Here is a 72,089-nt window from a genome sequence, read left to right as displayed (position 1 = left end):
ATCATAAACAAAGTAAATTTATTAAAGAACACGTGGATGTCTCTGTCTTTCAGAATCTGGGGCTCAAACTGGCACAACAGACCTAAACATCTGCTGTCATGACTAACATGTTCAGATCCCAAGAACATTCTCTGGCCCTGTGTCCTTGAAACAAAAGGCAACTGTGACTGAATGGTGTATAGGCTTGTGGATTGTGCCACAATGGATGCTAGAGACCAACGTGGCTGCAGAGTGTAGGGAGGATTTGAATTTTCTTGAGAGAAAGCCACAGTAATCATTATTTTCAGATAGAATATGTACAATCTGAAATTTGCAAAAGTATTCTTGCAAAACAAACTGCTATTCCCGGTACAGAGAGCCAAGAATGCACTTTCTTATTTGTATCAGATTTATGGTTCCAGAGCATCTCATGAATTAGTATTCACAGCAGCTACAGGAATATTTTGTACTTTTAAACAATTCACGTAAACCTTAAATTTGTATATAACGTTCTAGATATAATATGTGTGACTTGTCAATCCAATTAGCAACTAGATAGACATTGATTGCTAGAGTTGGGAATTATTTTAGTTTTATATAAAACATTTAATGCAATTTAATTAAATTTATTATTAGAAATTTCAATTTTAGTTAATTTTAAGTTTTTTAATTGTTTTATTTTATATTTCTCATTATATTTTTCATAGATTAGATGAACTATAAATTTTTGAAAATGATTTAAATTTTATACATTTGTTTTAAGTTGTAACTTAATAAGATATGCTCAAATTTTATGCATTTTGAACACAAGTATATTTTTAGACATTGAGGCCATTACTATCAATAGTTTGCAAATTATGTGAAAATCTTGATTATAAAATCATGATTAGTCATTTTGCTAAAATTCAGAGCTGAAAAATATATTTGTAAAATAAACTAATTTTACTTATGAATTATGTTTAATTTTATTTCACTGTTCATCCAAACATTGTAAGGCCTTCAAAAGAATACACAGACAAGTCCACCAATACTTAAATAATTGTTTTTGATATTGTGCCAACTTTTAATACAAAATTCAGAGTTTTACATGTACTTGAAATTTTGTCCCTACAGGTGGTATTTGTACATCTCCATTCCCAGGTCTCCACTCACACCTGATCCACCGCCCTTCAAATGTGGAGAAAGGGCCTGTCATTCACCCTCCTCTCCACTGTATCTCCATAGCCTGCTGCAGACGTCCTCTGTGGATTATAATTATTAGTTTACAATCTTTCTTTACCACTAAACTATGATCTTCTCAGGAACAGAGTCTTCTTCATCTTAGTAATCCAAATACCTAGAACATTTCCTAACACATGGTAGGAGTTAAATAAAATAAGGCAGCATTGTTTAAAAGCATCAATTCTTAAACATAAGAATGCAATCTTAGCTCTAAGCCTCTTGACTTGGAATAGTTACGTTAGCCTCTCAGTCCTCTTGGTTTCCACATCTATAAGGTAGAAATAATAAAGTTACCCCATAAGGTTGTTGTAAGGACTGAAGAATTAAATAAAGGAGAAAATGAATTAATGTTTGCAATTATGGCTACCACATCTTATTTCATCATAACAGTAATCCTATGAATTATGTACAATTATTATTATCATTCTGAAGATGAGAAAAATTGAAACTTCAAAAGTTCTAGTGCCTTTCCAAGAGCACATAGCTGGACATTAAAGTCAAGATGAGAATGCCAATTTTTGTTGTAGCCAAATTGGAACCCTTAGCTACCAATGAACTTTTTTTTGCCCTTCAACCATTTTTTAACATATATACATAGCTGGCAGAGTGGCTTCAAGTAACAGAGCACCTGCCTAGCAAGCATGAGGCCCTGAGTTCAAATCCCAGTACCACCAAAATAAATAAGTATTTACATATATAATTTATGAATATCAAGTTCCCTTTCATAATGCTAAATTTTATTTAGTTTTTTATAAATGGTCATTATGTTCTAAAATTTTTTGAGAGATAAAAGTGCTTTGAAGCTAACTAATAAACCAATAAAAGTTTAGAAAGCAGTATGTTTTTTTAAACAGGTAATATAATTCATTGTTTAACGTGAAAAAAGAAACAGCATGAGGACAAATAAGCTATTAGCCTGAGAAATACAACATGCTCCTAAGTGCCCTTGGGTATTGAAGGTGCCACAAGCACTAGTACATTTGCCCTGTAGCATAACAAGTACCTGATGGATACCTGACTGATGAAAAAAATGAAATGAAATTACTTCTCTCAGGTCATTTTTTGGAGTAGAGACAATGGCCTTTTTGTCCTTCCTTTCTAGAACAAAGTGCAACTATCCTGCCATCATAGATAAATATTACTAAATAACTTTCTAGGACCTGAGAGTGTTGCCACTGTGTTTTTATGTTATCAGGCTTATAAACTTCTCATGAGATAGTCTCTAACCTCAAGGATTTTAAAATCCAAATGGAAACTAAAATTGGCCAAACACAGTTTCATAAAACGTACCTTGCTCACATTGTTAGAAATGAGAGTAATTTAAGTTTATAAACCATAAACTGCTGCATAATTCTGTGTTTACCCAGGGAGGCTGAACTACATAGTATAGAAAGAAAAAATAAAAGGAAATGACAATGGAGGAGTTAGTACACAAGAGGAGATGGCAAATCCCTTCCCCTGTTGAGTAAAAACAGTACATAGTGCATATAAGTAGATTTGGTCAAGAAGGCAAAGCCATCTTGAAATGTCAGAGATTTGTACTAAATTCATAGCGTGATCAGTTGCTAACAAAACTTTGAGGCAGGCTGTTAGAATTGAAAGAAGGATGGGGTTGGGAGAGAGAGAGAGAGACCCCAAGACTACATTCCTAAAATGTAATATATTTTTCCTGCATTGAGTTGTTGCCTTTGTTTTCTCTGCCTACATTTTGTATTCTTTGTATATAGAGTAGAAGGATAAGTAGAAGCATTAAATTTGAAGGAGAGCTATTATAAGAAAAAAAAAAAGACAGAAAGCAACAGGTGTTCCCATATAACTCAATTTCCCAGCACTCAGTGTTTGAGATCCCCATGAAGTCAGGAATCTGGGTATCATATCCCAACTGCTTTATAAATAGTAAGCACCTACAGACAATAGGTACTTGATAAATATTTGTTCATTGGTACAGACAATTCACTTGTTTTGTATTTATTCTGAGTGCAATTTAGTTGTTCTTGGGAGAGGAAAAAAAATGTAGATCTGTGGAAATATACAGAAAATATCTGCCAGAATTACATGAGAGTAACAAGGTTCCTATAAACAATGCACTGATTCTCTTTATTAAACTTCCAAATGCTTTCATTTCCTGAATATCATATATGGAACAGATCCAATTAAAGTAACATGACTGGAAAAGAAGAAGTCAAATTTTAGTGAAAAGATGGGAGAGGGGAAAAAAGTTAGCACCAAACTATAGCAGCCCTCTAACTTCATTTTCCTATGTATAAATTGGTAATAGAGTTTTTCTTTCAACTTTTGGACAAAGCATCAATTGTTTTAAAGAATATTCTAGCAATTAGGCATGGAACTACATGCCTGTAATCCCAGGACTTGGAAGGCTGAGGCAAGGCCAAAACTGGGAAATAGTTGAGCTTCCCAACAACCACTGAATGGATAATATGTGTGTGTGTGTGTGTGTGTGTGTGTGTGTATATATATATATATATATATATATATCATAAAAAACTAATTATATAATTTGCAGGAAAATGAATGGAACTGGAGATCATCATGCTGAGTGAGATAAGCCAAGCTAAAAGGCCAAAAATCAAATACTCTTGCTCACTTGTGGAACCTAGACTAAAATGATAATAGTAATAGAGACATGAATGTATACAAGGGAGTGGGAGGAAGGGGAACAGAAAGGAGAGGCTCTGATGTGTCAAGATGATGGAAGTACCTCCATGTGTACATATGAAGGCAGCATAGTGAAGCCCACCAAACACTGGCTGAAAAGGGGCAGTTGGGGGGTGGGGAAAGGGAAATATAATGGAGGGGGTGAATTTGCTCAAGGTACACTGCATGCATGCATGGGATTATCACAATGCAATCCCCTCATACTATTAATATGTGCTAACTCAAAAATAAATAACAATTGAAAAAAAAGAATTTGAGGCCAGCCTGGGCTACGTAGTAAGACCTAAGGTGGGGGAGTATTCTGAGGTGCCAAGTGAAAAAGAACCAGATACAGAGACCACATTAAACAATTGCTTGTTGACTGTATTAAGTAAAAACATTGTGTTTTAAAAGAGAGATTTCCAGAGAAGAGGGCAGAACAGGTTCTGCCTTGGTTGGGGGTGAAGTGGCACAAACAATATATACACATGCAAGTAAATGTAAAATAAAAGGAGAAAGAAAAAATAAATAAGAGATTTCTAGGAAAAAAAGAAGTAATCTTTTCAGGTTTATATGAGAACTTGGGTATAGAAAACTTTAAGAACCCACTTCAAAGAACTTTCAAAGGGTTTCCAAGAATCACTTTACTTGAAAAAGTTTTTTCAAACTTTCTTCAGTTTACTGGGCTTAAGATATTCTTTTCTTGCCTGCTTCTCACCTGATTGTGTAAGACCCTAACACTTGTTTGTGCGTAGTTTCAATTTTTAAACATCCCTTTCAATTTGTGACCTGAGGTTTTTTAACTCCATGCTAACTCTCTTCAAGAGCATGTCAGTAGCAGCCTTAGGAAAAATAGACTTGGGGACAAAAGACCTGCCCAATCCACCCTCTTCTGCAGTATATTTCAGAAGTAACTTCAAAAATCAACTTTAAAAACATCTGCATTTATACATTGGACTTTAAAAAAGAATGAAGGATGGGAAGGTAAAACAGGTTTTCTTTCTGGGGGTGGGAAGCAATGGAAAAGTGGTGTGAATAAGGAAAGGGTAACTGAGGGTGAATATGCTGGATCTATTTTGTATTCATATATGAAAGTAGAAAGTTGAAACTGTTCTAAAAATGGGGGAATTGGGGTGGGAGAATGATGGCAGAGTTAAATCTAACAAATATATATGGCAAACACATATATAAATATCTCAATGTATTCCCCCCCCATACAACTATAATATGCTAATAAAAAAAGAAGATTTAAAAGTCCTGCATTTCACTCTGGGGCATAACATCTTGAAAATGCAGCATTAGTATTTTGTTTAGCTCTTAAAAATGAAGGTATAGATGAATGTATGCATATTGATCTCAAATCTACCCCTGTTTGTTATTTATGGCTTAAACTGTATTAAACCATCTGGTCTAGTTAGGACCATGATGCCTATAGACTACCAGACCCAAATACATGAAGTGCCAGTGTGGAAAAGACAGTTTGGATGTTTTATTAACAAACCAACTGAAAGATTACACCCTGCTGAAATTATCTCTGATCAAATACCTTTGTAGGGCAATGAAGTCACCATTGTGTCATTTGCTTACTTTATGAATGAATGACATCCATAAGAGCAGATTTTGTTGGCAAAAGCTAAATTCTTATTTAACAAAGTTTTTAAAAGCTGATAATCATCACACCAAGCTCTGAATTTGGGTGGACATACTGCCATGCTGACTGGCATGGAAACATTGTCCTGATAATTCCTGGGCAAAAACAGAAGATGTGGAGCACAAAAGTTATCCCAACCATGGAAACTGGCAACACTCCTCCTCTGTGTTCAAGCCAGCAAGATTTGTCCTTGCTGGAGCATCTTTTCTTCAACTGACCCCATTTGTGTCTGCTACCTCAGAATTGTATCTTGTTGATCTTCTTTACGAGGAATTCAGAATTTTTTTAAGGAGACCCAAAATCTCATACTACCATTCTAAGCATGTGGAGACAGGGAGGTAAGATGCTGCATTATATACAAGAGAAGCAGCATCCTTTGTGATCAGAACTGTAACATTGTCACCATATGGCATTTTCCATCATGTGTGGATGGACAATGCAGGGCTATAAAACAAGTTCACTGTATGAAAATTATAAAATACAAATACCCTAAAGGAAGAATAAAAATCACCCAAATCCTATTACACAATGGATGTGTGCATCAAAACATCTTGTATCCCAAAAATATGTACAATTTTATGTATCAGTTAAAATATAGAATGTTGGTATTATTAAAAAATATTAAATGTATTAATAGAAAGACAATCACCCAAATCCTACTATACAAACACCATTAAGATTTTGGTGTATAGTCTTGCACATATTTATGTATCAATAGATAGAGATCGAGGTCGATTTAAAGATACATAGATAAAGCTACATATTGAGGGAGATTCCAAGATGGCGGCTAGAGGGAGGAAGCAGAAAGCATGACTCCTAAAGTAAAATCTTGGAGAGACACTGGAGACACACCTTACAGGAAAAACCACTGAGTACAGGCAAAACTTTGACCTCTCCACACCTCCAGCCTGCTCATAGCATCTCCACTTCACATTAAACGGAGAAACCAGGAGGGCTCCCATGCTGCCACTACACGCCAGCACCCAGATGGCTTGGGAAGATGTGGACCACAAGGTGAACTAAGCAGCACACGGTACTCCCACAGACAACCCTGGGCCAGATCAGCATAGCCCCCTGGACAGACTGACCCACACCCAGGGAAAAAAGAAAAGAAAGCTGAATAATAAGCAATAACAACAAAAAGACACATAGCAAAGAGGGCGGGGTGCCCTGCGCGCCGAAGGGGGGGAGGGGAAATCCCTCACAACAAACCGGCTGGAGAAGGCAGGAGTAGCAGCACACGCCCAGCAACCAGGAGCGGTAAAGCTAGTAAAAGTAGCAGTGGGAGGAAAACTCCACAGGAGAGGGGGAAGACCTACTTCCCATGTGAACTGTAAATAAACACGCAGGCCAGAGAAAGCTGGTGTAGTGTCACCTCCCCCAGTGTGCTTGGAAAGGGGAAAGCTTGTAGCAGGGGCGGTCGCGCCCAGGAGAACTCTAAGTAAACAAAGCCTGAGGGGCCAGGTAAGTGTTAAGCTCACTCCTGAGATCTGCATAAATAAAGCCTCCAGCAACAGCAGGCTGACAGCAGCAGGTAGGTGAGCCACAGCCTCAGATAGCCATTCACAGAACTGTCTCCAAACACATTAACAGAAGCAAAACAAAAACCAATTGATCATCTCAATAGATGCAGAAAAAGCCTTTGATAAGATTCAACACCATTTCATGATAAAAGCTCTAAGAAAACTAGGAATAGAAGGAAAGTACCTCAACATTATAAAAGCTATATATGACAAACCTACAGCCAGCATTATACTTAATGGAGAAAAATTGAAACCATTCCCTCTAAAATCAGGAACTAAACAAGGGTGCGCACTATCTCCACTCCTATTAACATAGTACTGGAATTCCTAGCCAGGGCAATTAGGCAAGAAGAAGAAATAAAAGGAATACAAATAGGTAAAGAAACTGTCAAAATATCCCTATTTGCAGATGACATGATCCTATACCTTAAAGACCCAAAAAACGCTACTCAGAAGCTCCTAGACATCATCAATAGCTACAGCAAGGTAGCAGGATATAAAATCAACATAGAAAAATCATTAGCATTTCTATACACTAATAATGAACAAACTGAAAAAGAATATATCAAAACAATTCTATTTACAATAGACTCAAAAAAAATCAAATACCTTGGAGTAAACCTAACAAAAGATGTGAATGACCTCTACAAGGAAAACTATAAACTTCTGAAGAAAGAGACTGAGGAAGACTATAGAAAGTGGAGAGATCTCCCATGCTCATGAATTGGTAAATCATCATAGTAAAAATGTCTGTACTCCCAAAAGTAATCTACATGTTTAATGCAATTCCCATGAAAATTCCAATGACATTCATTAAAGACATTGAAAAATCTACCCTTAAATTCATATGGAAACACAAGAGGCCACAAATAGCCAAGGCAATGCTCAGTCAAAAGAACAATGCTGGAGGTATCACGATACCTGACTTCAAACTATATTACAAAGCAATAACAATAAAAATAGCATGGTAATGGCACAAAAACAGACATGAAGACCAGTGGAACAGAATAGAGGACCCAGATATGAACCCAAAAAACTATAACCAACTTGTCTTTGACAAAGGAGCTAAAAATATACAATGGAGAAAAAGCAGCATTTTCAACAAAAACTACTGGGAAAACTGTTTAGCACTCTGCAAAAACTGAAACTAGATCCATAATATCACCCTATACCAATATTAACTCAAAATGGATCAAGGATCTTAATATCAGACCACAAACTCTAAAGTTGATACAGGAAAGAGTAGGAAATACTCTGGAGTTAGTAGGTATAGGTAAGAACTTTCTCAATGGAACCCCAGCAGCACAGCAACTAAGAGATAGCATAGATAAATGGGACCTCATAAAACTAAAAAGCTTCTGCTCAACAAAAGAAATGGTTTCTAAACTGAAGAGAACACCCACAGAGTGGGAAAATATATTTGCAAGCTACACATCAGACAAAGGACTGATAACCAGAATATATAGGGAACTTAAAAAACTAAATTCTCCCAAAACTAATGAACCAATAAAGAAATAGGCAAGTGGACTAAACATAACTTTCTCAAAAGGAGAAATTCAAATGGCCAAAAAACACATGAAAAAATGCTCACCATTTCTAGCAATAAAGGAAATGCAAATTAAAACCACACTAAGATTCCACCTCACCCGTTAGAATAGCCATCATTAGCAACATCACCAACAACAGGTGGTGGCAAGGATGCGGGGAAAAAGGAACCCTCTTACACTGTTGGTGGGAATTTAAACTAGTACAACCACTCTGGAAAAAAAAATTTGGAGGCTACTTAGAAAGCTAAATATTGATCTACCATTTGATCCAGCAATACCACTCTTGGGGATATACCCAAAAGACTGTGACACAGGTTACTCCAGAGGCACCTGCACAACCATGTTTATTGCGGCACTATTCACAATAGCCAAGTTTTGGAAACAGCCAAGGTGCCCCACTACTGATAATGGATCAAGAAAATGTGGTATCTATACACAATGGAATTTTATGCAGCCATGAAGAAGAACGAAATGTTATCATTCGCTGGTAAATGGATGGAATTGGAGAACATCATTCTGAGTGAGGTTAGCCTGGCCCAAAAGACCAAAAATCGTATGTTCTCCCTCATATGCAGACATTAGATCAAGGGCAAACACAACAGTGGGATTGGACTTTGAGCACATGATAAAAGCGAGAGCACACAAAGGAGATATGAGGACAGGTAAGACACCTAAAAAATTAGCAAGCATTTGTTTCCCTTAATGAAGAGAAACTAAAGCAGATACCTTAAAAGCAACTGAGGCCAATAGGAGAAGGGGACCAGGAACTAGAGAAAAGTTTAGATAAAAAAAAATTAACGTAGAAGGTAACACACATGCACAGGAAATTAATGTGAGTCAACTCCCTATATAGCTATCCTTATCTCAACTAGCAAAAACCCTTGTTCCTTCCTATTATTGCTTATACTCTCTCTACAACAAAATTAGAGATAAGGGCAAAATAGTTTCTGCCGGGATCAAGGAGGTGGGGAGGAGATGGAGGAGGCAGGGTGGGTGGTAAGGGAGTGGGTGGGGGCAGGGGGGAGAAATGACCCAAGCATTGTATGCACATATGAATAATAAAAAAATTTAAAAATAAATTTAAAAAAACAGAATTTCATAGAAGCACTTCTAAAAATAGTAAAAAAAAATATAATCAAACTGGAAATGATCCAAATAGCCATTGAGAAGAGAAAGGGTAAACTGTGCTACACTCACACAACAGATAAGTATAGAGCAGTGACAATACATGAATATCACACAAAGTGCTTCATGCATCAATAGGTATGAATCTTGAAAAAAAATGTTGATTGTAAAAGGTAAATGGTACAAGAATGCTATTTATATATACCTCCCACGTAAGCAAAATTTAATAGTAGGTTATTTAAGGAAATAAGCTTACACAGAAAAAACAAGGAACTGACCAACAAAAATTTGAAACAGTTCCTCTAAAGGAGATAGACTTCCAAGGTACCAGTGATGTTCTACTTCTTACGGTGCAATATGGGAATGGGTGCATTTTATTTCTCTTTCTTTCTCTTGTGTACAATTAGATGTATGAGTGAGTGTGTACGTGTGTGGGGTATGTGGACACATGCATATATTCCTTGGTTTGCATTATATCCCTCTTACATATCATAATAAAAATTACTTTTCATGAAAAAATAATAATTATAATAAATAAATAAAGCTACATACTGAAAACTAGAACTATTCTAGAGCTGAGAATATATGATACAGATAGATGAGGATGGATAGAGGACACATTAGACAGATACATAAATAAATAATCACAAATTAATACCTTTTTTTTTGTAATTTGCTTGTTTCTTCTGTCAACAACTTATAAAGTGTTGTGCCTTGTGGTGACTGCCTATTAGAATCCCAGGTACTCAGGAGCTCGAGATAGGAGGATCTCAGTTGGAGACCAGACTGGACAAAGATATGAGATCCTACCTGAAAAACAGATTAAAAGCAAAAGGGCTGGGGGGGTGTGACTCAAGTAAAGGAGTGCTTGCCTAGTAAGCACAAAGCCTGAGTTCAATCCTCCACACCACCAAAAACAAAAGATTTTCCATGTCAATTAATACATTTCTATGAGTTAATTTTAAATGTCAAGGTAATATTCTGGTAAATGGGTAAGCCATAATTTATTTAACAAATCTCTTACTTTTGGACATTTGCATTGTCATTATTTTTAGACAACTATTTGTAGTAGTCATCTTGTACATGGTGCACATGAATATTTGCATAGTAGCTTAACTTTGTTTCCTTACTACGAATTACAAAAAGGTAAAAGGATAGGCATATTTTCAAGCTATTTTATATAATTTCCTTTGAAAATCAAACCTAGGGACATGAGGAGCTGTTCTATGAGAGAATCACAATTGCTCCTGCTCATACCTTAAAGCAACTGAGGCCAATAGGAAAAGGGGAACAGGTACTAGAGAAAAGGTTAGATCAAAAAGAATTAACCTAGAAGGTAACACCCACGCACAGGAAATCAATGTGAGTCAATGCCCTGTATAGCTATCCTTATCTCAACCAGCAAAAACCCTTGTTCCTTCCTATTATTGCTTATACTCTCTCTACAACAAAATTAGAAATAAGGGCAAAATAGTTTCTGCTGGGTATTGAGGTGGGGGGAGAGGGAGGGGGCGGAGTGGGTGGTAAGGGAGGGGGTGGGGGCAGGGGGGAGAAATGAACCAAGCCTTGTATGCACATATGAATAATAAAAGAAAAATGAAAAAAAAAAAACAAAAAACAATTGCTCCTGCTCAGAGACAATCACCCAAATATGGGGTCTAATATTCGATTAAGAGTATCTGTTTAGGAAAAACATACAAGATGTTTTTCTAATGTGAGAAACTTTAGCTTTCTTAAATCTCACAGACTAGCATATCCACAGGACCAATGTACTATAAATTACATCAACTGTGGCAATTGAAAGTAGGCTGGGAAAGTGGATTTTCCATCTGTAGCAGAGTTTCAAGAGCTATCTCCCTACCTAAGGAAAAGAGAGCATTATCATCCTTCCTCAAATAGGATTTATGGACTCCAAATCCATCCTCTTTCTATAATGAACTCACAAACCATAGACATGATGACTTTGACTGACAGCACTTCCCTGTTTCTCCTGTCATTTCCTCCATTACCTTCCATGAAGACTCACATCTGCTTTGCCTTACATAATCGTTATTATCCTTTATAAGCCATAAAATCTTATGTACACTTCTTTCTTGCACTCTTTCTATACCACACACTTTTCCCTATTGCAGGAAATTTCTCCATCTATATTTTCCTTCCCAGTTCCTGAGTCTCTCCCATGATTACCTGGCCCTTTCTAAGACAAGACGAGAGTTAGAATACTAGTTAGCTGGGATAACTTGGAGAGCCACAGTAAACTGCAAAGAATCATTTAGTATGCACAAAACTGAGTAAAATGGAAGGACAGAAGAACCCAACTTTAATATTATAGAAAAATGGTGTGTGAATGGTTTCCATTCACTGCAGTCAAAATTTCCAAACAACTCTTGTTTAAAAGTCCATTTAAGCTTGGCAATGTGGTGCATACCTAAAATAGCAGCTACTTGGAAGACATAGGCAAGAGGATTACAAATTCAAGATCTTATCTCCAAAACAAAATACAAGGACTGGGAGCATAGTTCAAGTGGCAGAGCACTTGTCTATTGTGCATGAGGTGGTGGGTTCAAGTCCCAGACCGAAAAAAATATTTACATGAAACCATAATGAGAAATCATTAAGTATCAGCACATCTTCCATCTTCAAGTGCACAGTGCCAGGGAAACATCTCTCTGACCCTGCTTTTGTCATCACTTTTCTTTGTCTAGCCACAGCCAGGAAAGATTTGCTATCTTTAAAAATTTATATAATCATTACATTGGGCCCACCTATATAATCTGAGATAACCAACCATCTCAAAATCTGTACCTTTATTCATGTCTGCAAAGTCCCTATTGCCAAGTTAGACAATGTATTCACAGATTCTGAGAATGTAGGAATCTCTCAGGACCATTATTCTTCCCACCACAATTTTAATCAGCTTAAAGTTCTTTCATAAAAGTAAGAATTATTCACCTCTATGCAATGCTCATTCTGAGCATATTTCCTGAGTCCTTCTCCCTACATCCATTCCAAAAAAACCCCTCTCATCTCAAACAATACCTGGTTCATATAACCCTTAGAATAATGAATAGTCTAATTATCAAATGCAAACTTATCTTTTCTGTCATTACCCAGGTCAATTTTTATGTACTCCTACATCACAGATCAGCAGTCTATATTTTCAATGTGTTTATTACACTTCTTGGAAAATGGTAGAAAGAGGATCTGATATTTTCAAAAGTTTTACTAAACTTTTAGAAAGCAGAGAGGGAAAGGAAGAGAGATATACAGCACAAACAATGTATACACATGTAAGTAATGTAAAAATGATAAAATAAAAGGATAAAAAACAGTTGAAATTAATACCATAGAAGGACTGGTAATTGATTCTTACTATTGCTTATACTCTATAGCTCATGTTAAAACTTTTCATTCCCCCTTATGGTTCTCCATTACATCCTACATCCGACAGTTCTGCATTTCCACATTTGAAGTCAATATTTTCTTCCATGTCCCAAAAAGAAATAAGCAGCACAACTTCTCCTATAGTAGGGCTGACATTTGTTTCTACAGGATCTTCAAGGCCATTTACCTTGCAAGGTACCTTATGAACCAATAGATCCAATGCAGTATTATCTTTCATAGTCTTAGAAATGTTCACTCTAAAGATATGAGCAAAAATACTAATAATATAGGTACAAAAATTATAAAATATCTCATGGCATTGTGTAGTATCAGCTCATATACAATAAAGGTATTAACTGATGCCATTTGTTGGAAGAACATTTGGCTTCCAAAATAAGATCTGGGTTATTGGGTTCATTCTATCTTCTCTTGGTTTTGTTTGTTTGTTGTTTATTTGTTTTGGATGACTAAATGCCCACCTTGGAAGCAAGGGCTGAACAACCTGACCTCTTGATGTGTCTTCTAGTCTTGATTCTGTACATCTGGAAAAGGAGATGTCTATGCATCTCCTTTTATAGTAACCTCTGACCTTTACAAAATGCCAGTTGACTCTCAGGTTGTCCTTTTATAGGTCATGGTTCATTAATAACTAGGACTCCTTATATCACTTGGAGAAACTAGAGGAAGGCCCTAGCAAACCTTGACTCCAAGCCAGGGACTGAAGCATACACTGAAACCACAGACTGCTACAGTCTCCTCTGGTTCTCCCAGGGAACTCCACTGTGTCTTCTCAGTTTACCTGGGAGGTGCCAAGGGGGAAACAACAGTGGAGATGTCACTGCCTTCTTCCAAGTGCTATGGACCCTGGGACACTGGGGAGTCTCAACAGGGCACTGGCAGTGAGGAAAGCATGTGTTCCCAGGGTTACTTTCCCTCCCAGGCAGTGTAGTCCAGAATGGGGGTGGCCTTCCATGGTAGGAAAAGGGGAGTCTAAATCCCCAGCTCACTCAGTGGAAACATCCTGGATGTGTGCCCCAGCTGGTAGAGGAAAGAGAAATTACCCTCAAACACATTTTTGAACAATATAAACAAGACATTAGATCTATTTGATGTATTTTTTTAACTACTTACACTGCTAAAATTCTACTATTCACCCAAATTTCATACAGGAAAAACTCCAAATTTTAAAAATATTCTCTATTTTCTAAAATAAATACATCAATATAATTCACACTATATGTCTAGCTCCCTCCCAGGATTCTGAGCCAGTTCAAGTCAGGAACATTGTCTTATTCATCTTTGATACCAGCCCATCACAGTGCCTGGCAAATAGCAGGGACGAAGCAGGGGCAGGGACTAAGGGGAGGATAGTTATTAATTAAATAAATTAGTAACAAATACTGCAAAACAGCTATAAGTTATTTTTTATTAACTTACCAGTGACTATAACTTTTTTTTATAAATGAATACATTAGTTCAAAAATAGTAAACAAACATCTTCTATGTTTCTGTATTGTGCTAGTTCTGGATACAAACATGAAATAGACAGATTCCTTCCCTCCAAGACCTGCAGTCCACCAGAAGTAGAAGTCATAAAAACAAAGAACTGTGGGTAACACTGAACAAAATACATCAGAGCAGACTTGATGCCCAGTGAAGAGATATGATCAAAGGGATTCAGAGAAAAGACCACATTTGTGCAGACTGTTGAAAGGACAAAGAAATAGAAAAAGAAAATTTCAAAAAGTATGAGCCAGAACAAGCATAGAAAAGAGCAGGACTTGTTTAGAGAATACAAGTTTGACTGGAGAAACCAGAACCCAGGGAGGCTGGCCAGGGAGGAAAAGGAAAAGAGGCCAGAGTCCAATTCCTACTGCATCCCTATAGACTCAAGCTGAAGCCAACTTTCCTGGGCAAAGGGTAAACTTCTGACTTCTGACAATTAAAATCTTAGTGTCTTCTTGAACACAGATTTAATCTGTCATTGCTTGCTCCAACCTTAAGGTTAGCATCTATGTGACACCATAGACTGAATGTTTCTGCTCCATGAGAAGAGAGATTAGCACCTTCAGGGCAGTGTGTGACATTCCTTAGCCATTTGCCACCACCCTGCCATGGGTGATGTCACCTGGTGTTGAGGAAATGGTACAATTGCTCCTTGTCCTCTCTGCTGAGTTTGCAGGCAGAAATCCAGTTGGAAGGTTTATGTCTTTGACTTAGAGAAGTACCCTTGTGCTCTACCCTGCATCTGATAAAGTACATGTACATAGATTTACACCTAGTTCATCAAATTCCTTAATTTCCTCTTGCATTATCCAACTTGTAAAAAGTAAATTAAATTATTGAAACTTTGTAAGAGCAAGATTCACTAGAGTTTTGTACTTTAAAATTCTTAAAAGTCAAAATGATAAGAGTTGTTACTGGTATGGGGTGAAAATATGAGTGGTTTTTTTCTCTTTTTTATTTGTCTTGGATAATGTGATGTTTTAAAACTGTTATTTGTAAGCATTGATACATTAACATTGCTCCAACATAACCTTGTGAGTGAGCAGCACCCGTGAAAGTCTTTCCGATTATTTAAATTTTAGAGTCAAGATAATTCCTAGGAAATCTAGCTCCCCAAATTGCAGCCCCTCAAGATTCCAAGGAGTTTGGAGTTTTCTATGTGTTCCCTACACATAGCTCTTTATGAATAGCTCTTGACATTCTCCTTAATAACATTTTCCTCACTAGCTCTGCGGCCATCTATTGCAGTGACTGAAATTGTGCTGTTAACCAGGCTCACCTACAGTTAACCCCCGGCTTTGAGCATGGTATACAATTCATCTTTCAAGTTGGATTAATCCAAATGCACTTATTTCGGTTTCTGGGTTTTGTATGCTTTTATTTTTATATTATATATTTTTTCAAAGCCCTTATTGTTGAGTTGTGGGTAACCAGGGTGTATACTTCCATAGCCATTGTAAACTACCTTAGACAGTGCAACCTGGCAATTTTACTTAACATGCTTGTAAATGTCCATGCCCTTTGGACCTAAATCAACCCTTGGAGATTTAAGGTAAGGAAACAATTGGAAGAAAAAAATAGTACAAATATGCACAAAGCTTCTCATAGCAATATGGTCTGTAGGAATAAAAAATGGAACTAGCCTAAATGTTCAACCATAGAATAATTGTAAATTATGCTGTAACTAGTGATATTAAACTTTGACCATAGGATCTTCTCTTTGAAGAAATACTGTGCATACACTAAACATATGAATTGATTTAAAATTTCAAGTTTTAAAAAGAAACTGCTGTAGATGAAGCAAGAAGATAGGGGGAGGAACCAAGGCCTGCTTGTTTGTATTCTGACCCATCTCCTCTCTGCAAGGTGCCCCCCTGACACCTCTGTTCTCAGGGCAAGTGGAACACAATGTGAGAATACTGTGCCATCATTTCTGTGGCCACATTAACTATTTATGAGGCAACATGATCTTAAATGAGAAATTGAAACATATATACTATATATAAGTGTATAAAATACATATAATTAGGAAGACTGGAAAGATGGCAGACAGATGACAACAATTAGTCTTAGTTTGTAATGGTGTTTTAGAAACACATACTCCTAATTCATGGAAATGTGTTTTTGTCAAATCCATTAACAAGCTGTAATGCTCTCAGTAGTTAACATGGCCTTCCTCAGCCTTGTCATCCATATAATGACACTACCTGTGCCACAGAGTTGTTGTAGACCTCAAATAAGTGGATTTGTATACAGTGCTTAGCACGGTGTCTAAACAGATTTCAGCTTATTACTAATATGATTGCCCCATTACACTCAGTTGTAAACTTTTTGAGGTAAACTCTGGAATCAAAAGTGGAAAATTTAGATTTAGCCTACTGCCCATCTTTTTTTTGTTTGGGCTCAGTAGTTTCCCTACCCATACTGCTCAGCACAGAAAATGGTGACATAGAGTGCTGCTCCTGAGCTAAGACCTCCACGGCAGTGGGGCAGCTGCACAAAACAGCAGGTAGACGGCCCTGCCATCACACAGTCACCACCCCTGGTTTTTGGTACTTGGTGTAGTATCTCCCTTCTCCAAGTTCTAATGCAATTAACAAAATCAGTACAGCAAGTACGCTGAACATGGAAATTTTTGCTTTAGGCTTTGTATTTTCATTTAATCTGAAGTTCTAGATTAGGAAAAGCATTTTTAAGGTTTCAAAATGTGAATAAATTGATTTAAAATTTGATGGGAAGGGGGGAAAAAAATCCCTATTTCATGAAATTACCTGTCAAAAACACAGGGTGCATAGACTGTTTCATCTCTTACTGTTTTTCTTCCTTCTGTTACTCACCCATTTGCTGACTTCCCCCTTTTCCCCCCTCAATTTCTCTACAAATTCTCAAATTCTCTACAGTATTTATTTTTGTTATCAGCTACAATCACTTAAATCAGCAAACCATTCTGGCTTAATTGTAGTCTAAATATCTTGATTAAAGCCTTACAATTTCTCTAAAGCTGACTCACCTTTAATATGATATTTAAAGGAAATTGAAATTGATGTTCTCTCCTGCTTTGTCCTTAGAACTTTTTTACTCTCTGTTGAAATACTCTAAAAGTCAGCAGTGACACCTAGTGTCTGCCCCTAAAAACAAATCTAGCACTGGATTGTTCTTGCCTGTCTCCCCCTTGTTAATAGATTCAAACTACAGCAGGTAGTGATTATTGAGTGTGCCTGACACTATGGCAGTTCATTAAGTTCTTCACCATATGTAAGACATGCAACAATCCTACTTCACTGACAGCATTGTCTGTCTCCTTTTATGGATTAGAAAAGTGAGGCCTGGAGACATGAAGAAACTTGCCCACATTCACAAGCCATTATACTTCACACTCCATCCTTCTGTCTTTAGTTTCAAATTTTTAAATATGCAAACAGTTGTGCTCATAGTTGGCCTCAACTGTGTGTAAATTAGGCCAGAAACCCCGAAGGCCTCTCAAAATTGTTCTCTTACATGAGAAAGCAGTTTATATGAGAAACCTGAGTTCACTGGTATCCCAAGGCTTGAAAATTCTAGTCATGTCCCCATAACTTTTTGTGAACAAAGTATTTTACTTCCTCTATTTCTAAAATGGCCTCTGAGGGGTAGATTTGTGTACATGGATGGATGTGTGAATAAGGAATTTCACAAGAAACAGCTAGACTGGACAAGGAGAAATCTTTAATGAAATCTTTCTGAGCTCTGATGAGAGGAATGTGGTCTTGACACAGCAGAAAACCTGGATCTGAGTAAGGATTAAAAAAAAGACACTTGCGTTGAAAAAAAAAGACTTTTTGCTGTGATCTCAACAAGTTGAGGCATGCCAAAAAGTAGGCTAGAGTGGTAAAAATAATACACCCTTTGTAAGTAAATCTTTGATAAGAAGGCCTTTAATAAATAGATTTTTGAAATCTAAAAACTGCTAGAAGACCTTGATATAATCCAGTGCTCACAGATGAGTTTCCATCCTAGTTGTAGAAAACTTGGGAAAGGATTATACACTTACAGAAGGTACAGGTGAACAGGATAGCAGAACTGATGCCAGGAAATTAAAAAATCCAAACTTGTTTCCACCTGAAGCCACTTCTCCTTATTAGTATAGGTAGACTGCAGAGGCTGGATTCCTCAAATGTTTACTGACAATGAATACTTTCTCCACCTTCTCTCCCTCCCAGTGATAGAAACAGGGCCTTATGGAATCTCTATGGTACCCAGAGGAATAAGTAGTACCCAGAGCAGACGGCATAGCTATCCCTGAGGGAGTGGTGGCCAGGAGATGCACCTGGAGATGGGAAGAGGAAGGAGGGAGGTGAAAACAAAGAAGAGAAATTACAAGTATGAGCGGACATGAGTTACTAATGAGCACAAATGAGACGGTCCCTGGGAGTATTTAGAAATAATGAAGTGAGAGAGCCTTTGAAGGGGCTGAAATCCTGCACTAGCTCCTGGGAGTTCTATAATAGCTCTGGTGTCCATTCTCCATTGGCCAAAAGCAAATCAACTTTTATGATCTGACAGCACCACCTGGTGGTTAAAATAAGAAACAAATCATCACTGTCCACACACTTTCCTTTTTTCCCTTTTAGAGAAATTAAGATTTCATAATTTTTTCCTCTTAAAGTTTTCTTAATTCCTGCTAAACTACTCTTTCCTTCACCATATACCAAAGTATCTTTTTACTCCATTTATTGCAAAAGCATCTTTCTCATCCTTCTCTCCACCCTCTCTTGGGTTCTCTTTCTCTAAGTATATCTTACCCTAGCAGTATTGTTCTGGCAGATACAGTGTCCAGGGTTAGGAAATCTGGAGTCCATTATGTTGTGAGTGAGGGTCTTCAAGAGAGTTTAAGACTGATACTTTTAAACATTGCATTAAAACTTTTAGAACTATCTCAAAATACTGAACCACTCTTGAAAATAGGTTGTAAGTATATGTATAAATGTATGTATATCACCGAGGGAGTGAAATAGAGAACAATGTACCTCCACCCAGAACAACAATAAAATAAAATTATAAAGCAATACAACTAAATATGCAATAAACTCTAAAAAGAGGGTGTGGGGGGGAAATAGCTGATAATGAGAAAACCAGGATGTTTGTTACAGAGCACAAGTGAAGAGATAAACACACACATGTATCCATGTCTAATAAGTAGTTGAGTTCATGGTCAGGCATGTACTGTATCTCTGATTCTGTGGCAAACACTAAAGGGAAATACAGGAGGATAAGGGTAAAAAAGTTTGGTTTTGATTAATTTCTTACTGGCAGAGTATTTCAAATATAAACTTACCTGCCTGAAATTATTATAGAACAAGAGCATATATGTAATAAGAAGTGATTTGAATTACTTCATGATGAACTTACAGCAAACAGTAACTGGCTATTGGGACTAAAATTCAAAAATTAATGTACTATCCAGCGGGTATGTGACTCAAGTGGTAGAATGCCTGACTAGCAACTACTAGGCTCTGAATTCAAACCCCAATACCACTAAAAAATTTAATGTATTGGTGAACATTAGCATATTGAAATGCATATCTTTGACATTTTTTCTTTTTTAAAAATATTGAAATGGAATGTGTACTCATAACTTTTCAATTTCACAATTTTTTAAGAAAATATACTCTTATTATATATGACAAGGAGTTTGTGTGTTCAAATAGGAATGAATGGAATCTTTGGTCAACAGAAAACAGAGCTTTCTGATTCCTCTCTTCCTTGAGAAGCCTTTAAGTAAAAGTCTAACCAAGGCTCAAGTTTCAAGCCCATGTGATGAGTAAGCAAACTCAGTTAAAAGGGACATTTTGAGTAGCTATAAAGCACAACAGAACCAATGTTTCATTGTGTGAGGAAGGAGCAAGTTAAGCTTGTGTTTGTTCAAGCTCTGATTTCCAAAAGAAAAACACAGAAAGTCTATCCACTAAGTAGCAAATAAAGGGAGAAAATGGATGGAGGGTTAAGAATTATTTCACTGCTGGGTGGGAAAAATTGAGAAACCTTTCACAAAAAGAAAGGGGCTCTGTTAGGTACATGATATTTAGGAGACCCCTTTGGACCAGAGCTAAGTAATTTTCATAGATCCCAAAGATTTTGATTATCTAACAAGCCTGGAAAATTGTCTCCAAATTTCTCATATCTACAAAACCTCCACTTAGTCACACAACGTGATTAGTCTGACTTATGTTTTTCAGTCAATGCCTCTTCTCTGTGTTCCTGCTGTCCATGAAAAAACTGTGTCTAGTATATCAGAAGCCAAATTTCCCTAAGAGAAAATCCCCATGAAAATAAGACAGGATGAAATGGTGAAAGTGATTATTGAGACTTTTTACCTTGCTGTCTCATTTTCTTGAGTTACAGCCTGTTCTTTTTTAATTCATTCTATAACTAGGAAAAAGATTGATTTGTTGCAAAAGAACAGGAAAATGAAAAACACTGAAGTAGATAATGATAGTTTATACAAACATGACCCAGAGTTATACTAGTACACAAACCAAGTATTTTAGTCCTCTTTGAAAAATCCGTGTTTTGAAGATAATGCTGGGAGTTATAATCAACAAAATTCTTCTCTGAAGAGTTTTGAAAAGCTAAATACTTAGAACATGAGTGGCAGTTTTTTAGAAGCAAGCATAGGTGGGGAATTTGTCTTGGCAGAACTCAGGGAACTGCTAGTCCAGGACCTCAAGTGGCTATAAAATAAGAAATTTGGATATGAATTCATGGATTTAACTTAACCATAGAGAAAATTATATTGTCCCTCCAGCACTTAAATAGGAAATAATGCAAATTGGTTGGTCTTAGACTTGATATTTGAAAATAAGTGTCAAAAAAAATGAGGTAACAGCAAAAGTGAGGAAGGGTTATAAAGAAAAAGTGAACCTAGAAGCACCTGGAATCGAGTGGATAATCTCATTCCAATAGTGTGAGACTCTGCAAATACAGTTTATCTTTTGACACCAAAGTAATATGTATGTATAGTGTATGGTTTCATTACAGCATAAGCCAGTCTGTTTACTAGAACTGAGCACAAATTTTAGAGGAGCAGAGCACTGGGAAGAACAAAGGGTAGAACACTGAATCATAGATAGCATGGTCTATGAGAGTGGTTCTTAATACTTTTTGTCTGAGGACTCTATACACTCTTGGAAGTTATTAAGGATCCCAAAGAGCTTTTGTTTATGTGGGTTTTATTTATTGATACTCATTGTATTGGAATTAAAACTGAGAATTTTCAAAGTATTTATTAAATCAAAGATAAAATTCACAAAATAAATAATTCATATATTAAATGAAGAATTGGCATAAATAACACATTTTTGTGAAAATAACATTATTTTATAAATCAAAAAATGTAATAAAAAATTACATTTACAGTTTTCATAAAATCTTTAATGTTTAGCTACATGAAAGCCAGTTGGATTTTTGTAACTGCTTCTGCATTTGGTGTATGACAAAGGCTGTTTGAAGTACTTGAAGGAAATTCAGCCTCATACAGATATGCAGCTATAAACATAGAGTAAATTAATAGCCTTTCAGATATTGTGGATATTCTTCAATACTATACCAAGACTCAACAAGTTGTGTGTTATGGTTTGTTTATAAAGTATCTCCCCAAAGATTCATGTTTAAAGACTTGGTCCCCGGATGGTGGTACTATTGAGAGGCAATTTGATCATGAAAGCACTGACTTCATCAACGGGTTGATTAGTTGCTGAGTTTATACCTGAATAGGAAATGGAGCCTCACTGGAGGAAGTAAGTCACTGATGCCTTTGCAGGATTTCTCTTGTCCCTGGCCCCTTCTTGTCTTTCTTGCTTCCCAGCTGCCATGATTGCAGCAAGAAGCTTTGTTCTGCCATGCCCTTCTACCATGATATGTCTGCCTCCCTACAGACTTCAAAGCAATGGAACCAGCTGATCATGGATCAAAACCTCTGAAACATGAACCAAAACAAATCTTAGCTCCTTTTTAAGTTGTTTTTCTCAGTAACTTTTACCATAGTGATGAAAAAGTAACACATGGTGTATTCTTGAAAGTTTCATATCAATGAACCGTATGAATGAAATTTTTATACCATGAAATACATTAATCTGTCTTGAATTTTGAACAGATATTTTATCTGTACATGATTTTACAACATCAAGAACTGGCCATTTGGAAAATATTGTTTCTCTGGTTTATGCATATCTTCAAAATATTGGCACAATTATAAAATATCAAAAAATAACCACACTGTTAAAATTATCACTAGTCTCATCAGAAATGTGTTTAATCATTAGGAAGCTAGCAAGCTGAAAGAGGCAACTACAAATTTTTCCAAAATCATTATTTTCTCTTAAAAGCTCTAATTTTATCCTCTGACAAATACTTTTAGTTATTTTTCTTGAAGTGGCACTCTCACTTTGTTCATTTCCAAGAAAATATTTGTCAACTGTCCAAGTCTGAATATCCATAGTTTTTCAGTTGCTCTGTCAAAAATGATGCTTCATGAAAAAGGTAATTAATTTACCTTTGTAATTCAATTACATAAAAGATTTCTCTAAAGTTAATCATAGATAGCAGAAGTTCTTCATCTAAATGTCCCATTTGTTCCATTGAACATTAAAAGGATGTATACTCAGGGGTTGAGGTTTTATACAATCGATAATTTTTATTTCAAAACAGGATATTCTTAAGAGAAACTGGCATTTTGAAACTAACTGCATGATGGTGAAGAAAATAAAAAGTAGTAGGATTGTCCACTGCACAACTTTGATTTGTGCTGAGAAACAAGCAGTCTTAACCATTATTGCTTTTGCACCAGAAGTGCAAACATCAAAACAGTGAAAAGACAAATAACATTTTGGTACTATTACAAACATCACTGACCCCTAAAAGTGTCTCAGGGATCCCCAAGGAGTTATCTGACCCCTCAAAACTGCTGATCATGGCACAAGCTGTGGATATTTTCCTGGTTGTCCAGATAGTGGCAGTAGAACGTTTTGCTCAGAGGAGAGATTGGTGGACCTTGGCCAGAACAAGGGAGAGTAGCACCTGTTTGGAGACCATCCAGGGATAGGGTGTGCAAAACTCCACTCCCATTTATCTTGGAATAATTCCACAATAATTAAGCTAGCATTTCTTTAGAGAACAAATTGCTTGAGACTTTAGGAGAATACTCTATGAGCACTTGCTGTTTCATTGAGGAAGAAGGGATTACAAATTATGCTGGTTTTAAATGTAATTAGAACACTATTCATCCATGGGTTCATTCATTAGTGCTTTCAACATCTAGTTATTAAGTCACCTATAATAATAATAATGCACTGTGAACAGCAGGAGTGGTCAAACCAGGCTGTTGTTGGACAAGTTCAAAGAAGGCTAAGAAAGATGAATCTCTAACAGAGACTCTGTGGAACTTGAGAGATCTCGGTGAAGAGACCAATCAGACAATCTGAATCTAAGTATCTAAGATCACATGGAACATCTGCTGAATTGGGTAATCAAGTAGTCCTGTCCTGCTGAAAATTCACGTTTGCCAATTCCAGGTTGGGTACCTAGGTGTGACAATCCCTAAACTTCCTTGACTCAGTCTATTACTTTCTCAGCATTAGTAGAGTTCTTTTTTGTTAATGTGGTGTTCTTATTGAAATGCTAGCTCTACCTTTGGTTTGAAAGCTTCCTTCTCTTTGGTAGATGAGGGTCATTTATTGGAAGGTCTAAATTATCTCATGAACTTTATTTGTTTTAGCCTTCCTTCAGGCATGCTTTAGTGCTGAGTAGATGTTCTTTTGCTATCTAACATGTTTTTTCTCTTCTTCACTGTAACCATCCCTCCTCTACTCTTAGTATGGTCAGGTTTGATTTTTTTTAGCTTGTTTGTTTTGGCGGTATTGGGGTTTGAACTCAGGGCCTCACACTTATTAAGCAGGTATTCTATCTCTTGAGCGATGCCCCCATGCCCTTTTCTGCATTAGTTATTTTTAAAATAGGGCCTCAGTTTATGCCTGGACCAACCTCAGGCCATGATCCTCCTACTTACTCTTCTCATGTAGCTGGGATTACAAGTGTGTACCACCAGACCCAACTTGTAGGTTGAGTTAGGGGTCTTGCTAATTTTTTGCCATGGTTGGGCTCAAGCCACAGTCCTTTAGATCTCCACCTCCTGAGTAGCTGGGATTGGAGGGGTACATCATTGTCCCTGACCAAGATGGTCAGTTTTGAAAGGTGCTGACTCTACCTGCTTCTCTGACCCAATGTTCTTCCATTGGCCAGGATGACTTTTCAAGTCAAGTGACTTGATCTAGGCCAATGAGAATTGAAGCCACACATTTTGTGAAGTCTGTGGACATAGAAGCTCTCCTTTTAGCACTGTGTGGCTTACAGAAGTAGTATAGGGACAGAGGTGTGAGCATCCATGCTGCCAACATAAAAGGAAAGCCTGACTGTTAATGAAGCCCACAGAGGTGGAGGAAGCCAAGAAATAGAGATGCTGAGGCTTCTATAATGAAAGCCAGCTTTACCTCTGGGTTTTTAACTTATATGAATAAATAAATTGCATTATGTGCCTTAGCCATTTTGAAATACAATGTCTATCATTCTAAAACAAAGGAGTCCTTGCTGATATAGCTCCCTACCCCGAGCACCTGTTATAAAACCATATAGAGAAAAGAACTCGATTTCCAAAAATCTCACATTTGAAAACCTTCATGCCTTTGTTAATTTCTCCAGAACCAAATTCTCTATCTTCTCCATAGCATTCTACAGACACCTCAAATTAACTTAATGTCTTGTATCAATGAAGCTAGTTTTTAATGCTTGCTTCAGAAGGTTTGAGGTATTTAAGAGCAGTAATCACAGCAACCATTTTTATATCTCCATACCTAGCACAACACTTAACATATATAATGTCCAACAAATGATGGTCAAATTAAATTTCCAGAGTAGAAGATAAGTATAACAATGGGCTTTCATCTGTGGACGCTTCCAGGCCTGACCTACATAATGGAGATTCCCAGTCCTGGTACCTTGGCTGGTCATAAGTCCATCTACCCTCAGATCCATTCCTGGACTTTTCCATTTAATTCTTCTGCATAGAAAAAACATGTTTCCATGTTGTCTGGCTTTTGTCTAGGTCCCACCAATGGGTACCATCAGTGGGAGTTTATAAGATAGAATGGAGGAGAGCCTGGAGTCATCCTTCCTGTCTCTATGCTTCAAGCTGGGTAGTAGCTGGGTCACTCCAAATAAAAAAATTAACCGGATCCTACCAGTCAGGACTACTTTCATTTCAACTTCAGCTGTGCAGCCAGGGCTCCTGGACTCCAGGAACACTGTTCCTCCCAACACTCAAGGAAGGTGGGAGCAAACTGTTCTTGCTATTTGGTTGTCTTGTTGGTTTTTCAGCATCTTCCATTGCTTCTGTAATTAATTCCAAGCATGTATACCTTCTGTTTGAAATACCGAGAAGTTTCAGTCATCTTGTGGGAACTTGACACTGTGTCATATTTTTAAATGCTAATAGCATTTAATTATAGGGACCCTAAGAGGCTTCCTATACCTCCAACTCTTTGCAGTACCATTCAATAATGGGTGCCTAGAATTGCCCCCATGAAGGTAGTTATTTCCAGAAGTTCTTGTTAAAACACAAACCTGGCTATTTTTTTTAAGTCATATCTTCCATCAGGAGCTTAGGGCTGAGTTCATCTGATTTCCTGAAGATGCAAAACCACACCGTTTCTGCAACTCTCATTGGTGTAAGCACAGCTGAAATAAACTACCTTCTCCATCCAGAGAAAATTGTACTGAAAACCAACTAATTTATACAAGGAAGTTTAACGGACTGACTTTCTTCCACTGGGTGATGAAGCTGAAGGGAGTGACGAAGCAAGGAAATGTTCAGGATCTTCTGTCAGGAGGAATCTCTGAGCCCATGTCAAGGGTGGAGGGTTCCTGCTTATTATAATTCCTCTCCAACAAGACAAAGATGGGTTTCTTACTACACCAGAGAAATATCCAATTAAATCAACTTAATAAAGAGTATTTTCTATTCACCAACAATGAGAATTTATTCATGCTACAAGATGAAAGTGTAAGCATTTAGGCCAATTTTTTTAAAAAAAGTGGTTCAAATTCACCTTGGTTATCCACTCAGTTCATCAACTCTTTTATTCCTGTTAACATTCCTCCCATCACAGTGTTTATTGCCCCCAAAGCCTATCATTCAGATTCAGTTCACTAAAGTATAAAGACTGGTGGTAACTTTAAAAATCATCCTCTGATTGATACAGGAAAGAGTAGGAAATACTCTGGAGTTAGTAGGTATAGGTAAGAACTTTCTCAACAAAACCCCAGCAGCACAGCAACTAAGAGATAGCATAGATAAATGGGACCTTATAAAACTAAAAAATTTCTGTTCATCAAAAGAAATGGTCTCTAAACTGAAGAGAACACCCACAGAGTGGGAAAAAATATTTGCCAGCTACACATCAGACAAAGGACTGATAACCAGAATATATAGGGAACTTAAAAAGCTAAATTCTCCCAAAACTAATGAACCAATAAAGAAATGGGCAAGTGAACTAAACAGAACTTTCTCAAAAGAAGAAATTCAAATGGCCAAAAAACACATGAAAAAATGCTCACCATCTCTAGCAATAAACGAAATGCAAATTAAAACCACACTAAGATTCCACCTCACCCCTGTTAGAATAGCCATCATTAGCAACACCACGAACAACAGGTGTTGGCGAGGATTCGGGGAAAAAGGGACCCTCTTACACTGTTGGTGGGAATGTAAACTAGTACAACCACTCTGGAAAAAAATTTGGAGGCTACTTAAAAATCTAAACATTGATCTACCATTTGATCCAGCAATACCACTCTTGGGGATATACCCAAAAGACTGTGACACAGGTTACTCCAGAGGCACCTGCACACCCATGTTTATTGCGGCACTATTCACAATAGCCAAGTTATGGAAACAGCCACGATGCCCCATCACTGATGAATGGATTAAGAAAATGTGGTATCTATACACAATGGAATTTTATGCAGCCATGAAGAACAACGAAATGTTATCATTCACTGGCAAATGGATGGAATTGGAGAACATCATCCTGAGTGAGGTTAGCCTGGCCCAAAAGACCAAAAATCGTATGTTCTCCCTCATATGTGGACATTAGATCAAGGGCAAACACAACAAGGGGATTGGACTATGAGCACATGATAAAAGCGAGAGCACACAAGGGAGGGGTGAGGATAGGTAAGACACCTAAAAAATTAGCTAGCATTTGTTGCCCTTAACACAGAGAAGCTAAAGCAGATACCTTAAAAGCAACTGAGGCCAATAGGAAAAGGGGAGCAGGAACTAGAGAAAAGGTGAGATCAAAAAGAATTAACCTAGAAGGTAACACCCACGCACAGGAAATCAATGTGAGTCAACTCCCTGGATAGCTATCCTTATCTCAACCAGCAAAAACCCTTGTTCCTTCCTATTATTGCTTATACTCTCTCTTCAACAAAATTAGAAATAAGGGCAAAATAGTTTCTGCTGGGTATTGAGGGGTTGGGGGGGAGAGGAAGGGGGTGAAGTGGGTGGTAAGGGAGGGTGTGGGGGCAGGGGGGAGAAATAACCCAAGCCTTGTATGCACATATGAATAATAAAACAATAAAAAAAGATCCTCTGAGTAGAGTTTGCATTTGATAGTACTGATACCTTAGCATAAAGAATTTAATCATCTTCAGTAAAATTTGAAATAAGAGCATGTTGAGGTAGTCATCTCAGGGCCAGGATGCCTCTCTAGCCTCTGAAATCACTATTGCTTGGCCTATGAATTACTGCAGCCCCACTCAGAAGATCCTACAAGCTTTTTACAAAATATTCCATTCCATTGCCACTTGCAGTAAAATTGTATACCTGAAACTACATTTCCAATGACCTGTGTTAGGAAAAAAAGGAACAGCTCAGCAAATATTTCAGAATATAACCTTGCTCTTCACCTTCATCTTCCTTTCCCTCCCCTTCCCTTCTATTCCCAAATAATTTGTCTAAAATCCATTAGGTAGCACCAAGCAAGGTAGGTAGGGACAAGACATCCCAGCACAGGATATGGGAGCCCAAGCTGACTGAGAAGAGAGTGTCCATGCATTGTGAGAGCAAGAGGTCAGAGGTGGTGACAGAATGCTGGCTACATACAGGAGAATGGGCCAAATATGTAAATATGTTGAGGATAGTAGAAGCTGGGTTTCTCACAGCTAGAAAAAACTAGAATGAATCCTATAGTTTAGCACTGAAATTGGAAATGTGAGTGTGAAGCCATACGTTTTTAAAATATAGAGAAATACAGATGTTTATATGTACACATATTTGTTTGTGTATACACTTATAAACATTATTGATTTCTGTAATAACACTCAGAGTAATAACACTCCAATACTACCGAGTTCACCTGTTGCCCAGTCTTGTAATTGTCGGTTTGTTTGTTTTTTTTAATAGTTGGTATTGTGGTGTTGTTTGCTTGGTTAGGTTTATTTGGCAGTTCTGGGAATTCAAACCAAAGCCTCAAGCTCGCAACTACTTTACCACCTCCAAGTCCTTTCGTTTGTAGTGTGTGTTTCAGATAGTGTGTCACATTAACTTTGCCCAGGGTTGGCCTCGAACTAAGATCCTCCTTCATCCACCTTCCAGTAGCTGAGATTACAGGCATGTACCACCACACCTATCCTTAGATCTCATTTTTTTTAAATACTATTTTGCACTGAGAAAAATAGGATTCTTTGAAAAAAATGTGGCTGATTCTAGGGATGGGGAAGGAAACATAAGAGATGAGCTAGGAATATCACATAACTTTCAGAAAGTAGAGAAGTAAGGACATGTCAAAAGGACACAACAGTCAGCCTGAAGGTGCTCTTGCTAGCCATGTCAAGAAAAAAACATTGAACATCAGAGTAACAATAATGATAATAATGAATTACAGTTCATTAAGAAAAATTAGGAATCTCTAAGTAAGTCCACACTGGAAACAAATTAATAAATGGTGGTTTTGTGAGGTTCAGGACATTTGCATAGCCATAAAAGAATGCCCCCACACAAATATTTGTTAATTATAAAGTATGAGTCATTTTAAAAAAATGAAAAAAACTAGCAAACACCATCCCAATCAAGTGAGGCAGATGAATATAATCCATAACAGGTCAAATCAAACTGGCTGCCTGGTAGGGTGCAATGAGAGGTACACAGCATCACTCTGTGATGTTGCTGCCAGCAATGCATAATCTGAAAAAACTGCTGTCCCTCAAACTAAGGAACATTCTATAAAATAACTGGCCTGTAATTGAAACTGTCAAGACCAGGAAAACCACAGCAAGACTGAGGAACAATTCCTAACTGGAAAATGACAACTAAGTGAACAAATTATTTTCGGATGGATTGGGTTGGAAATAAAAGAATTGTGTTAATCTCCTTGTTTCTTTAGCTTTGCCATGGTCACAGAGGATAATATTTTCATCCTCTCTTGTAGGAAACAAGTACACATTAAAAGTCTGGGGTGGTAAAGAATCAGGGTGGTAAGCTACTTTAAAATAATCAGGGCGCGAATAGTTTTTTGCACTGTTTGCAATGTTTCTGTGAGTTTAAGACTACTTTCATAACAAAAAGTGAAAAATTCTATCTAATTCAAGTTTTGCATTACCTACCACTCATATAATTGAAAGTTTTTTCTTTTTAGTGGTACTGGACTTTGATCTCTGGGCCTTATGCTTGCTAGGCAGGTACTCTACCACTTAAGCCACTCCACCAGTATTTTTTTGTATGAGTTTTTTTGAGACAGGGTCTCACTATTTGCCCAGTCTGGCTTCCAACCATGATCTTCCTGATCTCTGCCTCCTGAGCAAATAGGATTACAGGTATGAACCACTGGCACCCAGATTTCTCATTTTCTTTATTGTGGTTGAATCCTGTTTAAATTATAATAAAAATGCTTAACAAACATAAATCCGATACATATTGTGGAAAAAAAAGAGATCTACAGTAGTACATATAATTCTAATTAAGAGAACAGAATAACAATTTTAAAACACAGACCTTTTGCCTCTAAAATACATATAAATAAGCAGACAACTGTCAAAGAACTCAGTGCTATGCAGACTTTCTAGTCCACTAAGGTGCCATCTGTGGTACAGCATGGATGCAAAACTGCAGCAGAAACTGGAATTCTCACATGGTATTAGGACCCTGTCCTTCACTCCCCTCCAGACTCAGCAACTTACATTCTCTGAGGCGACAGACATCTCTCCCTAACTAGAATGCTTTACAGCATACCTTTCCCAACTACAGAAATGCCTTCCCATTCAATACTGATGTTTCTGAAACTATTAGAACTTCTAGTTATAAAAGTAAGATGTAGTAAATATTCCTTTAAGAAAAAAAATTTTCAAGACATAATGTATTTTACTTGTTGGATTAACATAGAGTACATTTGATTTCCAGCAGAACAATAATTGCCAAAGATAACAAATATTTTTTAACATCCAAATTCATTAAATATTTACTGAATTCTGCCAGGCGTCAAGCAAGACTCTGAGAGATAAAAAATGACCGAGGTGTCATTGTCTAATCTTCAAGAGCTCCTCTTACACAACAGCAGACATCACTGTTAACACAACTTACTGATATTTTATTGTTCTATTAGGAGAATACTATAGAATATTTTCAACTGTTAAAATTTACGTTTTGAGAAAGAGTTGCTTGAAACAAATGATCAAAATCAAGAAACCCAGGTGACCCTCTCTCAAGAGATGACAGAAGTAGACCACATGTTCAAGTCTTAAATGCGATTATTAAGTTAATAGTTAGTGTCACTCCATAACAGAAAGGGCAAAAGGAACACTGCCCCCATCCTCCTTCACCAAAAGCAAACAAATGAACACACACACACACACACACACACACAAATAAAATCCAAGAAAGAATAGGTTAAAACATCAAGCACAGGTAAAATATCAAGCGCCATCTTACAAAATCACGTAAGAGACTGAGGAACATATACTAAAAGAGAAATGAACTCTGCTGCGGAAAGGATTGAAGGATTTATGGACCAAGAGTCTGCTTATATGAGACTCAAGAAATTTTTCACCAGTGGACAGAAAAATGACCCACACATAATTGATCCTTGATGTGTTGTCAAGACACAGGGCAAAAGGAGGAAAGCCATTCATCACACTCACGGGCAGCGGCACCTGTACTGGTACTGGGTAATCTGTTACTTTCAAACCATGTTAATACCATAATTTGGCAAACCTCATATGTAGTTCATGATTAACATTACCAAGTGAATATGTTATATGGTGTAAGTCATTAATGTATAAAGAACTGTTGAGATCCTGAGGAATTTCTCATGAAAATTTCATGGGTTATCTTTGAACTGTGGAGTACACACATTAAGTTGCTATACCCACTCCCTAAAAATCTCATACTTTACAATGCATTAAAAGTATTGCACAAGGAGAACCAGCAACATAATCATAGCAAAAATTCACTTTAAAAGTAAATCATACTGTTTACACATGTAGGTAAATGGAAAAATGATACCTGTTGAAACTATTCCAGGAATGGTGTGTTGGGGGAGATAAGGGTGAATGATGGAGGAAGTGAATTCAAGTATGATATAGTGTAAGAACATTTGTAAATGCCACACAGAACCCCCACCCAGCACAACAAAAAAAAGGAAATATCAACTTTCAATGAATTTGAATGATATCAAAACAATAAGAAGAATGGGGTTTTTTTTAGAACAAGTTTTCATAATCCTATCATTCTGGAAGTGAACTTGAATTTTTCATCAAACATTGTTGAGAGATGAACAAGTTAGAATAGTGAGCACATTCTGAGGTTCTTGAAGCCAGTCATGTTTTCATGAGAGTTGAAGCAGATATAGTTCATGGGATTTAATAAATATTAAATAATGTTTACTGCTTAAATATCCATGAGTGCAAATCAAGGACAGATGACCTGAGTTCATTTAATTTAAACAGATCTGGTTTTCTTTGTGGTACTGAAGCTGATAGTAAAATGGTGTCCATAAATTTGAATTCTAGAAAAGAATTGTTAGTAGGAATTTTTTGTGTTTTGTTTTGTTTTCTGTCTCTCCACATTCAAGTTTGGGGTGACCCACTGGTGACAACGGTTAATGGAAAGAGGCTCTCACTTTACGGCCCTTTAGGGGCTGTGGTGGGCGGTGATTGCTCAACAGAAATGCTGCTGCTTCACCCTCTGCAGTACACAGGAGGCTGCGGAATTTGGCCAGCTGTTGAAGAAAAGAACAGTGTTAGTTTCAGCATAGAAAGTCACCCCAATACTAATGAACTGCCTAGTAAAATTAAGGAACTTATAACTTTACTTCTATCAGGAACTAAAAATTTGCAATATAAATTTTCAAAGTTATGGCTCATACCTTATAAAGAATTCTGTTAAATTCTCTTCACTACACAAATAACTCTGGCTCCAAAATTGAGTATACAAACATTCATTTGAAGATCAAAGTTATAAAAGGAAACTCTTAGGATGTGGTTTTAAGAGTACACATCTGGAAATCAGAGAATACTTTTTATGCACACATATACACACAGCTTACCTGTTTTATCACAAAAATGGGCTCCAGGGTCCATGGTATTTTGAAACTTGATTTTTCTACTTAATATATATCCAAGGCATTTTTGATTATCAAAGATAATTTTATGTGATTTTTAATTGGTAGAAAAATCTACTAAAAATATGTTGCTCTATTATAAGTATGTTTTATAAAATTCTAATAATTTCTTTATTATTTAATATTATTTATTAAGATTTATCACAAGTCTACAGCAGTAAAATAAAGATTGGCTACATTCTAGCTTCTCGATAATGTTCCTCAAAATACTACCAATGAATACAAGTTTTGGGGGTTTGCTTTTTTGTTATGTTTTGATAGGGACGAGTTAGTAAATTATTAGGAATGACAACCTCCCTTCTCTAAACTTTTCTCGTCACCTAATCTTCCTAATCTGAGTCAAGCAAATGTGGACCAAGAAACATCAGTTAGGTTTCCATCATCATTTACCTAAGGCCTAAAATATTTCTTGTACAGTATTAACCAGAATGGGAGGCATAGGGCAAAAGGTTCTCAATAATAAATGGCAAGGACTGATAACCATACCCTATGGTGGTAGGACCATCCACCATGTGCAAGCAACTGTATTCTCACAAGTGATATTTCGTGGCGTCTTTTTTTCTTTTTTCTTTCTTTTTTTTTTTTTTTTTTTTTTTTAGCAGTACTGGGAACTGAACTCAGGGGCCTTGAGCCACACCTCCAGCCCTTTTCTCTTTGGTTATTTTTTGGATATGGTCTTGCACTTCAATCTTCCTGTTCCCACCTCCCAAGTAGCTAGGATTACAGGCGTGAGCCATTGCAACTGGCCTCGAAGTGTCTTTTCAAAGAGGCTACATAAAAGGCGCATGAGACAAATGGTTATAACTTAATATTAGTCATGTTTTATTGCACTAGATCATTACAGCCAAAACTAAACAAGACTTAAGAGAATCTGTGGTATAGCAAAGGCTAATAAAATCTAATCTCTGGGGAAACACCCAGTCTTCTGCATATCAGAAGCGTGTGGAGAGGGCATTTCAGGTGGTTGTGCAGGAATGCAGAGTCCCACATCAAGGCGCTGTACCACCAGACTCTCTGAGCTTCTCCAAGCACAACAGCCTCCCCAGTTACACCAGTGATTTTTTGGAATTCTTTGGCTTTATTTTCTTTCATACACACACACACACACACACACACACACACACACACACACACACCATTCAACTCTTCTAGAAGTTGATCATGGCTCCATACTTTTGCACCAGTTTAGCTTCATTGGCTTAGAACTGAATGTTACTTTGGATCTTTCTTTGGCCAGCCTGGTTATTTTGGAAAGAGTCCCTAAACTTGTCTGATCAAACTCCTCCCCTTTATGGCTCTCCCCATTCCTTGCCTCAGATAGGTAGGCCCTATACCTGTTGACCTCAGCTCAGACTTGTTTCTTTTGGTTCCTTGTCCTCCTCTGACTGGCTCTAGCCCGGCTAATCTGCTTGGAGAGCCACAGGTTCATTTTGGCAGAAAAGTGCCCCTCTGTCACTAAGGCTGACTCAGCATCTACATGTTCCTGGCAGGTGCGTCCCCAGTTCAGCCTGGTGGCTGAGGTGGGTGTGACCTGCTTTGTTGGTTTCCTTGGCTCTAATACTGAAATTTTAATTTCATCATGTACCAACCCTTGTAACATGAAATATTCTTTTCCAAAGCTTTTGTAAATAATTTTATCTCACACTTATGCTCAACCATCTTTAATAGCAATCCACTGCCTGACAAAAATGAGTAACAATATATAAAAACTGTCTTCTATAATGTGGAGATCCAGATATAATGCTCATATCCTCTAGAATACAGTAAAAAAAATTACTCAGCATATACAGAATCAAGAAAATAGATCACATTCTCAATGAGAGAAAAATCAACAGAATCCACCCTAAGGTTGATCAGATATTGAAACTTAAAAGGATTTTAAAGTGGCTATGTGTACCCCACATAACTACACAAAGGTTATATGAAGTTAATCATAGCATCTTTTTAATGCACAAGAAAGTTCAGCAAGGTAATGAGAAGACTCAACAAAGAAATAAAAATAATGAGAGACCCAACTAGAAATTTTAGAACTAAAAAATATATCTTCTAAACTAAAAAAGTTGACTGGATAGACTTATCAACCAAACTGACATGACAGAGGAAAGAGCAAATGAACTTAAATACACATCAATAGAAAATATTTATGGTGAAGAGGGATATTTAAAAAAAATTTTTAAATCAGAGTCTTCAGGACCCGCTACATAATATTAAAAGGTCTAATGTATGTGCAGTTGGAATTTTGGAAGGAAAGAAGGGAGCAAATGAGGTACAGCACACACAAAAATTAATAGAAAAGTAATCAAAGAAATAAATTTAAAAGCTAAAACTATTACTCAAAGTAGAAAAAATATGGCTTATTGTTAAATGAAGCCTTCCTACTAAAATAGTACAGAAAAAAGTGCAAACTTTAAAAGATAAATTGATAAAATGTATGTTATGGTTTGGATCTAAATGTTTCCCCAAAGGCTCATGTGTTGAAGGTTTTGTCCCTGACTTAGCAATGTTCAGCAGTGCTCACTTTGGGGAAGTAATTAGATCATGAGGGTTCTGACTTCATCAATTGATTAATCCACTGATAGGTTCATAATTGGATGAGCTATTAAGAAGTGATGGAACTAGTTGAAGGGAGTGGGTCCTTGGAGACATGCACTTGGGGGCTGCATCTTGTCCTCAGCCCTCTCCTCTCATTCTCTCTAGTGTCCCAACATCCATGAGTTTAGCATCTGTGCTCCACAACACTCTCCATTATGATGCTCTGCCACACCTCAGGCCCAAAATGATGAAATCAAGTGTCCATGGACTGAAACTGTGAGCCAAAACAAACTTTTCCTCCTTTTTAGGTAACTTTCCCAGGTATTTTGATGCAAAGACAGGAATCTAACTAACACAATATACTTCATCATGATTAAGAACTTTTGCTGAGGGCATAGCTTAAATGATAAAGTACTTGCAATAGTATATATGAGGCCCTGGGTTCAAAGCCTAGTACTTCCCCAAAAAATTTCTAAGAATTTTTTGTCTTCAAAAGACATAACAACAAAAAAAGGCAGACCATACATAGGGAGAAACCCTTGCAAAGCATGTATTAGAAAAAATTTTATCCAGACTACATAAAAAACATTTGAAACTCAATAGCGAGAAGACAAACAAAACAATTTTTAAATGGGCAAATAATGTGAACAAATACTTCACAAAAGAAAATACATGCACAGTCAATATGCATATTAAAAAATGTTCAACATCACTAGTTATCAGAAAATGCACACATACCCACTAGAGTAGCTAAACTAGAGAAACTGACAGTACCAAATGCTAGCCAGAATATGGAGTAACTAGAAACCTGATAAATTGCTGGTGAAAATGTAAGGTAGCACAGTCACTTTGGAAAGCAGTATTGCAGCACCTTGTAAAATTAAACATGCATGACCTAGTAATTCCAGTCCTATGTATCAGCCCAAGACATATAAAAATGTGTTCATACTAGTGTGTATATGAATTATGCCTAATATCCAAATATGAATCACTATTATTCCTAATAGCCCCAAACTGAAAACAACCCAAATATCCTTCAATTGTTGAATGTTTTAATGTAATATATCCATACCATGGAACCTGTCAGTAACACCAATAAATGAAATGGTGAAGCTTGAAAACATTATATTAAGTAAAATAAGTCAAATGCAAAAACCTACTTACTGTATAATTAATTTAATTAAAATTCTAGAAAAGACAAAATTCTACTGGCAGCACTCTACTTCAGAGGTTACTCTGGGCTATGAGAGGAAGGGGTGAAAGGCAGAAGTGCACAGAAAATGTTTTGAACAAGAGATCTGTACCTTGAATATGGTGGTTGTTGCATGGTTGTACACAATCTCCCAAAACAGCAATCACACACTAATAATTTGTGAATTTTCTGGTATGTAAATAAGGCCATAATAAATGAAAAAATGAATTTTCTAAAGGAAAATAGAATCAGAGCCAAGTCTTTTGCACATTGAATTTCAGCAGTTGGATAAATCAATTTAGATAATTTAGGGTAACCCAAAAAAAGTTGACAAGAAAAGTTAGCCTTCCAAAGAAAATGACAGCTCTATTATAAAATGCATCAAAAGTAGTATATCTGCTCAATGGTGCGCTGCTAAATCAAGAATTCAGTACTCACTGAGTGACCCTGAAGGAAAAAATGAATTAAGGAAAAGAAAATTTAAAATCATCCAATTTTCTCTCTAGGTCAACTAGTGACTTGGCAAGCACTAGCAATTAAAAAAAACCCTACAAGAAAACCCAGCACCAACTCAAGAGGATTTAGTCTTCAGAGCTGGTGACATTACATAATGGAATTGAAAAATTGATAAAGACAATATTTCTCAAAGACTTAAAAAATAGCTGCCAAATTTGATATTGAAAAATATCTTTTGGAAAGTAACTCTAAGTCAGCAATAGAGGACATTTTAATTTAAATTTATATAAAAAAGCTAAGCAACTAATATTTTATCAATCTGCATATTTCATACTCTATATGTACTTTTATTACAGAACAATTTTAACCTTGAAGAATTACTACAATGATACCACAAATAGTGCCCATATACCTTTCCAGACTTTCCACAACTTATGAACCGATATTAATATGTTGTCATCATAAAAGCCCTTTCTTTATTCAGTTGCCTTTGTTTTTGCCTAGTGTCTTTTCCTGTTTCTGGATCCCATGCAGCAAACAACATTACACTTAGTGGTCACATCAGCTTAGGTATTTCTTTTCTCTTCTTTTGCCCACACTGGGGATTGAACTCAGGGCCTCAAACTTGGTAGGCAAGTGCTATACCACTGCAGCCACACCCCAGTTCTTTTGCTTTTAGTTTGTTTTTCTGATAGAGTCTTGCAGAAGCCTCAGACCAAGATCTTCCTATCTCAGTCTCCCAAGTGTCTGGGGTTACAGACATGCACCAGCATGCTTGGTCCCTCATTAAGCATTTCTTGGTTGTGATTTTTCTCAGAATTACATTGCTTTTTATAATCTTGAAAGTTTTAAGGACTGCTGATTAGGTTTTTTATAGAATGTCCCTCAATTGTACTTTGTCTTATATTTTTCTCATGGTTAGACTGGAATGGATTTTTAAAGTAACTTTTCCTTCATTTTTAACTCTTAAAGCTACCATAATATTATAGTATAATAATTTGAATTATTACCAACATCCTTCTCAATCTGTTTAAAAATTAAAATGTTTGAAAGTATTCCTGCTGCAATTGATTTAAGTTAATGCTTCACAGTGAATTATCCATCACACTAGAACTCTGAAACAAAGCTGTTCTTTCCTATACTCTCTTGCATAAAAAAAAAAAAATCACACTAATATTAGTTCAAATAGATATTAGTTCAAATAGATCTGTCATTTTCTTTGGAAGAAAATGTATTCAAATAAATACAGTATTGTCTTCACTGCTTAGCAGTTATAATTTCTAAACATGAATGCAGTTATTTTTAATAAAGTTAATTTTATTCTTTTTTTCATTATGACATTTCCATGTATATCCCAAATTGGTTCATTCCTTCCATTTAACTTTATTCTTTAAAAGGAATTAAATTATATATTTTAGTATATTCTCAAATCACTGGTAGACTGAACAAACCAAGCTAGAACAACAACAAAGTTATTTTCTAAGTGGATTTAAGAAATAAAGACATCCTTAAAATATGAAGGAAAACATGATCCCCTTATAATTAACCACTAGATGTAATAATTAACACTTACTATTGAGCTGTTGAAATGTAATAAGAGGGTATAAAAGGAAACATTTTAACATGTGAAAGGAAGAAAAATAAACTCCATTAATAAGGCCAATGAAATAGTAGTAGGTTTTTTTTTTTTTTCATGATACAACAATGGAAAGAAATTCAACAAGAGTTTTCCCATCAGTCAAGCTCTGGATTCTATCCAGACTTTCATTAAATATTTTAAGAACTATAACCCCAAGTTATTATTTGTCTGTAATCCTAAAAACAAGGTCAATAAGGAGAAAACACCCAACAGAAAGTTGAATGTGTTCACCCCAAGAAGAACTGACCTTGGTAAAGGGAAACTAGTCCTAATCTGACTGGAGTGGGGTGGAGAATAAACAGCTGGGCAGATGGACAACCCTGGAGCAGGAAGGAGCAGTTTATTAGCTTCAAAAATAACTAGACTGTGTTCCTGATGAAACACTGCAGCATCTAATAAAAAATGACCACAAAACAAAGACATTAAGACATAGCATCCCACAGCACAGTTCAGTTGAACAGTCCAGAAATCCCATAGTTTCTGGGCTCTAGGATATCCTGGGTCTATAGACTGCTTGGCCTACCCTAGGAGCTCAATAAGTAGTTAACAGAAAAATGAAGTGCTAGAGGACTGATTCAGTGATCAAGTGCTGGCCTAGCATGCTTGAGCCCCTGGCTTCAATCCCTAGCACTGCAAAAATAAATAAATATTTAAAAAGAAAAAATGAGTGAGTAAATGTCTTAGCCACAGAAGACATCAGTGGCTATCCCACAGCCTCTCAGTAAATACTTAAAAGCCTCTCAGGCAGCCCCATGAAAGTTTTGTCAACAAAAGCCGAAATTCAACTTTTTTGTGTGCTATAGTAAAAACACTTTACACAAGATCTACCCTCCTGAATTTTTCACTGCATTATAATGACCTCTTAAACTTGAGTGGTACGTACATTTCTTAGACAACTACTCCTATCAGTGATCTCAATGTTCACCTCAAAATTTGGGGAAGATGCAGTCTAAAGATGAGGGGAGAAAGGAGAATGTCGCCTTCTGTGAGTAACCTCTCTCCTGATTTTTTCTGTTTGTCTCAAAAGACCAAACAGAGAGAGAGAGAGAGAGAGAGAGGAAGAGGGAGAGACAGAAAGGAGGGAGGAAGAGGGAGGCAGGAATGGAGGAAGGGAGGAAGGGAAGAAGGGAGGAAGGGGGAAAAAAGGAAGGAAGGAAAGGGAAACAAAGAGAAAAAAAGTGACACAAATATCTAGTCCAATCACCCATCTGACTAATTAAGGGAAAACTCAGACTTCATAACATGGCAGAAATTATAGGCAGGGTTTCTTGAGAAAGAGAAAGAGAGAGAATGAGAAAGAAAGAGAGATGTTGGGGAGAAAGATTTGGCATGCTTCGTTGTGAGTGAATAAGAATCAACCTGTAAGAAGTTACCAACCTGTTGAGAGCTGATATTTATAGGTTGTTTTAAAACGATCCATGTGACACTCTCTAGAAGAGGTGGAACCGTCAAAGAGCCAGGATACGTCCAGTAGTCCCAGGATGGTGGAAGCAGAGATAATGGGTCAAAATTTGTGAATCTAGTTTGTTTACCCTGGGAAAAAAAAGAATTCCAACAGATTATAATGGGATGACTTAGCACATAAAGACATGCATCCAATGAAATACTACACAATTATTTAATATCTTCTTTTATTACTTTGGTATCTTAAAAGAAATTATCTACCTTCATCTAAAAAATATTAGATAAAATAGCACATTTGAGAAGCACACGAGGACCAGGCATAGTGGCACTGTAATCTCAGCATTCAGGAAGAAGAGGCAGGAAGATTTTGAGTTCAAGATCACTCTGGACTATATAGCAAGATGCTGGCTTGAGCACACAGACATATAGACACACACACACATATTTGTTTTTATATAAGTCCTTAAAATGTGTTATAATCAAAAACTTATTCTATAAAACTATAATGCCAGAAAGCAACTATACATAAATGCATTTATTAGTAATTATCTAAGATAATAGCAGACCCTTCATAACTTTTAAAAGATAAGTAATTATAAGTTACTTCTGTTTCTTTTGGACAAGAATGTTGCAAATTTGTTTCAAAACAGACAGCATATTCTATATCTAAAGTGTAAGTCTTTAAAAAACGATGAGAGAATTCAGGAGGGAAGGAAGATGTTAGTCATTAGCAAAGAGAAATTCATTTAACCTTTTCTTTAATGGAATCCAAAATGTCCGTGATTTTTTGCAGTTGCAAATTGTGTTCACCAGTCTAAAAATAAGAAATTTCAAAAGAAATGGTTAGGTAGCAAATCAAGTGTGGATCACTCCATTTCACTCACTATTTAAAATTTTTTTTTCTACAAACTTAAGCCAGCACCTTTGTTCTAGAACAAAGTTTCTCTTCTACCTGATAGCCTGATCTTCCCAGAAGACTCTAAACAAGAAAATACAACAGGGTTCCTGTACTGAACTTCAAGTTTGGTTCCAAAATTGGTAGTAACATTTTCACTTTGTTCAGACTTATGAATGTTTAAGCCATAGGTTAACTTGCAAGAACCTTGCTTAGGAAACTCTAACAAAAGCCTACATTATTAAGCCAGCTATAACATTTAGATCCTTCATCCAAACTGTCTATGGTGGTAGCAAATACAGATGAAAACATCTCCCACTTGTAGCCTAAAATCATTTGAGATCCTAAATCAAGCAAATATACCTTTACGAGCAAGTGTATCAGAAATATATAAATGGAAATAAGTATCTTTTCATTATTGTTTTTATATTATGTTCAGAATCTACCAATGGTTTTAAACCCTTTGTGATTAAAGTATATTTTTTCTTGCCCCACCTACTGCCATCACCCAGACTTGGTGGCCAAAAGACAAGGCTTTCCCTGCCTCTGCTCCATCCACACTCCCTTCCCAATCCCAGTTCCGTGAGTTACAACATCACACACACAGAATGTGGCACAGCAAAAGTACACACCCTACAAGAATGTGGTGTAGTGGGAGTTGAGAGGCCCAACCTGTCCCCAGGTGCAATGACAATACTCTTCTGTTCACATGTGAACATTAGACAAAGAGAAATACAACTTTTTAAAAAAAATTGGTTAGTATGTCAGAAACAACATGCCATTGTAGTCAAACAAGTGCTTCAAGAATCTGAAACTTGAACTTTTCTCAATCTTGTATCTCTAAATATTGAAATCAGGAATCAAGAAGAACCTGGAGTACATGTTTTCTTCTCAGGATTTGTTATTGTTTCTGCTGCTATTCTTCTGGTTGTTGATGCTGCTGCTACTATTCCATAAAAATTATCAGTGGACAGTTGGAAGAATCCTAAGACAATGTCCCTAACTTAATATGTAACTTTAAAATACTTACTACAAAGGCAAATACTAAACTTACAACTTGTTTACTATTAAAAACTGGTTGAATACACATTTCCTGAGTGAAACTCTTTATTCAACATGGCTGATTATTTAACATGAAATCAGTGGATTCTCACCTGTAAAAATACTCCCAGGACAGCTAGTCCATCTGGCTCATGAGCTGCTTCTACAAAGCTGGGGTATTTGTCTGAATTCCAATGCACAACATGGAGCTAAAAGGAAAGTACAAAACATAGTTCAAATGTTTGTTTAAGCAGCCTGAAAAACACAAATGCAAATAAAACATTGGTATAGATGTCCTGGCGCTGTATACTCATAAGCATAATGTGTTCTTCATGAAAACTTTAGATACAATCTTCCTATTTACTTTTAAACCAAAAACAGTGAAGGATCATGGTCAATTAGCTGGTGTGTGACATACTATTTTAATAACTGTTTATAATGAATACCCTAGCAAATTATGACCATTGTTCTTAAGTGATTTGGGGGAACCTCTGCCTTCCACCCAGAAGACTGCAATGGAGCAGCCTTAGATCAGACCACAGCTGCCCCCAGAGTGTTCTGAGGAAGCCTGGGCTCCACAGGTGGGTACAGCAGTCAACTTCCTACACAGTGGATTTGCAGGAAAGATGTTGCTGTCAAGGACAGTAAGTTGCTCCTGACACTGTCCATTCAAATGTTTACCACTGTAGCTTCACAGTTGCTTCTTTGTTTGGGCAGGGTCTCACTTATAGCCCAGGCTAGCAAGTACACACACAAGTTGACCTCAAGCCCATGATTCTGTCTCAACCTCCTGAACCACTAGGCCCCCCACTCAGTTTCACACCTTTAATGGCTTGAAAAGGCAAATTCTCCTTATGAGAAACAATTTTAAGAAGTACCTACATATTTTATTATTAGATTATTTTCATGGTCAAATGATATTTGCCTGTTTAGGGGGCACAATGTAAGGTTTTGATGTAGGAATACAATGTGAAATGATTATATTTTATCAGGCTAATTGACATATCCCTCACCATACTTACTTATTTTTTTATATATTTACTGCCTTATATAAATATGCTCAGATCTTTTGCTGAGGACAAGTTTTAATGGGGGAAAGAGGCTTTGGGTCTAGGAACCAGAGGTATCTGAGGATGAAAATGAGAGACAGCTGGTGCTACTAGGGGCAGGGAGAAAGAGAAGGAATTCGAGGGACACGGAACTCTAGATAACAGACTTCACCCACTTCACAGCTGCACTCTCATGCAATGCAGTATCCCAAGCACACATACAGGGCTGAAGGGCTACAGAATAATAGTAAACAGAAAACCACTTTTGGAGAGTCTTCAGTCCTGGTTAAGAGAAGCACAAACAGAGAGAAGCCAAAGGGCAATGTGCCACACCCAAAAGATTTAGCTGTGATCATAAAGACCAAGGTCAGGCCACCCTGTCCAAGGACCCAATATGAGGGACTGCCTTCAGATAAGAACTACTAATGAATACTTTTGACACAGGAGGAAGAAAACACTTATGCGGCCTTCATGTCCAAATTTCCCTTCTAGTGATTGTTAGAGAAAATCTAGTGTACTCACATACATATTTTTATTTCTTCCTTCAAATATAACTAAATCTTACAGGCAACTAATATGAAGGAATTTGTGGATAAATAGGAATTATATTAAGCAGTCAACTATAAAGATAGGGCACCACCACACACAACCAAGCAAGACTGTTATCCAAAAGAAAATACAAAGGTAGATTCCTGTAGTGCCATGTTCCTAGTTGGTGTGGGATAGTTGGGGGAGGAAAGAATTGAAAACATTAGATGATAAAACAAGATTCATGAGGCTAGCAGGAGTTAGACGGTGTCCCACTGCCAGGGAGGGGCTGATAAGAGTGTTGAAATCATTTTAAGTGGCTCCATGCCAATTAAAACAACTCAGTAGATAGGCTCACTTAGAAATGACATCAAAGGGTCACAACCACTGACCCTTTAGAAAACTAATGTGTTAATAGAGATACAGTCTTCCTGTACAGAACCATCCTTCTCCTGGTGAAAAAGCAGCAACTATTTGAAATATGCTGAGAAACACGAGCAAGAAAATCTGTTTAAAAAACAAAAACAAGTCCTTTTCTCTCTCCTACACACCTTGCTTAACTGGCAGCAACACCTTCACAGAGGAAAATGGATAGCAGTTTCATTAGCATTTGTACCCGAGTTAAAACAAGCAAATTAGCATGCTCACATTTCCTGACTAACAATAACAGCAGCAGTGATTTGAGCAGAATTGAGGTGTTGTAGCCACTGCAAAAATGGAAATAAGATTCTTCCATATTGGAAAATAACATCATTCAACCTTAGTATTTTAAGTCACGTATTAGTGATATGATTTCAGTCTAGCAAGACAGCATGTCATGGCTAGAGTACGTGGTGGAGGAAAACGACTCACCACATAGCCAGGAAACAAAAAAGAGGAGAGGGGCCTTTGTCCCACTATCCCCTCAAGGGAACACCATCTATGACCTAAGGACCTCCCACAGGCCCCACCTCCCAAAGGTTCTAACCACTTCTCAGTTGCACCACCTTGGAGATCTAGCCTTTAACACATGGGCCTTTGGGGGACATTCAAGAACCAACATATAGCAATTATGGATAAACTGTAATCAGATAAAGCTCCAAACACAGAATGGACAGTTAGCCTAGTTATTATAGACACATAACTCTTGGAATAAAATTTTTCATGATTAGATTTCCTTAATCTCTCTCTGTAATGTCAGAAGTCATTATATTAGGCCCCAAATTAAATTTTTATGTGTTGCTGCTTTAAATAGTTTTTCTTCCTTTCTCTTTCCCTTTCCTGTTCTATAAGATGGACATAACTTAAGCCAAGCACTTAAGAACTTAAGTGCTTAAAAAAATTAGCTAATACTTTGGAATCATTTCTACAGCTGAGCACAAAGGTATTCTTTTGCACCTGAAATATAATGCAAGTGACTTCTAAATCCTGCCATCTCCAGCCCTGGCTTCTTCTTTAAACTCCAGGTTTGTATCTGGCAGTCAACATGAACATGAACTGCAAATGCATAATAGGCCTCTCAAACTGAGTCCAAAAGAGAAAGTTAATTCTTCTTTGCAACCTGCTCCTCTCTGGGCTCACCCATATCAGCAAATGACATGAGCATGTTGCAGGTTGCTCAAGTCAAAATCTCAGGAATGTTTTTTGACTCCTCCATTTCCTTTCTTCAATCTCGACATCCTTTCCATGCACAAGCCCCATTGACTTGACTTGCCAAGAATAACATGGTTTTGTTCAGCTGCCTTCATCTCCACCACCCCATAGACCAAACTGCCATCATTGCTCATTTGAGCTTACTTCCATAATCTTGTAATTTGTCTCCTGCTCCAATGTTCATCCCACACCAGCCTCTTCTCCACATGGCAGCCAGTTATGTTTTATAAAATATAAAGCGGAACATGTCATTGCCCTGCTCAAAACTTTTCATTGTCTTCCCACTACATTAAGAATAAACGCTAAACTGCTCACCATGCACACTACCACCCAATGCATGGTGGCCTCTGCTTGCCATTCTGAGACATAGCCAATACTTTTTTCTCTCTCACTAATTCCAATCCTAAAAATCAACATCTTTCTCCTCTCAAACTTGCCAACTTAATTCCTGCCTTGGAATATTTGTCCTTGCTGTTGCCACTTCCTGAAAAGTCTCTCTAGATCTTTTCATAGTGCTTTCTTCTTGTCATTTAGTCTCAGTTCATGTGTCTTCTCAAGGAAGACTTTTTCCTAACCTCTGTCACTCTACCAGATCACACAGTATTATTTTATCACTTACTTGTTTGTGTACTGTCTACTTCTGCTACCCACCAAACCTAATGTCTAACCCAGACTACCTCTTTCTCTATCAGCAATTTCTATATCAAACCAGAAACATGGGCTCCTCCCCTCCCTCACCCTTAAGTCCAATCAATCAATAAATCTCACTAGAACAACTTGATTTAGCCAGTCAGCCATCCACCTGCACTGTCACCTGTTTACCTGGAACTCCCACAAAAGCCTCCTCAGGGTTCCCCTTACCTTCTCCTGCTTCAACCCAAGACACAGCTGTATTGGATGACATTTTTTTTTAATGGAAAGATGATCATTTCCCAATTTGAAGCCATTCAGTGGCTTCCTATTGTACTTAGAATAAAGTATGCAAGGATTAGGGATGTGGTTGGCTCTCAATGTATTCTTACAGAGTGAAAAGGATGGATGGATGGGTGGATAGATGGATGGATGGATTGACAAACTGATAAAATAAGTAATAGCTTTAAATCTATATTAAAGAACAGTATGAAATTCCATTTAAAGTTTTGCCCACCAAGCTTTATCTACAAAAAAGCTCCTAACCCACAGTTCAGAATTCAAAGTGTCTGACAAATTTCAGGGCATGAATCCCTTTTCAGAACACTCCTTGCAACTGGCAGTAAATCTCTCTGAGAGTATACATTCAAGTTTACAAAAGTACAAGGTGTAACTATAAAGCAGTTTTCTGAAGCTGCTAAGGAAAATTAGAGAGAAATGATCAAAAATGGCCAATTCTTGATCTTCACAGTGCTTCTGAAATTTAGAACAACATTTAAATTGGAACACCAACCAGCCAGTGGAGTGGCTCAAGTGGTAGAGCACCTGTCTAGCAAGCTCAAGAGCCTGAGTTCAATCCCCAGTATTGCAAAACAGCAACAAAAAATAATAATAAATGAATTTGGAACACAAAACTTTAGAAAGCAAACATGAAACCTACCTAGAAGGATGATTTAAACTAGATGCTATACTTTCTACATACTAGGCATCTTCTCTCTACCAACATAGAATACTCTGTATGTATACTTTATCCTCTACCTTGAGGGCAGAACAGGTTCCATAACCTTGGCACTTGGCTTCAAACAAAAGTGATGTACTTAGTAAAATGGACATTTTGGATAACAGCTTCAAAGGCCAGAGTATGTGTTAGTGAAAGAGTGAAACTGGAAACAAATTCTGTTTGCTGGATTTTTCTGAACAGCATGGCCTTCCAGGGGTGTCTAAACTCCACAGCTCAGAAACCATGAGAAAAATGAAGAAAATCTGTATTCACCTGGTATCACTGTTCTGTCTTGCCCAGGCAACTCACGAGCCAAGTTAGTTTCACTTGAATAGTTTTGGTTGACTCACACAGAATTCGCTTTCATCTCAGAGTAAATCTGAGTGTCAGCATATTTAATCGTATTAAAACCTGACCCATATTATGCTTAGTCCTTTATCCAGAGGATTAGAAAAAGCAGAATATTACTAATGAATGTAATTATAACAAAAAAGGAGTAACTTTCCAGTGAAAAAGAAACAAGTCAATGAGTGATTTAATTTGTGAGATGCTTTACCAATAACCTGAATAATTAACAGATTCCATTTTATATCTGTTAATGTAGAGGTAATATAGAGTTCATGAAAGTTTTGCCTTTATATTTTTTCCTAAGTGGAACTTTGCTATTTAGTAACATCTATTTGGTGTGGACTTTACATATTTGTATGTGTGCCTGGATCAAAAATGTACACAGTTGAACCTAAGACAAATCTTTTCTTCTCTCCCTTCTCAACAGTCTTTTAGGAGGTATTAAAAAATAAAATAAATTTGACAGGCCTGGTTTTAAGCTCATCACAATGCTTCCTAGCTGGATAAATGATTCAATCTCTCAGTTCTTCATAGTTTATTCCTTTTTTCAAAATTTTTTTGGTGGACCTGGTGTTTGCACTCAGGGCTTTGCACCTGCAAAGCAAGTGCTCTACCACTTGGGCCACACCTCAGCCTCAGTTTATTCCTTTATAAAATGAGAACATATATCCCCAAGCTCTCAGCATTGGTTTAAGGCTCAGAAGGGCCATATTTGAAGCTCTCATATTCATAAACTTTCAGACTGACTGAATAAAGCAATCCCACAATCTGAAATACCTAACTGCCTCTGGATCTATTTGGGATTCATGAGAGTTATGCTCTGTGTCCTTTAAATCCCACTACTTAGGAAAACCCTGAATCAGCAAGATGTGTCTGGCAGCTTACCTCTGCAGCATACCTCACCCCATCTATTATGTGCTCAGAGCCATGATCGTCAGCGGAGCCCCAGTGAAGGTGGAACTGTCGCAATCTGTAGCTTCCAGTGAGAGGACCCCCACGCAGAACTAAACACCAACACATTTTAAACAGTTAGCAGGAAAAATATTTATACATCGTGCCACAATCCTCATCTCTCTGAAATACATATCAACGCCCTCCAAGGAGATTTTTACAAGTGTCACTGTTGGCTGACAGGGATCTTATTTTAGGTATATGTAAAGTGAAAGCAAAACACTTAAAAAGTTTAGAAACTACACAATGCAAATTTTTATGGAACACCTGGGAAACCACAATAGACAAGCAGAAAGTAGAAGAGATTAGGATTTCTGAAATGTAAAAATATTGTTCTTCTCCAGACATGGTGGAGCATGCCTAAAATCCAAGCTACAAGGGAGTGGAAATGGAGGATCATTGTCTGAAGTCAGCCCCAGGCAAATTCATGAGACCCTGAAAAAAAAACAAAAAAGACTGAGATGTAGTTCAAGTGGTAGAGCACTTGCTTAGTAAGCACAAGGCCATGAGTTCAAACCCCACTACCACCAAAAAAAATGTTCTATTTAACCAAAGATAAACTAGTCTCTCTGAATAAGGATATGACATACAAGGAGGTTCGGTTTGTATTTGCCACAGCAACACAGCATCATGGTTTGGCATACGCTTCTGCAACTGAAGACAGAGACTTGTACTCTCTGTCACTAACTTTGTGATCTTGGACAAATTTTAACTTCCAAGCTTCAGCTTCCTCATCTAAAAACTGGAGATAGTAATGAAACCATCCTAATGTCAGAAAATAAAAGGAAAATTGAATTCAAGGCATTTATCACTGCCCAGCACACAGTACTGTGAATATGTGGCTTATTATTATTATCTTATTATTGTTAAAGATACACCCTTACAAATGGGTGTATCTTCTGTACTTAAATTCTATATTTTTGGGAAATGTGAAATTGAGGACAAAATTAACTCTTTTTTAAAACTCCATCATGTCTTTGTCACATCGGCAAGATACATTTTAGAACTTTCCCTCAACAAATCTTATCTCAAAAAGTATAATAATAGAATCATATCTTAAGTATATAGAAAAGCTTTTAATAGGAAACATGGTACTAAGTTGAGCACGGTGGTGGCACATGCCTGTAACCCCAGCACTCAGGAGGCTGAGACAGGAGGGTTTTGAGTTCAAGGCTTGCCTAGGTGATGTAGTGAGATCATGTCTCAAAAACAAAAAAGAAAGAAAGAAAAGAAAAAAGGAGGGAGGCAAAAAGAAAACACAGTTCTGAACTATCTCTTGCTCATCCATCATCATCAGGCATGTTTAACACAGAGAGAAGAAGGGAAGCAGTAGATGGTGAATACACATAAGCACAACTAAGCGTCCATCAACAACCAATAGCAGTGCTGGATTGGTGAGGTACAGACTTAACAACAGTTTGATTTAAATTACTCTCCTCTTCAGAGATGTCATATTTATATTGTCTCAAATTTTTTCAAATAATCCACCTTATAGAAGAAGCATTTGGATCCAGAATTCTTTACAATACATAAAAGTATTATTTTCAAAGCACTGTGAAAAGAGCCTCTTAGATTAGACTCAAAGGCTCACTCTCTTATTGCTCTGTTAAAAATAGAATAATTTTACTATTTCTCCTTTCACTGGGCAGCCTTCATGAGGGTAGAGACTTTAGTTTCCTGCTGTCCCTGTCACCTGACATAGTAACTATCAGAGAAAGTGCGCAATTAATATTTGATGAATAAATGAATACAATATTTGATTTTCCTTTAAACAGTTTCCATGTGATTTGACATACTTGAACTTAAAAGGCATGTTTTCATAAGTGGCCCCAGTAGTCTGTACATATTACATAGTGATTAAGGACGGAAGGAATGGCATTCCAAAGGAAATCAATGGCTCAATTGTCCTTTTTTTCCCCAGCTATTGCATAATAAAACCTGAGCTGAATGATAAAGTCATTCCTTCACTGATAAAAAAAACAGATTAGAAATCTTGAGTAATCAATGTGGAATTGACTTTGGGAGAAGATGCAAGCAAGCTGGCTCTGGAGAAAGAAAGTGATACAAAAAATACACATCATTAGGGAGACATCCAAGAATAATGGATGCTCTCTGGAAAGCCTGCTCTTAGTCTAAGTTTTAAAGTCAGATTAGCACAGCTCTGCTGAGTTAAGCAGCAAAAACTGCCTTCCACATTATCTATTTTGATTTCATATTTGAATGTTTCAAATAAAATATCCAACTGGAATTATGATTAGCAAACACTTGATGTGGAGACCATTCTCCTGGTGCTGTGCTTTCCTTCAGAAATGCAGATTGGCAAAAGTTAAAATATCAAGGTTTATTTAACACTGACCTTGAGACAGTCTAAAATAAAATAGCTAAACTATGGTATAAAATTAACAATGACAGGTAGTGGGGAAGAGGGAGGGAGCGGGGAGCAGGGGAGAGAAATGGCCCAAACAATGTAAGCACATATGAATAAATGAATAAAAAAATAAAATAAATGAAATTAAAAATAATTTTTTTTAAATGGGGTTTTCTTCTGACTTTTGAGACAGGGTTTTGCTATGTTGCCAGACTGGCCTTGAACTCATGATCCTCCTGCCTCAGCCTCCCAAGTGCTGGGACAACAGGGACATGTCACCACTCCAAGCAACAATAATTACTTATGATAACAATAATTTTGTGTTTTGTATATGCTAGGCAAATGCACTACTACTTGAGTTATGCCCTTAGTCCATGATGTTGCATTTTTAATTGTGAAATTGTTTATCCTACTCCGTACTAGTAAGCAAATAAGCTATTATCTCCCTTTTATGCTTAAAAATAAGTAATTGGTTCTCCAAAGTTACACTTGGCATATATAATACATTTACTTTTACATTTATAATTTTTTAAATCTACTCCAATTAATACATTCATATAAGAGGTACACAGAGATTAAGAAATCAGAGTTAGATGCCCTAACTCGGGAGCCTTCTGCTCAGTGGAAAAGCAAAAATGCCAGCCTGGCAGTTACAACTGCATGTGGAGTTTCTTGGATGGGGCAGATCTAAGATGCCAGGGGAGTCACAGCAGGGGTAGCAGGACCAGTCAGGTGAGGTTCTCAGGAAAGTGAGATCCTGAGTCCAGAAAGACAAGTAGCTTGGGCAATGACAGCCGTCTTTCCTCATAAATTCCTGTTTCCTTCATCAGACAACTGTTTCTTATATCTAGTAGGAATCCTTCCTAAAGAATTTCATATTTATCTGTTCCCCCTTATAAAGGACTACTAAAAATCCAAAGGGTGGCTGTCTGCAGATTAACCATGGGGGTGTGTGTCTGCCCAGCAAAGTTCTCCTGGGACAATGAGGAAGATTTCATGCCTGTGTTTTGTTAATTTTGATCAAGAAGAGCTTCTTTATGAAATAGAAACTGTTCTGTTCAAATTGAAGTGGTTTGCTACAGAAAGTATCTTTGTGTTTTTTACAGTTTGTTGAAAAGAATTATTGGCAACAATTTATTTAACTATGGTCATTTCTTCTTTTGGATTGATTTAATCCCTAAATCATCATGAAACAATTCTTTTCAGTTTATCTTGAGGAAAAGAAAGAATAAGAATTGTGACATATATTTATATAGTTTATGTCTCAGAAAAGTACAAAGTACTTTCTGGACATTTTCAATTAATCCTGGAAATTTCATTATGATCTAGATAGGAATGAAATCTCCATGTAAGGGAGACAGCACACACTAGCAATTGTAGAAATGGTGCCAAATCCAGAAACACAAGCAAATTTATTTCATTGATTACCCTAAAGGTAGAGGGAACATATGAAGGAGAATGAAAAAGAGGGAGGGAGGAGAGAGAGAACCTGGATTATCACAGATTGAATTAGACTAGGAATTTTTTTCACTAAGAATGCCTACATTAATACAGAAAAGGCAAGGGCTGGGAATGGTAATGCTTGCCTGATTTTCCAAATACTTGGGAGATGGAAGCAGGAGGATCATGGTCTGAGGCCAGGTGGGGCAAAAGCATGAGACCTCACCTGAAAAACAAACTAAAAGCAGAAGAACTGGGGACGTGGCTCAAGTGGTAGAGTTTGCAAGACCCCGAGTTCAATCCTCACTACAAGAAAAAAGGAAGGAAGAAAGGGAGGGAGGGGAGAGGGAGGAAGGAAGGAGAGAGAGTGAGACAGAAGAAAGGAAAGAGAGAGAAAGGAAGAAAGAAAAAAAAAACCTTGAAGTTTTAGATGAAGTAAAATCTCATCATTTCTTATTCAAAAACTAAAGGGGGTGGCCTCGGTTTTTTGTTTGATGTACTATAAACAGTATCAAACTACAAGCATGGGTTGTATAAGCTTTACTTAGAAACCTTGGACTACTTTTGCAAGGTACCCATACAGTCAGCCACATCTATTAACACAGATCCACAAAACTAAGGACCTAGAGGAAATATCATTGAATATATATGAAACAGGTTTCCCTTTTCCTCCCCCAAAAGCTGGAAATATCACTAATTTTTTCTCTATGCATCTTTATAATGCCCTAAAGAAATGTATGACTCTGATAAATTTAACAAATATAAAGAATAAATATAGTATATTATGAGCTCCATAATAAATATCAATTCATAACTAAATAGTTAAATTTTTAAATCCTTAATTGGAAGAGAGATTTCACATTTTTGACTCTATTTTTTCACAAATAAACATGATCTTAATATTAGACAAAGGTAAAAATAATTTTCCAGAAGCCTTAAAAATATTCCAAGATATGATTCTCTCTAATCTTTTCTCCCATCCAATTTCTAGATGTTATATCTTGGGTAGAATCTATGCTTGGGTAGTAGATATGCTTGAAGAAGTATTAAATGTTCACTTTTAAGAAAATACTTTTTTCTTCTTCATTTAGCTAAAAACTAACAAATGAGCTAAAGTTTTATTTGGTAGAGCCATTATTTATGCAAAAATATGTCCCAAGAACAAATCAAACAAAACTTTTATTACAAGTTCTAGCAAAGTACTAACAAGCGTGTTTCAAATATTTACTTGTTTAAAAAAATTAAGTATCTACTCTCCTTCCCTATCAAATGTCCATTATTAGGAGAATAGTGTATAAATTATTATATAAGAATAGCTGATAAAATTCATCTCTTTATACATTTTAACCTATAAAGATATCCACGAAATATTTTCAAATAGGGAAAACTTTCAGAGTAATATAGCATTAGTTCAAAGTTTTTTAAAAAGGAAAATGTAAAACAGTATGATATGTGTGTCTATGCATGGCTATGTATTTAAATATTATGGAAGAACATAGCTTTGGTTATGTGGTGGAGACTTAATTTTTATTATACATTTCTGTATTTTTTGTTTACTATAAGTGGATGTTACTATTCAATTAAAATAAGTGATTATGGTACTTAAAAAAACAAACCTTTTTCTGTTAAAATGTGTTCTAATCAGCATTATAGGTTTGCAAGTAAATAGTAAAATAATTACAACTAAAACTTTCCAGAAACAGATTCTAAGATTATGAAATACTATCAAACTTTAATATTTTCACAGTGATAAATGCTAAGTGAAATTATAATAAGCTGAGACCAATTTTTTTAAATGTCATGCAACACACCCTTATCTAAATACTCCTTTGTATCATTTTAAGATAACATTCATTATCTTAAGATTCAACTACATGACAGGATATTTCAATTCACATGAATAAAAATAACATGATTCAATCAGCAAATTTCAGGTCTAGCATAAATAAAAAATGAAAGATAAGATCGTAAAGTCCAACCATCCAAATTCTCCCCTCTGACCAAATAAGTAAATAAATCAAGCCAACCTGATTTGTCCTCTGTGTCGTCAAAGTCAACCTTGAAGGAATGGCCACTATTGCTGATGATCTTAGCAGAGGTGGGGTCATACTTGATGTTAAGAGGTCGGAGTGAAGAGTCATATTTCACTTCTTTGGTTTTAATTTCAATGGGAGATTGCTGATCACCATCAGCAATGGGGAAAAGTTCATTCCAATGAATTGGACCTGAAATGCATAGGACCAAATGAAAAGGACTAAGTAAGTTCTTTCACTTGATCTTAGCCGAAAGGCCAAGAAGTGATTAAGTAAGTTATTTTGTTCAAAAAACACTTGTTAAGTGCAATGTACTGTATCTGGCTGAGACAGAAAAAAATAAGGATCAATAAAATAAGGTCCTCATTCTCAGGACCTTAGCATCTAATTTTTTTTAACAAAACTATTTGTTTTTATTATGAGTATGGAAAACACTTGATTTACCTGAAATCATTTTCAGAATTAAACTAGCCTTCATAGACAATGATCATATAAATTTTATAAAGTACTTTCCAAAGGTACTCATCTACCAAACTAAAAACAACAGTGCAATTCATCATAGAAAACAAAGAGATTCAGTCTCAGATCCAAGAATGTGCTTTGTTTGCTCCAGAGGTCAAGTTTACAGGGTTGGGAGAATCAAAAGAACTGAGAAAGCTAGGAATCAAAGAAAGGGTGTCATTTTAAAGATGCTATCCTCACTACTTCTTTCTCTTATTTTTCCACTCACTGGTATCTTCTGGTGTCAGTCAGGCCCCAACTCAATTACCTATGATGTACAATTGACATGCATCTTTCACATACAGTGAGCCAAATAAAATGGTTATCCCATGTCAGGAAATGCAGTCTTGTGAATCTTCTACAGCAGAGTCAGGTTGCAATTTATTTCTCTCCTTCTATACTTCAGAAGGTCCTTCAGGAGTTGTTCTGCCAATGTGACATTTGAGTTCAAATACAAGGGACAACTGTCATCTTGATTTCTATGCAAAAAGTCAAAACTGCATCAACTTTACAAATCGGATCTTCTACGTAAATGGAAGTGAGCCAATATGCTGACAGTTCCCTTGTCTATACTCTTCATTTCTCTGGATGATTCTATTCAAGTTCTGTCTCAAAACCAACAGCAAGTTTGCAGCTTCAAGTAAGCCCCAATTCATTCTACAAGTGTGAATCACTTTACAGGTTGGAGGCTGTTATTTTCTCCTCTCCAGTATGCCTGCAATTTTCACAGCTATCCCCAGGTGAGTGGAGCACGGGGCTACTGACTAAGCTTGTCCTTACTTTGCTAACCACTTTTACTCTAAAACACCAAGTACTAATTAGAGCAGTGTAGCATGGCAATTATTAAACATTTGTTACTAACGCAGCATATTTTTAATGAAACTAGAATCAGCTTTAAAGAAATGCAGTATTTCGCGGTCATCAACAACTTTAACCTCTAAATCTAATGCTGCTTTTTCCTCTTCATTCATGTAAAGAACAAAGCATATATTATTTCCTTCACGTATACTTCCTGTACAAAAAGTCATACACGAACATAACTTACACACTCAACTTAAAAGGTGTCCATTTGTGTATCAGAAACAGACTTCAAAACAATTTGAGCATCAAGTCCTTAGAAAATATTACAGAAAAGGCATTGAATTTCCTTATTTATTAAATACTTTTATTTGCCTTTCTGAGTACTCTGTGTAGAAAAGCTTTCTACTTCACTGACATCAAGTATGAGTTGATCTAATGAGAATCAATTCCAAACGTGCAGTATGTGTGTCACAACATGCTGGTGACTCTTAGAATCAGCAAAGAGCTTCTTTCTCCTAATTCTCTTCCTTTTCTATTCCCAGTCCTTTGTAACTAGAACTATTTTTAGAGAGTCAAACCAAAATAAAATAAAACTACTTTGTATCAATTATTCAATATTATCTACTAACCACTATAATTGGGTCATTTCCCTGCCTCTTAAAGAGCCCACTCTTTTTTGTAAATTTTCCAGAACACCCAGCTTCAACCCATCTAAACATTGTTTCAAGCAGAGATATGTTCCTCAGTAGTTTCAGAAACTTTGACACTCAGCCAAAAGGCCAAGAAGCAATGGTTTCAGAAACTTGACTATCTACAGTGATATGTAGTTTTCAGTGATGTCACAAGGTCTAATCCAAATCAGTAAAATGCTTAAGGGTAGTGAAGGTGCTTGTGAAGGTGGTCCGCTTTCCAGGGTCCACCTCTTAATGTTCTGTTTGATCAGTTCTGCTAGCCCCACTTCAGGTTTCCTTTAATCTGCTCAGTCACTGGTTTTTCCAATAAAGCAATAAAACTTGCCTCATCAGGATACAACACATTCCTTGTAGGATTTTACCAACATTGATCTATACCAAGCTATGGTCCTCAGAAAATTATGGCAGCTGCAAGAAAGGAATGGTCCTACAACACCTAGATAAAATACAAAATGACTCCTTGTTACCACCTTTATAAGATTAATTTTTTTAAATTTCTGAAGATAAGTTTCATTGTAACCAGTATTTTCTAACCTATTAAAGTATTATCAATACCCATTAGTTAAAATACCTGTCTTCCTAACCACAACGAGGACCCTATTAGCACCTAATAGCTATTAAATAACAATGGTAAAAATGATTCCATAAGAGGGGGAAATAAAATTTGTTTTCTGATGTTTGTTTTTCCAAAACATAAATTATAAATTAGGGCTGGTGGAGTGGCTCAAGTGGTAGAGTGCCTGCCTAGCTAGAGTGAGGCCCTGAGTTCAAGCCCCAGTACCGCAAAAATAAATAAATTGCAAAATGTAAAACTATAATTGTAGCTCAGTCATAAAGAAACCCTAAGTTATACCTTTCATTATTAAAGTTCTAGATTTCATCTATTGCCATTTTAAACTAACATGGTAATATTTATAACCTCAAATAAGCTACGACTAGAAATGGAGCTTTTCTGTTTCTTTGTGACAATAAACTTTGTATAAAATCCTACCATACAGTTCTCTTCAATAGTGTCCATGCTGACTGAAGTTTTTAATTATCATTGTTCTCAGGCCCCCTTTGACAGTTACCAACTATACGGTTTTCTTGGCGTTACTTTGCAATTATTTTGAATAATCATTACTTGAAACGGTCAATTCAACTTAACATACAAACAAGAAAAATGTTTTACTTGGGATAATTTAAGATATACAAGAAGAAAAGTACATGTGTCATTATTGTCACTCCCATCAATAAATGCATTTTAACACTGTTACAATTTCACTAATCCTTTGCTAATCCTCACATCTCTGCCAGGATAATTGTGGAAGGAGAGCGAGAAAGAGTGGAGAAGCCCAAAACGTAACTTCATTTCTCAGAAAGAACCTAAAATCTCATTACAGAAGCCAAAAAGTAGCAGCTGTCAACCACATGCAATTGCTGCCATTAAGAAATTTGCAATATTTTTCTTGCCCGAAAGCCAACTTAATCTTCATTGTCAATATGCCAGTTATTAAGATTGCTTAGACATCTTTTCAAAGATTTTCCATGATTTGTTTCTTCGTGACTACACGTCCGAAAGTGAACTTATTATCCTCATTTCATTAAAATATATCATTTAACTTCTAATCTCCAATGCTTTAATTGATAAGCGGCTGTGACTAGGAAAAGTTCTAGGCTTTTCAATTGAAGATGAACGAACGTGTACAGATTTGGGGGCCTGGGGACTCCAGACAGAGCTACCGCAAACCAACAGTCACCCAGTACCACACCCGCCAAAGAGCTTCCCAGTATACCCGGGACTCAGCCTGCGCTCTGCTTCCTGCATTCGGCTCCAGGGAGTGGTGCTCAGTTTAAAGAGGAACAGAAAAGTTTCTTGCAAGTGTGAGATCAGCCGTGTGTGGTCTGCGGGCGCCAGGCCGGGCGCTGGGCCAGTCCCCCGGGCGCCCCCTGCGCACAGCCCCCTGGGGTCAGTGAAAGGCGCTCACCGTTGTGCTCGCCGTATCCCCAGCTGAGCCTCGCCATGGTCCCTCGCGGAGGAAGGTGTGGAAGATGTGTCTGGGCTGCAGGGGAGGGAGGGAGGGAGCTGCACGGGCTCGGGCGGGAGCGGGCGGAGGGCGGGACCGCCCGGCGCAGCCCGCAGAAGCTGGAGCCCTGGAACCCCAGGGCCGGGCGCTCCCGACTTCGTCCTGCAGGGGGCAGTGACGTGAGGAGAAGGCTCCCGAGCGCTGGGAACCCATGAGCTCCGAGGAGTCCCGCGGAGCCAGCCTTCTCTTAGCTTGCTCTGGCAATGGGAGTGTGCGCTAGGGAGACACGCATACACACAGAGGAGGGTTTTTCCAGAGCGGATTTCTTACCTTCCGGGAAGTTCTCACTCTGGAGACGAAAGGTACGGAGAAGGCGATCTTAGAAATGAGTCACCCATCCTGGAACTGCCAGGATGGGAACTGGGAAATGGGGACCCCGGTGAAGTTGTGAAGAAGTTGGTGTGAGGGCTGACTACAAATGCAAAACAATAATGGCAACGGGAATAACCGCTACTTAAAAATAACAAGTACTGCTTAAGAAGGGCTTTTTGCCATGGGCCAGGGCCACATTTTTTTCCATGAGATACTATCACCATTCCCTTGAGAAGCTATTATATGCATACCCTAACTGGGAAGCTAGAAAATGAGTGAGTCTTAAGTGATACTAAGTGACTCTGGTCACACAGCTAATTGGGGGCGCTCTCAAAGAGGAACCAAGCCTCTGCCCTCGGCTGGCTCCATCGCCTCACTTCAGCACCTTACAGACTTCTGGCTGCAGTGGGGAAGCCAAACCTGTGGGCCCATACTTAGTCCAAACTTCTATTGGCCTCTCACCTCGCAAGAAGGAAGGTTTTCAGACCATTTTTCCATGGATGCTTGGTAGGCTCCTGCCTCAGGACTGAAGGCAGAAGAGGCTGTAGAGCCTTGGCTTTCTGTCCTGGAACTGTGGGTGTTATGCATTGTCCCGTGAAAAGTAAACAACTATGTGACCCACCAGGATTATAATTACTGTTCTAGTTGCCTAAGAGCTTGAAATTTGAAATTGTCCAGTGTTATTTATGGGCAAGCTAATGAGAAGAGCTTCTTAAGAGGGTAGAGCCTTCCATTAAAATACATGATTGTTAAGATGTCATCTCTTTTATTCTCTGCTATCCACAGCCCTGGAGAGACTCTTGGTAGTCATTAACTCATTGTTTAGGCACCACTAAATAAGAATCCATGTGAACCTTTAGATAATATTTAATACCCCATATTGCAGCCTGTCCACCCTTCTGTTTGTGTAGTTCTTTAGTGAGGCTAGAAAGCTATACTAACAAGTTTTCAATACAGTGTTGAATACAATAAACTTGATGCTCCTCTTGAATCTAAGGGAAGCCCTAGATTTCTTCAGCGTTTTTTTTCCCCATATTTTCTGATAATATTGGGTTCAGTTTCATGAAGAATAGTGTGGAAGCCAAATTTTTAGGAATAAAGACTAATTTAGATTCACTTTTATCACAAAAGAATATCTACAGCCTTCCCTCAATATCCACAAGGGATTGATCTGAGGACCCTCTGCAGATATCAAATTCCAAAGAAGCTCAAGTGCCGTATATGAAATGGTGTTTTATTTACACATAACCTACATACTTCCTCTCTCATACTTTTCTTCATTTCTAGATTACTTGCAACTCCTAATGCAATGTAAATGCTTTGTAACTAGTTGCTAGACTGTATTGTTTAGGACATAATGATAAAAAATAGTCTTCACATATATGGTATAGATACAGTTATTTTGAATAATTTTGATTCAAGTTTGGTTGAATCCACAGATGTTGAACCCACTGATCAAGAGATCTGACCATATATTTGTCATGTGTGTGTCTATGTTAGATGCATGTCTATGTAAGAACACTGGCAGGGAAAGTTATTTCAACTACTGGAACAGTGACAGAGGTAGTTGAAACTCTAAAGTCCATGAACCACTTTCTCCCAGCATCCTTGTCTCAGGTGAACAACTTCTCTGTGAGGAACCCCGTAACTCATGTGCATTAACTCAAATGACTCAGCACATCAAAGTGAATGATGCTCTAAGAATCAGTCTTGGTACCCAATAGTAGTTGAATGAACGAATAAGTGAATGAATGAGCCAAAAATTTAGAAAAAGTTCTGATGGGCTACTTTCAAATTCTCCTCAAATTATTGCTTTTATTGTTTGGGTACACAGTTCCCCCTGGTTTAAACACACCATCCACTTTTCCAAAAAATAATAGAAACACTGAAATTGCCACTCATAGGAAACTGGCCAGATAATCTGTTGAGCATCCACACAGTGGACTAAATCCAGCCCAAAAAGAATGAAGAGGCCAGGTGCCAGTGGCTCCCACCTGTATCATAGCTATTTGAGGAGGCAGAAATCAGGAGCACTGCAGTTTGAAACTGGCCTGGGCAAATAGTTCGAGAGACCTTACCTCACAAATACCAACACAAAACAGGGCTGATTAATTTTGGGTGAATTTAATGAACCAATAAAGAAATGCACAAGTGAACTAAACAGAACTTTCTCAAAAGAAGAAATTCAAATGGCCAAAAAACACATGAAAAAAATGCTTACCATCTCTAGCCATTAAGGAAATGGAAATCAAAACCACACTAAGATTCCACCTCACCTCTGTTAGAATAGCCATCATTAGAAACACTACCACCAACAGGTGTTGGTGAGGATGTGGGGAAAAAGGAACCCTTATACACTGCTGGTGGGAATGAAAACTAGTACAACCACTCTGGAAAAAAATTTGGAGGCTTCTTAAAAATCTAAACATAGATCTGCCATATGATCCAGCAATACCACTCTTGGGGATATACCCAAAGGAATGTGACACAGGTTACTCCAGAGGCACTTGTGCACCCATGTTTATTGCAGCACTACTTACAATAGCCAAGTTATGAAAACAACCATGATTCCCCACTATCGATGAATGGATCAAGAAAATGTGGTATTTATACAGAATGGAATACTACTCAGCCATGAAGAAGAATGAAATCTTATCATTTGTAGGTAAATAGATGGAACTGGAGAACATCATCCTGAGCGAGGTTAGCCAGGCCCAGAAGACCAAAAATCATATGTTCTCCCTCATATGCGGACTTTAGCTCAAGGGCAAACACAAGGGGATTGGACTTTGATCACATGATGAGGGAGGTATGAGGATAGGCAAGAAACCCAAAAAAAAAAACAAGATAGCATTTGTTGCCCTCAATGCAAAGGAACTAATGCAGAAACTTTAAACTGACAGAAGCCAATAGGAGAAGGGGACCAGGAACTAGAGAAAAGGTTAGTTTGAGAAGAATTAATTTAGAAAGTAACACACATGCACAGGAAATCAATGTGAGTACTCCCTGTATAGGTGTCCTTATTTCAACTAGCAAAAACCCTTGGTCCTTCCTATTATTGCTTATACTCTCTCTTCAACAAAATTAGAGATAAAGGCAGAATAGTTTCTGCCTGGTAGTGAGGGAATGGGAGGGAGACGGAGAAGGTGGGAAGAAGGGCGGGGGCGTGGGGTGGGGGAAGCAGGGAGAAATGACCCAAACATTGTATGCACATATGAATAAATGAAAAAAAAACAGAGCTGATGGAGTGGCTCAAGTGGTAGTGTGCCTACCTAGCAAGTATGAGGCCCTGAGTTCAAATCTCAGTATAGAAAAAAAAGAGAAGGAAAAGGCTGGTTCTCGTGGTTCACACCTACAATCCCAGCTATTTGGGAGGCAGAGATTCAGAGGGCTGAGGTTTGAGGCCAGCCCAGGCAAAAAGTTAGCAAGACCACATCTCAATCAACAAAAATTTGCTAAAAGCCAAAGTTCAATTCAAACAGAAGCAAAATTCATTATAAATTGAGTTGAAATATAATCATAAGAAAAAAATAACATTTTAATGCAGTACTCTGGCTGTGTATCCTTAGTAGAGAATATATTAAGACCAACTGTAAAAAAAGAAAAATCTCAAACTTTTCTAGCACGCTTGTTTTTTAACAGGCATGTTGTTTTTGTTTTTGTTTTTACTATATTTTAAGATAGAACAAATGAACAAATATGTTGATAATCTTCAGAATTGTTATGTACATTATAATTTATATAAAAATATATAATGACTGAAGCTAAGAAAGAACCTGTGGGCTGGGTATGGTGGCACACACCTGAAATTCCAGCTACTAATAAGGCAGAAATAGGATGATGACACACAGTCTGAGACTAGACCAGGCAAACATTAGGGTTGTGAGACTCTATCTGAAAAACGATTTAAAAACAAAAGGACTTTGGTTGTGGTACAAGGTCCTGAGTTCAATCCTTAGAACTGCATCCCCCACCCCCAAAAAAAAACCCACAACAAAATAAGAAAGAAAAAAGAAAACACACAACAATGGGATTGGACTATGAGCACATGATAAAAGCGAGCACACACAAGGAAGGGGTGAGGATAGGTAAGACACCTAAAAAATTAGCTAGCACTTGTTGCCCTTAACGCAGAGAAACTAAAGCAGATACCTTAAAAGCAACTGAGGCCAAGAGGAAAAGGGGAACAGGAACTAGAGAAAAGGTTAGATCAAAAAGAATTAGCCTAGAAGGTAACACCCATGCACAGGAAATCAATGTGAGTCAATGCCCTGTATAGCTATCCTTATCTCAACCAGCAAAACCCCTTGTTCCTTCCTATTATTGCTTATACTCTCTCTACAACAAAATTAGAAATAAGGGCAAAATAGTTTCTGCTGGGTATTGAGGGGGTGGGGGGAAGAGGGAGGGGGCGGAGTGGGTGGTAAGGGAGGGGGTGGGGGCAGGGGGGAGAAATGAATCAAGCCTTGTATGCACATATGAATAATAAAAGAAAAAAAAGAAAAAAAAAAAGGACTTTGGGTGTGGTACAAGGCCCTGAGTTCAATCCCTAGAACTGCATCCCCCACCCCCCCCCAAAAAAAAACCACAACAAAATAAGAAAGAAAAAAGAAAAAAGAAAGAACCTCGTGGGGATTTGAATATTCTGTTCACTGAAAAATACTAAAAGCAACAGCTCCCCTGTATTAATGAAGCTCATAAAATTTACAGCTCCTTACTTATGGGCTTCTTCCAAGGCCTTATTCCTAATTTTACATTTGTAACTTTATATTCCTCTTTTTCAAAGTTCTAAAATCGTATTCACTTCTGACACCACAGTCTGTATCTCTTCCATGAGACATGTGGCTCCAAGATCTTGGTTCCTAAGCACCATTTCCCGTTAGAGCCAACCAGAGTTCCTAAGAGAAGTGACTGGTTTCAAGTATAGGACAGGCAGAGATGAATGAGCCTAGAATGTGTTTTTTAACACAGAAAGATACAAAGTGCTCAAAAATTAGTGAATGAGTTGTATAACACACTCATTCACAAGCATGCAAATGAACTAGCTCAAAGGAGGTTCCAGTGCCAAATTTGGGACAATCTAACCATCAAAAAGAACAATGATAGTTTTTATGGATTATTACCCTGTCCCCAAATATTCATAGTAATATTTGCAGTGAGAGATAGAATGAGAGAGAGAGAGAGTCAGAAAAAAAAAACCTTCTTTATGCCAGCTGCTGAATACAGATAAAATGACAGAATTTTAAAATAACATTTTCTGCAAGGTCTATGCAACATTTGCTCAAACTTCTGGACAAAAAATTATTGGCTAATAGGATATTCACCCTGTTGAAGATGAACCACATTTGCATTCTAGATTACAAAAGTTGTAATCATTGTAGAAGAAATGTAAGCATGGATAGCATTGATGTGATATTCTTAATTGATGTTAATTTTCTTAGGAATAATAGCAGTATGGAATACTTTAGAAGTTGAATGCTGAAGCTGGTGATATGTGAAACTTTCAGATATCTTAGCAGAAGTGATATTTTGGGAGTGAATCTAGCTAAAGGATACTTGAGAGCTGGTGATGCTATTCTTCCAATTTTTCTGTAGTTATGAAATTTTTTCCAAAAAGTTTGTGAGAACCAAAACCTTTTGTTGCCTCAAATCAGTGAACCCATTAATTTGCTAAATAACCTTTCATAATGATGTTTGTGCTTTTGCTTTACTAAAGAGCTCTGTCTCTGGATTCACAATGATCAAGTGTAAATAAGTAAAGGAAGATAAATGCTGACCAAAGGTCCAAGGATTCCTGACCAAGGAAATGGTCATTTCTACTTCCCTTTTACCAGTTAGTTTAAGCTTCCTTTGTAACAAAACATGGATAAGCCACCTCTCTTTAATGAATCAGACACTATGTCACAATGAGCAGCACCAAATCTAGCCATAAAAGCATTGCATTAACAGAATGACACCTTAAGGAAATGTGAAAGTATGAGTTAATATTGCTTTATTTGGGCATGTACATAGATTGTCTGAGATGTGCATTTTCCTAAGTGTTCTTTTTAGAAATTCTAAATGTGAATCCAACGGGCTATTATCACCTGACTTTTACCAGGAAACTGAGGTGAACAGGTTCCCCAGTTACCTAAAGGAACAAGGCACACTGTCAAGGGCATGGCTCCAATCTGCCAAGTCCCAAGTCCAAGGTGCTCTCCAGCCTGGGCCCCATTTCCTCCATTCGCCAAGTCCTGTGATTTGTGCAGCCAGGATTTATTAACAATAGGAATGTCTTATCATCTGTTATCGTGTGGAGAGTGTTGATTTTATGACATTAATATTACATGGTGTTTCGATTTCCTTAATTTCCCATTTCCAAGGTTATCCTAAAATTAGAATTGCATAATACAATCTCCCAAGGAAGAATTTAAGTCCCAAAAATCTGAAAGGACTTTCCCAAGTGACCCAGATTTTATGCCAAGATGAGAATTCTTAGGCCAAAACTGAAAGGGTAGATTCAATGAATCACTGTAAAGTCACTTCTCAGATTTAGCTAGAGCTAAACATTTCTTTTGTCCTATATGGTCAAACAAAAGTACATTGCTGGCTGGGCACTGGTGGCTCACACCTATAATCCTAGCTACTTGCGAGACAGAGATCAGGAGGATCGCGGTTTGAAGCCAGCCTGGGCACATAGTTCTAGAGACCCTATCTCAAAAAACCCTTCACAAAAATAGGACTGCTAGAGTGGCTCAAGATAAAGGTCCTGAGTTTAAGCCCTGGTATTGAAAATTTTAAAAATACATTGCTAAAAGCTTATATTTCTACATTTTTGATCTTTTGTCTAACAGTACAGTTTTCTAATAGAAATGTATCCACATCCTATTTTGTAATGTTTCATATCTTAGTTGAGCACATTATAGAAGTAGGTAAAGTATTAATAAAAAAGAAAGCTGAATATTTTAAAAGGAAACAAACTTGTATAAATATCAGATCAATTTTAAAAAATACATATAATTCAGGCCAAACTAATCCAGTTGTCCAAAATTTGTTAATAGTTCCTTGCGTTAGATGGAATAAGTCAGTGTCCCTCTGTTGCTGTCAACTCTTTGGAATATAGTAACAGGCATTCTGTCATCAGTTCTAAGGTGGGTATACTCCTTCTTGTATTCTAAAAAAAGGGCAGACTGTCCTGTTAAAAGCAGGGCCCTTATCCTCATCTCACCATGGGAGGTGAGGTTTTTCCTCACTCCACGAAGCTCTCCGTATGGATCCCACCATCCCACCACCATCCCTGCCCCACACACATAGCAAAACCTCCCACTTCCACCAAACATATTGTATCTTTTATAGCCTACATCGCCAACCTCACACCCTCATCTTCAGTATTGCCACCAGTGTACTAAGGCAATATATTCTAAAATCTTTTCCATTTAGGGGGAAAATTCCTCCCTGAACATACATCATTTCCTATTGCTGCCCACTTATTTTCTACAGCACTCGTCAAGTTCTTCCTTCTATACTCAATTGTATTAGTGTTCTTCAGAGAAATGGAGTAGCAAGATAGATGATAGAAAAATGATAGATGATAGGTAGATACACAGATAGATATAGATGGATAGATACATAGATAGATACATACATACATACATACATACATACATACGTAGAGGAACCAACTCAACTCATTATACTCATTATAGAGGCGAACATCCCAAGAGCTGCACAGTGAATTGCTGGAGGATAGAAATCCACAGAAGTTGATGTAAGGTATTTTCAACTCGAAGACCAGCAGTTTCAAGACTCCAGAGAACCCAGTATTTCAATTTAAGACCCAGGGTAGGAAAATGCCAGTGCCCCAGCTGGAAGACAGTGAAGCAGGAGGAATTCTCTCATACTCAGAAGGTCAGCCTTTTTATTACATTCAACTGACTGGATGAGGCCTATCCACCCTAAAAAAAACAATCGTTTCACTCATTCTAGCTAAGTGTTAATCTCATCCCAAATACCCTTTCATTAACACTCAGAATAATGACCAAATATCTAAGCACTTCATAGCCCAAATTGATAAATAAAATTAAATATCACACCAACCTTTAAATTTAGCAGACTTGGGATTCCCCATCAGTGATAAATGCTAAGTGAAGTTATAATAAGCTAAAAACATTATTTTTAAATACCATTCAGTGCAACATTATCTAAATACTCCTCTGTATCATTTTAAGGTTATATTATCTCTTCCTAGATTCTTCCATCAATTTCTAGAGACACACTCTACCTAGCTATGACGTGTGCCTCCACTATCCAAGAGAAACAATGTGAGTTGAATCATAAATGTCAGTCATATACATATCTTTAAATTTTTCACTAGTTACAATTTAAGAAGTAAAAGAGGGAAATGAAATGACTCTTATGAATTATTTAACCCAATATACCACAAATATTATCATTTCAACATGAATCAATATTTAGGAAATACTGGGTCAGCTACCAATTTATTATCACCATACATTAATAGTCCTGTGATGATGAAGCTTTAAGAGTCCCTCCAATTAAGGGCAAAAGAGTTTCTGTTGGGTATTGAGGGGGTGGGGAGGAGAGGGAGGGGGCGGAGTGGATGGTAAGGGAGGGGGTGGGGGCAGGGGGGAGAAATGACCCAAGCGTTGTATGCACATATGAATAATAAAACAATAAAAAAAAAAAGGGTCCCTCCATTGCAGCAAACACAATGTTAAGTTTTCCTCAGTAGAAAGGCATTTCAGGAGAAAGGAATTTCTTTTCCTGGTTGTAGGGGGCTGCATTTTTGTTTCTTCTTGTTCCTGCTATCTACAGCATATGTGGAGACATTCAGGGTACCCTGACCCAGTAGTATACAGTCCCTCAGTAGTGTCCACCTAGCTGTCCCTTCCTAAACAAGCTAACAAGCAGATGCTTTGACTCTGTCTGTGTGGCTGCTCACCAGTCTGCCCCCCACGGAGCGTTTCTCATGGTCCTCTAACATGGACCCTGTGTACACTAGTGTGTGTGTGTGCCACCCAGAGTCAATTCTCAATGCTCTGAATCTGTCAGTCAGTACACCTGTATCCTGCACACCAGCCTTAGCCCTGGTATTTCCTGCTTGCCTGGACCAACTGTGGACCCCCCTCTGGCCTGGGCAACCCAGGAACCTTCTCTGCCATCCACTGGGCTACAACCCCATCTACTCCAAGGGTCTGAATCCAGCCTTGGAGAGGAAGCTGACCACCAATAATGTTCCTGATCAGAAACTCCCTTAGCCTCAGGGAATTCTTTAGAGTTTTCTTTTACATCTTTACCTTTAACTTTTTTTTCTTACAAAGTATTTCAAATCTGGTGTGTATTTCCTTCTAAAAGAATATCTCAATTCAGACCAACCCCATGAGGCTACTGGCTCAGGGCAGACCAGTTCTAGGCCCAACTATTGGAATTATGTCCAACTATTCCAACTTCAGCTATGTATCCAAATGAAGTTAAGTGTTTCCTCCCAACTTCACCTTCCTTCTCACAGTTTTTTCTGTCCTATTAAATAGCAGCACCATCTACCTGGTTGCACAAAACAGAAACTTAATAAATATATCAATTGCTACACTGGTCTTTTTCTTCTCACCTCTAATTTTTGTTTATTTTAATTCCTAAAAAGTCAGTTAATTTCACATAAAGATAAACTTCTTCTCTAAACAAAATACGATACAAAAGATGTATTTTTTAAAAAATCCTCATTCTATTCCTTCTTAGTCAAAGTTTTTTAGTATCTGGAAAGGAACCAACAAACCATTTTTAGTGAGGATGTGGTAAAATAGGAATGTTCATACACTCCTGGTAAAAAATGTTATATATATGTATATAATCTTTTGGAACAACTTGGTAATTTAAATAAAAAGTTTCAAATGGTCATAACTTTAGATCTTGTGCCCAAGCATGCTGCCCAAGGAAATACTAAAAGATTCTGCATGAGGACTTTCACCACGATTTATCTATAACAGAAAAGAATCTAGATATAATAGAAAAGATAATGATAAGAAAAGGGTTGAGTCAAGTTATATATATCAATATGATATAGTTTGGAAAAGAATTATATGTCCTACTTTCAAACTAATCTTATTAGCATATATTTAGATGTATAGATTATTAAATTGTATCTAGAAGGAAATCTAATTGTTTGTGGAACTGGGGTTTTGAACTCAGGGCTTTGCACTTGCAAAGCAGGCACTCTACCTCTGGAGCCACACCTCCAGTCCATTTTGTTATGTTTATTTTGGAGATGGGGTCTTGAGAAGCATTTGCCCAGGCTGGCCTCCAACTGTGAAGCTCTTGATTTCAGTTTCCCAAATAGCTAGGATTATAGATGTGAGCTACCTGAGCCCAGCTCGAAATTCCAATTTTTAATAAATAATATAGTATGTATGTCTAGGAAAAAAAGACTGTAAAAATATATCAAAACAAGTTGAATGGTGGAACTTACTAATTTGGTTAAAGGTATCTATTGAACTCCCATTATGTGCCCAGCACTGTTTCAGGCAAGGGGATTTGGCAGCAGGGCTGGCCAGCCTCTCAGGTCAGCTGTCTGTCAGTGATCCATACCTCCTGTATCCAGCTCCTTGTGTAGTCTCCTTCCTCACAGAACCAGAACTGATATGTGTGATAAATAAAATAAAATGCAGTGGAAGTGATAGTGTGTGACTATGGGCTTCAGTCATTGATAACCACTGGCTTTTCCCTTACTCTGTTGAAACAATTGCTTTGAGGGAAACCAAGCCATGACATGAGGCCACTAGAATAGCCTGTGAAGAGGTTCCTTTGGGAAGAACTTGCAGCACCATGGCTACAGTGGGCACCAGCTTGCAGCTGTGAGTGAACCCCTTTCGCAGCAGATCTCGCAGCCCTAGTCAAACCTTTAGCTGACAGCAGCCTCAGCTAACATCTGACCTAAACCTCACTAAGACCCTGGCCCAGGACCATCCAGCCTGGTAACTTCAGACCCACTGAAACCTTGAAATAGCAAATAAGGATTGCTGTTTTGACCACTGAAATTTGGGGTGACTTCTTGTTCAGCATTAGAAAACTACTATAGAAGCAAACAAGACCTGGTAAGAGAAATGCTTTATGGAGTTTATTTTCTAGCAGAAAGAGACAGACAAAAATGAACTATTTCTGTTATATTGTGATAATGGGATAGCAGGGAAGTGTGGTAGGGTATGTTGGAGGACTTGCAGTTTTTGAGGTAGTTCAGATTGTCCTCACTGGAAAGGAAACATTTGAGAGAACACTTGAAAAATCTGGGGAGATTGAGCCTTGCAGCCACTGGGGTAGAGGCAAGGCTTCCCGAAAAAAGGCCCAAGTGCTGGAGCATATCTGCCAAGATCAATGAGCAACAATGAAGCAGAGAGTCAAGGAAGTTACTGTGGGGCTTCACTTTGCTTTTGCTCTGTAGGATGTGAGAACACATTGGAAGGGTTAGGGGCTGAGGAATGATGCAGTCTGATTGACAGTTTAGTGCTGTTGCCTCTAGCTGATAGGTTTGGTAGACCAGGGTAGGAAGGTTTTACCATATTTCAAATGAGAAAGACCATGGGGGTAAGATCAAATGCAAAATTGCTGCTGATATGCTTTTCTGAACTCTTTCTCTCTCTCTCTCTCTCTCTCTCTCTCTCTCTCTCTCTCTCTCTCTCTCTCTCTCTCTTTCTAGCAGAACTGAGATTTGATCTCAAGGTCTCATGTTTGCTAGCCAGGTGTTCTACCATTTGATACCATTTGAGTCATAGGGTCTCATGCTTTTTGACAAGGGCCTGCCTTGGACTGTGATCCTCCTACCTATGCTGCCACACAGTGAGATTACAGGTACGTACCACTATACCCTGCTTGTTTGTTGAGATGAGTCTTGCAATTTTTTTTGCCTGGGTAAACTGGAACTTGGAACTGCCATCCTTCTGAGTAGCTAGGATCACAGGCATGCATCATCATGCCTAGTTGAGTTTTTCAAATTTCTATAATGACACTTCATGTTTTTTATAATTTCAAAAAGGGAAAAAAGTTTTTACAGAGCCAAATGTTTATGAAATCATAATATATCATAGTATAGATATATAACTATTATAATATAGATATCAACCCAACAGCATCGCTATAAAACAACACAAAGAGGAGAGTCAAAAGTTGCTTTAGTCTGTGTAGACTTTGAACATAAATTCAACCGAGAGCAAAATTATTACTGAACTTTAGATAGCTTGAGAGTTTATATTATCAACTAAACTTAATAATTACAAAGCACAGCATTTTTTCTTTCTTTCTTTTAAATGTTACTGAAGGTCAGAGTGCCAAGTTGTAATTTGATAGCACACTACCTTCTTTGCTTTTTGTCAATTTTCTATTTGAAACATGACCATGCTTTCACAATTCCTCTAATTTGTAACCATTACTTTCATTTTTAACTATGCTTCATAAAAATGCGAAAGGACTTAGTGCACCCTTTGGATAGTTTCATTGTCTTTGTGATATATATTTGACTGTTTTTAATCTTCAAATAATTCATATGTAAGTCCTTCTTTGTGACTATAATTACTTCAGATTCAATATCTCTAGGAATTTGGCCAGAAAATTGCTCTGAATAAAATTTTCTCAATTAAATTAAAAATATACTATTATTTCCAAGGAGTAGTGCTACAAGAAGATACAACATATTCTTCTAGGTATGTCTTAGCCATGCTAGTGATGATATAGTGCTTTAAAATATCTTTCAGTGTATCAGCTCCAATCCATCCTGTTTTTTACACTTCAGGGAATTTTATTTCATTCAGCAAATGCTTATGCCATACCTCCCTTTTGATGAAAATATATTATCCTGGGTGGGAATCCAAGGGTAATTGAGTTATGAGTCTGGGCCTGAAGACTGCATGAGAGACAAACATGCATACAAGTAATACGATGCTTGATTATGGAAAATAGGTAGGAACAAGCAAAGCCTGTGTTCTACCTCCTTCAGCTTCATATCAGTCTGCTGAAGTGAGTCACTTTTACTTCACTACAAAAACTTAACCATCACTGCTCGTTAACTGGTCTTTCATCTTCAGGTGTTTCCAGGAATTTGACTTATATACAAGAAGCAGGATTGTGTTTGTTCTGCTCTATTTTCTTACATAAATTATGCTATAATTGTTCATTTGTAGACTGGAAATAAATAATTCTGTCATTGAGGAGTTTCAAAAAAGGACTGCCAATTTCCACAATCAATCATAAAATTTTTTCTGATCTAATTTGTTCCTGGTCATAAAAAAATGCAGATTT

At 37.3% G+C, this 72,089-nt stretch overlaps 1 protein-coding gene across 1 annotated transcript; it reads right to left on the bottom strand.

Moving 5' to 3' along the window:
- Positions 1 to 31,021: 31,021 nt before the first annotated feature.
- Ca13 (carbonic anhydrase 13) lies at positions 31,022 to 58,518 on the bottom strand. Its single transcript, XM_020182765.2, has 7 exons — positions 58,398 to 58,518; positions 54,431 to 54,628; positions 48,530 to 48,648; positions 42,571 to 42,666; positions 41,273 to 41,335; positions 40,495 to 40,650; positions 31,022 to 32,896 (listed from the first exon to the last, which is right to left on the bottom strand). Exons 1-7 carry the CDS (start codon positions 58,432 to 58,434, stop codon positions 32,777 to 32,779), a joined length of 789 nt encoding a protein of 262 aa, XP_020038354.1. The 5' UTR covers positions 58,435 to 58,518; the 3' UTR covers positions 31,022 to 32,776.
- Between the last annotated feature and the right edge of the window lie 13,571 nt (positions 58,519 to 72,089).

The sequence above is a fragment of the Castor canadensis genome, chromosome 3 (genome assembly GCF_047511655.1).
Source record: "Castor canadensis chromosome 3, mCasCan1.hap1v2, whole genome shotgun sequence".
NCBI classification, from domain to species: Eukaryota; Metazoa; Chordata; class Mammalia; order Rodentia; family Castoridae; genus Castor; species Castor canadensis.
The sequence above is the reverse complement of the archived record's forward strand: the minus strand, read 5'-3'. Positions and strand labels throughout refer to the sequence as shown.

What these genes read in the sequence shown, in the direction of transcription:
- Ca13 (XM_020182765.2), bottom strand. Translation starts at nt 58,434, where the DNA reads ATGGCGAGGCTCAGCTGGGGATACGGCGAGCACAACG. An exon ending in CGACACAGAGGACAAATCAG is followed by an intron (nt 48,649 to 54,430) that starts GTTGGCTTGATT and finishes GTTGGTGTTTAG; the next exon opens with TTCTGCGTGGGGGTCCTCTC. An exon ending in TGGATTCCATTAAAGAAAAG is followed by an intron (nt 40,651 to 41,272) that starts GTTAAATGAATT and finishes TTTTTTTCCCAG; the next exon opens with GGTAAACAAACTAGATTCAC.